The sequence below is a fragment of the Sarcophilus harrisii genome, chromosome 5 (assembly GCF_902635505.1).
Source record: "Sarcophilus harrisii chromosome 5, mSarHar1.11, whole genome shotgun sequence".
In the NCBI taxonomy this organism is placed as follows: Eukaryota; Metazoa; Chordata; class Mammalia; order Dasyuromorphia; family Dasyuridae; genus Sarcophilus; species Sarcophilus harrisii.
In genome coordinates this window covers 13,009,376-13,079,183 of record NC_045430.1, presented here as the reverse complement: position 1 = coordinate 13,079,183, position 69,808 = coordinate 13,009,376, and the positions used below count along the sequence as shown (strand labels likewise).

The 69,808-nt window shown below is 54.0% G+C and overlaps 1 protein-coding gene across 3 annotated transcripts; it reads right to left on the bottom strand.

Annotated features, from left to right (window-relative positions):
- Window positions 1-29,916: 29,916 nt before the first annotated feature.
- Window positions 29,917-69,117, bottom strand: TMEM184B (transmembrane protein 184B). 3 transcript variants are annotated; one of them, XM_031940368.1, is made up of 10 exons: window positions 69,096-69,117; window positions 47,750-47,994; window positions 47,228-47,393; window positions 41,943-42,033; window positions 41,574-41,649; window positions 35,500-35,591; window positions 34,853-35,022; window positions 33,936-34,130; window positions 32,767-32,787; window positions 29,917-32,181 (listed from the first exon to the last, which is right to left on the bottom strand). In XM_031940368.1, exons 2-10 carry the CDS (start codon window positions 47,939-47,941, stop codon window positions 31,937-31,939), a joined length of 1,248 nt encoding a protein of 415 aa, XP_031796228.1. In that variant the 5' UTR covers window positions 47,942-47,994; window positions 69,096-69,117; the 3' UTR covers window positions 29,917-31,936. The 3 variants fall into 3 exon arrangements, with proteins under 3 accessions (XP_031796228.1, XP_031796227.1, XP_031796229.1); XM_031940367.1 differs by lacking the exon at window positions 69,096-69,117 and adding an exon at window positions 68,778-68,935; XM_031940369.1 differs by lacking the exons at window positions 32,767-32,787; window positions 69,096-69,117 and adding an exon at window positions 68,778-68,934.
- Between the last annotated feature and the right edge of the window lie 691 nt (window positions 69,118-69,808).

Genomic DNA, 69,808 nt, shown 5'->3' with positions numbered 1-69,808 from the left:
ATCAGATTGATTATCTATCGTGTAGCCAAAGGTTGAGAAGTTCTATAAAAACAAGACCTGGAGCTGACTTATTACAAAATTTAAAGTTATATTGAAGAAAGTAAGGAATCATCAGAGTGTTTAGATATGATTTAAATAACATCCCTTATGAATATAAAATGGAGATAATAAATAGATTTAAAGGATTAGATTTAGTAGATAGAGTGCCTGAAGAACTATAGACAGAGGGTTCATAACATTGAACTGGAGCTGCAACAAAAAAAAAAAAGAAGAGAAAAATCTAAATGGTTGTCTGATGAGGATTTACAATGTAGTTCAAGAAGAAGAGAACAGAAAGGGAAAAGGGAAAGGGAAAGATACACCTAATTGAATGCACAGTTTCAGAGAATAGTAAGAGAGATAAGAGGTTTTTTTTTTTTTTGAGCAATGCCTGACACATAGTAAGTACTATAAATGTTAGCTATTATTAGATATTATAATCAAGAACCACCCCTTGTAACAAAGAATAAATAAAGAAAAGCAGTTCAGCAAAATTAAATTGATAATTAATTTGTGAAATTATAAAATGGGGTCTTGCGTGCCGGATTCTTTGGGAATTAGAGTTGGGAACACTAAGCAGTGGAACCCAATGGAGATGTAAGAGGGATTGGGATGGGGGACAGGAGTTTAAAGTCTGTATAGTTCTTTTGGGGAGGAAGAGACTAACTTTTATCTGTGCTACCTTGGAGTTGGTTCATCAACACATCCAAATCATCTCGAAGTTATTAGTAAAACTTTTACGATAATATGTCCACTCCATCTCAAAGTTATCTCCATTTTTTAATGTTCCACTGCTCTGGAATTGTGGGGTATGGAATTTGTCTGGGATTTACATAAAGCACCAAAAGATCCTAAGAGCAGTAAGTGACTTCTCTTGATTCACAGATAATGAATTTTGGTTAATATAAGAGATAGAATGCAAATTTTGCTCCTCTGCTCTTTGGGACTGTTGTCTATGACTTCCCTTTGCGTTCTAATTTCCTGCTGTTGTTCCCTTTATACCGACTACTACAAAGACCAGAAGGGAAAGGCAAAGGGTCAGGGAGACCAAAATAAAGCATAATTTTAATATAAAAATAAACCAACCCATCATAACTGAGTCTAACCCGAGATGAAGTGGTTTTTAAATTTTATTTTATTTTTTGTTACTCTGGACAAACACAAATATTTCAGTCTACAAAGACAGATAAGAAAAGAGAATTGCCCAGGAAACTATGACTCTATTGAATCTAGTTGCTTTGCCTTATTTTTTAAAGATATAGAGACTGAACTTGTGATTTCATTGGGAGTTGCAAGTCTCAGTGACTTCAAGCCTTTGAGAATTGTCAGAGATTTGCCCACATCACGTAACCAGGATGTATCAGAGAATCTGAACCCAGGTCCACCTGGTTTTGAAGACTTCTCCCTATCTGTTATATCCTGCTACTGATCCTCTTCCCTTTTTAACTATAAAATAAATTTAACACATTAGTTTCTTTTTTTTAACTATAGCTTTTTTATTGACAGAACATCTGAATGGGTAATTTTTTACAACATCATCCCTTGCACTCACTTCAAACACATTAGTTTCAAAGCTTGTATGTGCGTGTGTCTAAAGTTCTTTCTGTTCACTTCTGTGCATTCTTTTAAATGTCTCATTGACCTTCCCTTCAGTAGATAGTGAGGCTGACTGATTCTATAGGGCCCATCCCTAGCACGGAGCATGCTCAGAGTATCCCTTCCCACTTCTATGTGGGAGTTCTAGGGCTGGCTTCTGGCCATGTATGACTCATTGTAAAAAGGGTCAAATTTGAGATGATGGAGAGTCCCTTAATTGGCTGAGTCAGAAGAAGTGGTGACTTGAAGGATGCACCAAAGAAATCCACCTGACCTTCTTCAGTTTTGAATCATGCAGGATTGCTTTCAGAGTGGGGTTGGAGAAGGAGCTATTTACACCTACCTGCCACCTGGCCTCTACGTGGCCATGAGATCAGAGCCTGCTGAAGCAAACTTACACCTGGACTTCTACCGGGACCTTTTTGGTATTCATTCTTTTCTGATCTTGGGCCACAACCCAGGGCAATACTACCGGGGTGGGCATTTCACCTTGGCTTTGTACTGTCCAAGCAAATCCTGCCCTCTCTCTACCAGCTCTTGGTGGCTCTGCAAGGGTCTTGGAACAGCTACCAAGGCTCTTCCTTTTGCTGTCATTCAGCTCCCATCTAAAGGATTCAGGACCATTGACTTCTAGAACTGACAAGGTTAAGCTTGAACACATCCATCTCAATATAGACAGTGTCTAACTATCTGATCCTTACCGCATAGGGACCTCATAGAGATACAATTCTATCCTGAGCTGGACTCGTGTGTGTTGTTTCTCCCAATTAGAGTGAGAACCTCTTGTTTTTATCCCTGGTGCTTAGAAAGCTCATATTTAAGAACTTAGTAAAATGCTTTTTCATTCCCACTTATTTTATTTATTCTTTGGAAATCTTGGAAGTTTCCAGGGGAGCTCCCAAAGCCATATTCCCTGGAATGACCCTAAAAGCCAATTCAAATGTTTAATGCCAGAAAATTCCATTTGGCTGCGTGATCTTGCACAAGTTTCTCCCTCTCTTTAGGTTTCAGTTTCATCTGGAGAAGGAAGAGCTGGATGAGATGATGTCTGAGGAGCTGGTCTAGTTCTGATATTGCAATTTTTAAAGTTTTAAAGTTTTTGAAAGTTTCTTCCAGCTCCTACATTTGTTGTTTTTAGGTTCTTCCCACCTCTGGTAGCCTCTATTATTCTAGAGTCTCTCAGTTTTGACATTCCATGTTCTATGTGCTAAGGGCCCTCTCAGCTCCAAAATTCATGTTTTTAAGAGCTCTCCCAACTCTGATATTCCATGAGACAGCTAGGTATTGCAATACAATTACTAGATCTAGAGTAAGGCTCAAATCCAGCCTCAGATACTTACCAACTCTTTGGTCCTGGGCTTCTGTCTGCCTCAGTTTTCTCAACTGTAAAATGGGGATAATAGCAGGGTTATTGTGAAGATCAAATGAGATACTTGTAAAGTGCTCAGCACAGTGCCTAGCACATTTAACTGTTATTCCCCCATGCTCTAACATCCCTCCCAACTCTGACATCCTCTGATTTTTTGAACATGCTAGTGGGTGCTCAGGTGGACAGTTGCACCCAGAAAACATAATTTCTCAGGCTTCCATACTTTGCTATAGACTCAGGCCCCTACACCAGGAGTGTCCTGAGCATCTTGCTCAGTTGATAAAGAATACAAAGGTGCACAAAGGTCAGCGGCCTCCTCTCAAATCCTTCCAATCTCATTGATTAAAACTGACCACTAAGGGCTGGCTTTGGAGCTAGAAGGCCTGGGCTCCATCTCCAGCTCTGTCTCTGCGATCCAAGACAGAGCAAATGAAAAGAGAACCCTGTGTATTTGTAACTGCTTACTTAGATATGGTTGTAGAGAAATCTATTAATTCTCGTATGAACTGATGCAGAGAGAAGTAGACAGAACCCCTGTCGGTCCTGGATCTCTTTTCTTCTCCTGTGCCTTCAATTTGTGATCTCATCAGATTCCCCGTTTCAATGATGGTCTCCGTGTAGATGACACCCATTAGGATGGCTTTATCCAGCTCCAACCTCTCTCCAGAGCTCCAGTCCTGTGTCTGCAACAGCAGACTGCAGATCTTGAACTTGGTGTCCCATGGACATCTCAAATTCAGAGTCCAAAAAAAAAGTCCCCTCCTTCTGACCTCTCTTCTTATTTTTGATGAGGGCATTGCTACTCTCCCAATCCCTCAGACCAGTCCCCTCAATCCCTCCCCTCCCATATCCAATCTGCCAAGCAAGTGCTATCCATTTTCACTTTTCAGTGTCTCTCCCCAACACACCCTTCTTTCCTTCTGTCCTAAATCAATTTTCTTCCACCTAAATCATTGTAGTAGCCTTCTGTTTGGTTTTCTTGCTACCAGGCTCTAAGGACTCCCATCTATCTTCCACTCAACTGCTAGAGATTTTCCTAAAGCATAGGATGTCATTCTCCCACTAAAGAACTTCAGTAGCCCCCCACACACACACACACACATACACCCAACGGCCTCCAGGATCAAATCTAAAGACCCCAAAACAGGCCGTTCACCTCCTGACTGAGATGATGGACTCAAGATGCAGAAGGAGACCCATTTTCAGACATACATGGCCCATGGGGAGATTTGGGTTGCATTTTTGATGCAAGGCTTTACTTTTCTTTCAGTTTGAGGAAGGGGAGTTTACATAGGAGTAAATAACGGGAAGTTCTGGCAATGGTTTTACAACAGTGAAGAAAAAAGTAAGGAAAAAGGGAAGTTGGAAGCATGGTCAGTATTCCTACTGGGAATTCCCTACAGGGAAACCACACAGGTTTGAAAATCAGGATATCGGGACATAGTATTTTCACCTTCGTTGTTGTTTGCTTGCTTTTCTCTGTCACTTTTTTCCTTTTTGATCTGATTTTTCTTGTGCAGCATGATAAATGTGGAAAATGTTTAGAAAAACTGTTGGGGTTTTTTTTTTTTTGCTTGCTTTTTTTTCCCTCTCATTTTTTTCCCTTTTTGCTCTGATTTTTCTTGTTCAGCATGATAATTGTGGAAAATATGTACAGAAGAATTGCACATGTTTAACCTATATTAGATTACTTACTGTCTAGGGGAGCATGGAGGTGGGGAGGGAGGAAGAAAAATATGGAACACAAGGTTTTTCAAGGGCGAATGCTGAAAACTCTCTTTGCATGTATTTAGAAAAGTAAAAAGCTATTTATTTTCCAAAATATGTGTATGGATTATATGACAACATTGACCCTTACATAGCCTTGTGTCCAGATTTTCTCCTCCTTCCCCCATCCCCTCCCCTAGATGGCAAGCAATTCAATATATGTGAAACATGTTAAAATACATGTTAAATCCAAAATGTCTAAACATATTTATATAATTCTCTTGCTGCACAAGAGAAATCTGATAAAAAAAAAGAAAGTAAATGAGTAAGAAAACAAAATGCAGGTGAACAACAAAAAGAGTGAGAATGTTATGTTGTGATTCGCATTCAGTTCCTACAATCCATTCTCTGTCCTTTATTAAAAAAAAAAAAGTAAAGTAAAAAGCTACTATTAAAAAAAGAAAATAAGAAGAGGAGGGGAAAGCTAATATTTGCTTTTGGACTCTGAATTTGAGAGATGTTCATGGGACACCAAGTTCAAGATCTGCAGTCTGCTGTTGCAGACACAGGACTGGAGCTCTGGAGAGAGGTTGGAGCTGGATAAATCCATCCCAATGAGTGTCATCTACATGGAGACCGTCATTGAAACCGGGGGACCTGATGGGATCACTCAGGAGGAGAAGAAAAGAGGGTCCAGGACCGACAGGGGCTCTGTCTACTTCTCTCTACATACGAGAATTAGTAGATTTCTCTAATGAATCAAAAGCTTTATTTAAAAAAGAAAAGTAAAGTAAAAATTTATTATTAAAAAAAAGAAAAGAAGCTTTTGCATTTGTCCTTGGATGCTGGAGGAAGAAGCAGGACGCACGGGATCTCCTTTTTGCGGCTGTCCCTTGCACTCTGATCTGATGTTCGTTACATTCGGATTCACACAATGTAAAAAGCCCAGGACTCCCAGCCTCAGTTTCCTCACCCGCAGAGACGCAGGGGCTGATTTAGAGGAGCTCCTGGCAGCTCTCAGTCTGAGGGGCTTGAGCCAAGGCTGAACCATAGAAGCCCCGCTGAGAGGGGCACCGCCCCCTCCCGCCCCCTCCCTCCCAGCCCCTTCCTCTCGCCCTGCAGCCCCTCCTGGGGACGCCGGCTCCTTCCCCCTCCCACGCGAGCTGGGGGAGAAACGGGCGGGGCTCCCGAGGCGGCTCCGCCCCGTCCCTCCCTTCGGAGGGGCTGGGGCCGGGCCGGAGGCGGCGAGGGTGACATCAGCGCATGACTGTGTTTTTATGAATGAAAGGAATCCTGTGAGTGAGTAATTCCAGGAAACTCACATTACAACTCAGCAGATTGCTGCGTTCGCCGCTGTCGCGCGCGCCTCCCGCCAGCGGGCAGCTCCGCTTTCGGCTGCCCCATCCCGCGTCCCTTCTCGGGGCACGGCTCCGGGAGGCGGCGGCTGGAGGCCGAGGGGGACCCGACCCGTCACCCCGGGCGGCGGCGGCGGCGGAGAGCCGGCGAGAGGCGGACGGAAGGGGAGACTCGGAGCGAGTAGGAGCAGCGGGGTGAGTACGCACGGACGGGCCGCCTCCCCGGGGGCCTTCCCGGTGGGGTGCACGGGCCGCGGCCTCCCACCGCCCAGGGACCCCCTTCTGGCCCTTTCCCCTCCGCCTTTTGCCCCCTCGGCGACCTTGGCTTCCTGGAAGCTCGGGAGGGGGACCCTGGACAGGATTACGTGCGCGCGCGCGATTGTCCGTCCGTCCGTCCGACTCTCACCCCGGGAGCTGGGGCAAGGTGCGAGGGGGAGGAGGGAACGTCCCGCTGTCCGTCCCCTCTCAGAACACAGGGGGGTTCGCTGAGCTAGAAGCGTCGGGAGGCACTTGCCGGGGGGAGGGGTGTCCGAATCCTGCCCCCCCCCCCCCCAGCTCCCCTCGGTACACAGAAGCGGGGGCAGGGGCTGGCTGAGGGTGTCTGTCTGTTTTCTCCTCCCCCCGGGACAAAAGGGACTTCTCCGAAGTTGGGAGAACTGAAAGTAGAGGTGCGGGTCCCACCCCATCCCCCCCACCTCCCCCACCCACACAGAGCGTTTGTCTCTCTCCCCCTCTCCCAGCCCCCACCTCCTCCGACTGAACCAGGGTTGGGGACCTTGGAAGGTTCTTTTTCTGGCCCGCCCCTCGCCGGTGCTGAAAGCCTGGGGAGCTGGGGAAGGGGCGGGGGGGCCCCGAAGTTCCCGACTGGGAGGCCAGGAAGGGAGACTTGGGGGGGGGAGGGAGAAGAGTCAAGTTCGCCCCCTCCCCAGACTCCCTGAGCCATCCTGTCCCGGCCGCGAGCGGGGCGGGTGGGAGGCCGGAGGACCACACGGGGCGCCCATGGGGCGGGTGTGCGTGCGTGCGTGACTCAATGTGTACATTCCGTTTTGTTGTGCGAGTGTGTGTGTGTGTGTGTGTGTGTGTACACTTGCGCACGCAAACACGGATTCGGATTAGCTCAGCCAGGAGGAGGAGGAGGAGGAAGTGAGTGGGCCGGCCTCGGCGCGGGGGAGCGCCCAGTCCCGCCCGAGCTCAGGCTGTGGCCCGGGTCTCCTGCCTTCCCTCCTCCTGCGCTTTCCCCTGGCTCCGATGGGGCTGTTTCCCAGCCCTCCGGCCCCTGCAGGGCTCCTGGGCAGGGTCTGTGCCCCTGCTTGGAACTTACAGATCAGAGAGGCCAAGGGGCTCGCCAAGGTCACACAGCTAATGGGTGGCAGAACTGCCATTCAGACTCAAGGCCCATGCTCAGAACCGTGCCCCGGGGAAGATGGGGTGGCAGCGAGACTTAGACCCACATCTCCCTTAAGCCTTGGGGACAGGGTTTGGGTCAGTCCTGGAGTTCCCCACTTGGCCCAGTGGATCAGGAAACACTTGTCAAAGGCACGGAGAGGGAGGCGGGAGGGACCGCAGGGGGCTGGCACCCAGCCCACCTCTCCTTGGAGATGACTTCGGGCTGGCTGCACCTCTGAGGTCAGCTAATCCCATTTTATGGGTGGAGAAGTTGAGACCCAGAAAGGGGACCTGTCCAAGGTCAATGTTGTAGAGCTGCCCTCGGTTCACAGACAGGGCCAGACTCTAAGAGCTGCAATGGAACCCAGGCTTTGCCTGGTGTTTGCTGCTGCTGGATCCTGGCACAGAGAAGGAAGGGCCTCAGGGGAGACCGAGGGAGAATTCAGACCCTGAGAGCTTGATCTTCAAAGGTGGGGGCCCTGCTGGGCTGTCAGAGTCCCCACCCATCCCCCCCGGGGCCCAGAGCCCACACACCTCGCTGCCATCCGATGTCAAGGAAGGAAGTGGGGAGTGGGAGGGGAACAGACAGGCAGTGAAAGGGTTAATGCGTATGTGAGGGAGTGGGGGGAGGGAGGGTGCCTCAGAAGGCTGATCTGCAAAAAGTTAAGGCAACCAGGATGCACCTGTTTCTGCCCAGAGGTCCGGAGAGCCCCACCTCAGGACTGCTGGGTCATCAGCAACCCCCCAACCCACCCGGGTATCTATAGGTCCAGATCTCCAACTCCTCCCACTTCCTGTGCATGGTGGAACAATACTAGGCTCCTAAGCATGTCTGCCTGCCTCCTCCTCCTCACCTTACCACAACCGAACTGGGGAGGGACAGCCCAGCTTAATCAGAAGATCCCGAAGCTTTGAGATCTTAGATTTACTAGAAAGAGCTGGGTATCGGGCCCCTAGACCTTGGGACTAAAGCTGTGGGACCTCCCAGGCTAGCTCACCTGTCTCCTCTTACTGCACAACATAAGGCTGAGAGGGTCAGTGACAGCCCACTGTAAGTGGTCCAGGAGGGTCAGTGACAGTCCACAGTAAGTGGTCTAGGAGGGTCAGGGCTGGTCCACAGTAAGTGGTCTGTGAGGGTCAGTGATAGTCCACTATAAGTGGTCTGAGAGGGTCAGGGCTAGTCCATAGTAAGTGGTCGAACCAGATTTCAAATTAGGATCTGGTGACTCTGAAATTGAGGATCCCCGGGGAACACAGGCCCGATCTCTGAATAGCTGAAACATGGCTGTAGAGGGTGGGCAAAGATTCTGTTTATTCTCTATGGTTCTGGAGATGAGCGGGATTATTGGGTGGAAGTGAGCACAGAGGCAACATAAGGAACAAGTTTTGGATGGTTGGAGCTGCCCGACCATGGACCAAGTCACCTCCTGGCTTAGGGAAAGGTCTTCAAGTAGAAGCTGCAGGACCCCTTGGTGTAGAAGAGTAGCAAGGCAGGAGCTTGGATTAGATGGGGTTGGGGGTAGTGAATAGAGCTTCTCAGCACTGGGGATTTCCCCAAAGTGTAGCGGTGCCTTTTTTTTCCCACAGAGCTCCCTAACCCAGGGAAATCACAGGTCTTTTCCTCTCAGTACAGCTAGAGAGACTCACGAGAACGTTTTGGAAGAGACCATGTGCTATATTCTCTGGACTTTGGATGGGGCAAATCAATAAACAGTCCTGTCCATATGGTAGGCACTCAGCAAATAGCTCATGGAATTGCAGAACGGTAGGCTTAGGAGGGAGTTTAGAACAGGGAATGTCAAGGCCTTAGAACGGGGGAGGTCAGAGCTAGGAGGGCTTTAGAACATGGAATATCAGGGCTGGGGAGCTTAGAGATCATGTCCTGACCTTGTTTCTCAGATAAGGAAGCGAGGGCCAGACCAAGCAGGTGCTTTGCCCCAGAGGGTCAGGGAGACCCAGGATTGGTAGCTTGGACTTTGAATTCCAGCCCTGTGACTTCTGCATTAAACCACAACTGGTTAACAACGCTCAAAATATCCTGGTGGATCAGTGACCTCGATGATTCAGGACTTTCCTTCAGTATGGCAGCTTTTGCCCATGTCCTCCTCTGTTTGTCACAGGGGGTCCTTAAGAGCACCCCCCGATTATCTGCAGAGTTTAGGAGTTCTTCCCTCCGATCTCATTTGGTCACATAGTGATGAGAACATCGGGCAAGGACTCTGGATTCCCCGGTTCCCTTCCTGGCTCGGAACTGAATTCACTGAAAGACGAGGCAAGTCTCTCTCTGGCTTCTGTAAAAATGAGTGTGGTTGGCCAGGAACGCACGCAGCTGGTTCCTTCTCACTGACGTTCCATGAGTCGGGGATATCCAGGCCGGGCCTGTATAGGATGTGGCCAGTGTGGCCACAGCCTCAAGTTGGAAGAGTCAGTGGGAGGGAGGTGTGTTTATCCCTCACGGATCTTTAAATGGCAGAGTCTGAATCTGTGACTTAAACAGTCTTAAGGAGGTTCCATGGAGGGGAAAACACCCTCACGATCAAAACTGGAATGAAGGATCTATGGGTTTCCAGGTGCTCCCCTCACAGCTCATACCCAGCTTCCTGTAGAAAGCTTTTTATGATCTCAGTGAGTCCCTCCCTTCCCCAGTCCCCTACTCCTGCTCTCCATTGCTTTAGAGAAGGGCTCCTTCAGCTTCCTCCACTCTCAAACCCTTTTCACCCGAGATATTTTCACCTGACTCCGGGTATATGGGTAGGTAAATCAAACATTCACTGATAATAAATCATAAAGAAGCTTATTTTAAAACAATTTTACCCTTTATTATATACAAAAGCAAATGTACATACTCGAGAGATGGACGGGCTTGTTTATTTTTACGTAAAGAATTAAATCTTGGCAGAATATTGGATACGGCCAGAAACTTTTTATATTTGCCAGATTTTTCGAGACTCCCCAACGTTCACTTACAAGATACACCCCACAGTTTTACAAGTTTGCTTTAAAGTAGGAAAGAACCTCAAAGGCCATCAACTGAGGCCCGTGGAGTTGATGTGACTTGCCCAGTCAAATCCCATCAGTGGCTCTCTGTCCCCTCCAAGATCAAATACAAAATCCTCTTAGCCTAGTGTCTCTCCCCACCATCTTTCCAGCCTTTTCACACCTTCCTTCCCAGCGAGGACTCTTCAGTCTCCATATCTCCTGGCTCTTTCTTGACCAAGACACTTCATCTCTTAACTGGACCTCTGTCTGTGGTTGGCCCCATTCCCAGAACACTCTTCTCCGGACTGACCTTCCTGGCTTTCTTAAAGTCCCAATTAAAATCCCACCTTCCTCAGGTAACCTTCCCCAACTCCTGTCCATCCCAGTGCCTTCTCTCTGTTTGTTATTTCCTATTTGTTTGGTATCTAACTTGTTAGCACAGATTTGTCTGCTGTTCCCTGTTAGATTTTGAACTCCTTGAGGAGAGCGACTGTGTTTTGTCTCTTTTTGTATCCCCAGTGGTTAGTACAGTGCCTGGCACATAGTAGGTACTTTAAATTTTTTTTTCATTTTTCAGAGGGTAGTTAAGTTGCCTCGAGTCCTAGGGGGTAGAGATTTGAACTCACACCCTCAGACTCCAGAGCTGCAGCTCTCTCCACCCTGCTGCCTCTCTCTGGGAGTCTGGCTGATCTAGCTGGCTCTGGAGCCAGAGGAAAACAAATTTTTTCTCTCTGTGCTCACAGGATGGGTGAAACCGACTGAGAGCCAGAGCCAGAGCTGCCTGCCAGCATGGGGTGGGGCAGTCTGCGGCAGGATTCCTACAGGGGACCCAGGAGGATTTTTATAGTAGCAGTGATGGCAGACACACTCAGAGCCCACGTGTTTAACAGGCCCGACCTTGTGATTTTCTACCCCCCTAGAGAATGTCAGGGCCCCCTCTCACGGCCCAAGTTACTTAGGTCAACTGTGCTGGCTTAGTAAGTGACCAGGAGCATGGAGGAAACCACTAGCCTGGGAGGCAGGAGGTAGCCCCCGCCCATGGACTCTCTGGGTGACCTTGGTCAGGTGTCTTCCCTCTCCAGATGAGAGGGATGAGTTCAAGGACCTCTCTAGCCCCTTACAGTCCCAAGAATCCAGAAACACCTTTCTATTTACAAAGTATTTGACCTTAGGGTTTCATTCAAACCTCACTGGGTTCCATGAGATGGGGACTTTTTTGGTTGATTATCCAAATACTATTTACTCTCACCAATTCTGACATTCCCTATCTTACAGCCTTTCCCAGCTCTAATATGCAATTCTATTCAATTTAACATGTACTTATTAAACACCTACTATGTACCAGGCATTAGGCTAGATGCTCTGGATGTAAAGATGAAAATGCCAGTTTTTGCCCTGCTCTAAGGCCTCTTCCAACCCTGACATCCCCTGTTCTAAGCTCCCTCCCAGCTCTGACATCCCCTGTTCTAAGCTCCCTCCCAGCTCTGACATCCCCTGTTCTAAGCTCCCTCCCAGCTCTGACATCCCCTGTTCTAAGCTCACTCCCAGCCTTGACATCTCCTGTTCTAAGCCCCCTCCCAGTTCTGACACCCCTTGTTCTAAGGCCCCTCCCAAGCTCTGACATTCCCTGTTCCAAGGTCCTCCCCATCCCTGATATTCCCTGTTAAAGGCCCCTCCCAGGCCTGATATTCCATCTTTTAAGGCCCAGCTTCTTAAACTATAGTTAAACCCCATATGGGGATTCATAATTCAACGTGGGGATCATAAAATTATGCTTCATTATAAGTAAATGTTTGATTTGTGTACTCCTTTATATACCAATATACTCAGGATTGTGTAACAATTTCTTGAGCAAAAAGAAGTCATGAGTAGAAAAAGTTTAAGAAACCCTGCTTTAAAATACCCTCAAAGTCTGACATTTTAGGACTTAAACCCCTGATACCCAACATATACAGCATCTCAGGGGGGCTGGCTTAGTAGATAGGGTGCTGGGTTTAAAGTCAGGAAGACTTGAGTTCAAATTTGACCACAAATACTACTAGTTCTGTCATCCTGGGCAAGTCACTTAAAGTCCATTTGTCCCTGGAGAAGGGAATGGCAAACCACTCTAGTATCTTTGCCAAGAAAACCCTGTGGCTATTAGCCATGCTTTGGTCCATGAAGTCACAAAGAGTCAGACACAACTGAACAACATATAGTCTATAGATTATCACAGCAAAATTTAAATTTAAGCAAACTCCTCCCCCCTCCCCCAACTTCCCCATTTTCATTCAAAGTCTTTTCAGAAAAGGCAAACTTCTTTTTTTCCCTCAACAGTATCTTGTTTTTCCAAATACACGTAAAGATAGTTTTCAACATTCGTTTTTGTAAGACTTTGTGTTCTACATTTTTCTCCCTTTCTCCTTACCTCCCTCCGCCCCACCAAGACAACAGACAATCTGATGTAGGTTAAACATGTGCAATCATTTTAAATATATTTCATATTTGTCATATTGTGTAAGAAAAATCAGAACAAAAAGAGAAAGACTACGAGAAAGAAAAAGCAAACAAACGAAGAAAAAAAATGAAAATACTATGCTTGAGAATCCATTGTCTCTCTCTAGATGCAGATGGCATTTTCTATCCCAAGTCTAGTGCAATTGTCTTGAAGGCAAATTTCTTTTAGTAGCAAACTCAGTAAAATATCATCAGGAAAATAAAACTCAACATAAAATTCCATTTAATTTCGTGAACTGGATATCTTCAACTTACTATATCCAAAACAGAATTTATTATTTCCCCCTCAACCTTTCTCCATCTCTGTCTTCCCTGTCACTGTAGATGGTTTTACCATCCTCCAGATTCCTACCCTCAGAGTCATCCTAGACTCCTCACCTTCTCATCCTTCTTGTCTAAGTTGTTGTCAGGACCTGTTTATTTCACCTTTGCATCATCTCTTGTCATTTTCACCCGTGTAGTGTCTTGTTTCAATCTCACCTTTGTAGCATCTTTTGTCAGTTTCCCTTTTGCAGCATCTTTTTTTTTTTAGTTTATTTGTTTTTGATACATATTATTTTATGAATTATGTTGGAAGAGAAAAATCAGAGCAAATGGGAAAAAAGCATGGGAGAGATAAAAAAAGAAAAGAAAAATGAAAGTGAACATAGCATGTGTTGATGCTGGATGCAGAGGGCATTTTCTGTTCAAAATCGATTGGGATTCCTTTGGATCATTGAAACACTGAGAAAAAAAAAGTCTTTCCTAGTTGATTATTGCATACACATCCTTACTGTTATTGTGTACAGTATTCCAGGTTCTGCTCGTTTCCCTCAGCATCAGTTCATGTAAATCTTTTCAGGCTTTTCTAAAATCAGCTTGTTCATCATTTTTTATAGAACAATAATATTCCATTACTTCCATGTACCACAATTTGTTCAACCATTTCCCAACTGATGGGCATCCACTCCCGTTTCCAATTCTTTGCTACCACAAAAAAAGCTTTGCAGCAGTTCTTGTTGATTTCACTTTTGCAGCTGCTCTTATTGATTTCACCTTTGCAGCATTTCTTCATTTCACTTTTGCAATACTCTTGTTGATTTCACTTTTGCAGCATCTCTTTTGGATTTGACCTTTGCAGCAGCTCTTGTTGATTTCACCTTTGAAGCATCTCTTTTGGATTTGACCTTTGCAGCAGCTCTTGTTGATTTCACTTTTGCAGCAGCTCTTGTTGATTTCACCTTTACAGCATCTTTTTATTTCACTTTTGCAATGCCTTTTCTTGATTTCACCTTTGCAATACTCTTGTTGATTTCACTTTTGCAGCAACTTTTGTTGATTTCACCTTTGCAATACTCTTGTTGATTTCACTTTTGTAGCATCTCTTCTGGATTTGACCTTTGCAGCAGCTCTTGTTGATTTCACCTTTGAAGCATCTCTTTTGGATTTGACCTTTGCAGCAGCTCTTGTTGATTTCACTTTTGCAGCAGCTCTTGTTGATTTCACCTTTACAAGCATCTTTTCATTTCACTTTTGCAATGCCTTTTCTTGATTTCACCTTTGCAATACTCTTGTTGATTTCACTTTTGCAGCAACTTTTGTTGATTTCACCTTTACAATACTCTTGTTGATTTCACCTTTGCAATACTCTTGTTGATTTCACTTTTGTAGCATCTCTTCTGGATTTGACCTTTGCAGCAGCTCTTGTTGATTTCACCTTTGAAGCATCTCTTGTTGATTTCACCTTTACAAGCATCTTTTCATTTCACTTTTGCAATGCCTTTTCTTGATTTCACCTTTGCAATACTCTTGTTGATTTCACTTTTGCAGCAGCTCTTCTGGATTTCACCTTTGCAGCAGCTCTTGTTGATTTCACTTTTGCAGCAACTTTTGTTGATTTCACCTTTGCAATACTCTTGTTGATTTCACTTTTGCAGCATCTCTTTTGGATTTCACCTTTGCAGCATCTCCTGTTGATTCCACCTTTGCAGTATCTCTTGTTAATTTTACCTCTGTAGCATCTCCTTCTCTTCTCTTCTCTGACACTGTCCCTACCTTGGGGTTCACCTCATGCCTGGATTATTGCATCAGTAACCTGTTGGTGAGTCTGCCTACCTCAAGTCCCCCCCCCCCCCCCCCCCCCCCCCCCCCCCCCCCCCCCCCCCCCCCCCCCGTCCCCTTCCTATCCATTCTTCATTCAGCTTCTAAAGTGATTTTCCTAGAGCAGTTATCACATTATTACACCCCCACCTGCTCTCAATGAACCACAGGGGCTCCCTGTTACTTCCAGAACCAAATATAAGTAAAAAAACAAATACAAGATAATTGTAGGGACTGTGTCACTAACCATCATGGCTATCAGGAAAGGACTCTTGTCACTTGAGGTGAGCCTTGAAGGGGGCTATGATTTACAAGAAGCAGAGGCAAAGAGGGAAAGCATTCAGGCTGGGGTAGTGGGAAGGGGCAGTTTGTACAAAAGCCCAGGGAGGAGATGGATTGTCATGAATAGGGGTAGAGAAGCAGGTCAGTTTGGAACGGGGAGTCCATGTCAAGGGAAGTGGTTGGTAACAGATTTGGAAAGCTAGGCCGGAGTCAGATCGTGAAAGACGTCAAATGCTAACTCAAGGAATTTGTATTTCTAAAAAACACCACAACGTTAGTGACTCCAATAAGGGTCGACAGAGTCATTGATTAATTCTACGATATTTGTTAAGGCCTTCTATAATGATTCCCCCATCCCCTTCCTGCTTTAAGCAAATTTGATCATACCCAAATCTGAGATAATGAATGGTGAGCAGGGATAAATAGTAGAAAAGGGAAGGAGTTGACACATTTCCAAAACTTTTGCTGCAGAATTCCATCAAATTGCCTAACTGCAATAAATCACTCCATTAGCAATCATTTATTAAGGGCTTATATCTGCCAGGAAGATCTCATTTTGAAGCATGCCTTGTACACTTACTAGTTGCATGATCCCGGGTAAATCACTTCAATGTAAAATGGGAATAATAATAGCACCTCCCTCCCAGGATTTCTGATAGAATCAAATGTGATCTATAGATATATCTATAGATCACATTTGATTCTATCTATCATATATACGATAGATATCCTATATCATATAAATATATAAAGGGCTATGTACAAGTTAGACATTATCTCATCAGACCTGAAGTTGAAAGGGATCTCGGAGGCCACTGACTCTGACCTGCTTGGTTTACAACAGAGGTTAAGGGATTTGAACCCTAATTCTGACGTATCCACCATAGTCTGACCGTATTGATTTCAGCTCCAATGAGCCCACGATGTTCCCAGAGTCCAATTCTTTGGGCATCTTCTCGGATTGCTCTGATCTTGCCCAGCAGACATAGGTGTAATCCAATTAATTTGTTCATTCCATTGACATTTTTGGATTGTCAAAGATGTGTAAGAAGGAGGAAGAGGAGAGTGAGCAGGAGCCAGGGAAGGAGGCCGGAACTCCTCATCACTGAGGCTTTCCTACAGGACATTTCTGACTCAGCTGAGCCTGAACATTCCTGGGCAAAGAGCCGAACCTCAGCCGGGACCTGGGATCTGGCCGAGGAAGCCACAGCCAGAGCAAGGGAGAGGAGATGGGAAAGGAGCCAGGGAAAGGCAGAGCTGAGTCAAGTGGCTGTGTGGCATTGGGCACTCTTTAACACCTGTGTGATCTTGGGCACGCTTCTAATTTCTTTGGGCCTATTCTGTAAAACGGAGATTGGAGAGTGTTGGATTCCCAAAACTAGAGGGGCGGCTTCCCTCTTTGAATCAACCAATGAGCATTTATTAAATGTCTACTGCATACTAAGTGCTAAGGGCACAAAGACAAAAATCAGACAAAAAAATTAAGGATAACTCAGAGGCCTGTTTCCTGAGACCTTCTAAAGTTTCTTCTGAGCAGCCTGGCACACAATTCTAGCCTATGCTATAGTTATTTCTTACATAATGGCCTAGTGGATGCCCATCAGTTGGGGAATGGCTGAATAGGTTGTGGTATAGGAAGGTAATGGTATATTTCTATTCTCTAAGAAATGATGAGCAGGCTGTTTTCAGAAAAACCTGGAAAGACTTATATGAACTGATGCTGAGTGAAATGAGCAGAACCAAGAGAACATTGTATGCAGCGCAGCAAGACTGTTATGGTCAACTGTGATAGACTTGTTCATCTCAGTAAGTTATTCATTCAAGGCAATTCCAATAGACTTGCGATGGAAAGTGCCGTCCACATCCAGAGAGAGAACAATGAAGATTGAATGTGGATCAAAGCATAGAATTTTCACCTTTTTTTCTGTTGTTGTTGTTTGCTTGTGGTTTTTTCTTTCTTCTTTTTTCCCCCTTTTGATCTGATTTTTCTTGCACAGCACGATGAATATGAAAATAGAATCACACGTGTTTAATCTATATTGGATTGCTCACTGTCTTGGGGAGGAGAAAGGAAAGAGGGAAAAAGATTTGGAGCACAAGGTTTTGCAAAGGTGAATGTCAAAAACTATCTTTGGATATATTTGAAAAAGTAAAATACTAATTAAAAAAAAAAAAAGGTTTGGTTTAGTTTTCCCCCAGAGGCTTAGCATAGTGCCCTGGCCTCAGACATGAGTAATAAGCATTTGTGGAATTGACATGTAGCCAGATGTCCAAGGGAAGGCCTTGAGGAGTAGGGTCCATCATCGAGCACAGCAACACTTTCCAGGGACCTTCCCACCTGGAAAGTCATGTGGTTGATCTGCCTCACTTTACAGGAGGGGAAAAGCACTTGGCCCAAAGTCATTCATTGAAGAACCTTTGGTAAGAGTAGTTCCACCATGAGCCACTGACTTGTGACTCCTTGGAAGGAGGGGATTATCCTTTGGCCTTTTCCCAAAGAAGCGTGAAGGGGAGGGAGCGGCTCGGGACATTCAGCCTCATAGGAAATACTTAGAAGATGCTAGAGCCCCTGACGGAGCTTTGAATGAAGAGTAGGGGAGGAAGAAGTGAGTGCATTGAGGACTCGGGACCCTGTGGGCAAATGCGTTGTGGAAGGAAAAAAGCAAGATGAGATTAGGGAATGTCAGGCAGACTTGTTTGTTTGGAGCAGAGAGTTCATGGGGTGGACAGGGGGCTAGAAGGTAGGTTGGGTCAGACAAGAGAGATTCTGGAATCCTGAGCTAAGAACTTTCTATGTAGGCAATGGGGAGCCACTGAGGGATCTTCTATGTTATCCCGTGACCAATGAGGAATCACTGAGAGACTTATGATGTCCTGTGGGCAATGGGGAGCTACTGAAGGATCTTGAGGAGAGAAGGGATGAGACATGGGTTCTCCTGCACCATTCTGAAGTTCAGATTGAGAGGAGAGATTTAAGTTAGGGACATAGGGTAGAAAGTTATTAAAAATTGTCCAGGTCAGAGGTGAGTAGGGTCTACTTAGAGAGGTTGGCTATGAGAAGAGATTGGAAAGTCACCGCCCCCAGCCCTGACCTTTGCTCACACTCTTAGGAAGGCTGTCCCCCTTTCTCCTCACCTTTTCACAGCCAACCCAGCCTCTAAGACCCAAGTTAAGCCCCAGGCTCTAGTTAGAAGACACCTCTGAGACCATCTAGTTCAACTGTTTCATTTTACAGAAGAAACTGAGACTCAGGGGAGCAGACATTTGACCAAAGTCATATGGGTAGCAAATAGAAGGGGCAGAATTTGAATCCAAGTCCGCTGTGCATCTTTGTCCCATGCCTTTGTCCTATGCCAGTCCTTGAGTCCTGTGGGAAGTTCTCCTTATGTAGCTCTTTATTCTTGGTAATTTTTCCCGGCTCTCCATTTATTGTCTGTACCGCTCACCAGGATCTTCACATTGGATGCCTGGGACAGTCACTGCTACTATTTTATGGTTCGCTCACTCTTAGGTCCCGGCCAGCTTTCAGTCCCAGGATCCCATGGGGAGAAGCAGGGATGTTGACCTGGCCAGGAGATGCTGAATCACTGTGAGACAGCATCTTGTCTACACTGGACTCCGGCTCCCAGCCTTGCCTCCTCCCCCAGGCCCTCCCTTTGGCGCTCCCGTTCATTTCGTGGCTCTTGGCCCAGGAGGGTGGGGTGTGGAGGTGGTGGTTACACATTTCCCCCTTACCCTGTTTGTCATCATCTCCCACCCCTTTTGCTCTCCTAGGGAACTGAGAAAGGAACAAGCCTGTCGCCATAGGTGACTGTGTGTTGTGAATCACAAGGGTGTCCGTGTGGCCCTGCTCACGGGCACCAGCCTGAAGGTCAGCACCCTGGGGCTGTAGTCTTGGGGCTCTGACCCTGGATCCCCCCCTCCCCAAGGGAGTGTCAGCCCGGCTTGTGCTTTTGCCCTCCCACCCCCAAATCTAGGTGGAGACACACAATGGTCTCCATACACAAGTGTGGATGGATTGGTGACCTCAGGAAGGCCTTCAGGATTGGGCTAGGGTTGGGCATGAAGGTGGAGTTTTGCAGCTCAATTGTTTTTTAACTTTTTGATTAAAATGTATTAATAGCTCTTGTTTTCATCCCCCATATGGTCATGTTACCTCCTTTCCTCAGAGAGTCCACAAAACCTGATTTGTAGCATTTGCTGATTTCCAAAGTATAAATGCTCACACAGATGTAACAATGATGGCTTCCAGCTCGTCCCGGATATTCATGCAATATTCTGTGCTTAATGGTCATGCTGGGATTTTAATTGGGACTTGAAGGCAACCAGGGAAGGCAGGAGGTGGAGAGAGAAAGGAGGGCCTTCCAGGCATGGGGAGCAGCTGGAGAAAATGTCCAGAGCCTAGAGATGGGGGGTCTTGATTGAAGAGTACATGGTGAGAAGGACAGGGGAAGAACACTGGGAAAGTAGATTGTGAAAGGCTTTGAATAGCAAGCAGAGGATTTTCTATTTGATCTTGGACAGAACAGGGAGCCATGGGAGTTTCTCGAGGAGTGATATCATCAGACTTGTGCTTTCAAAAGATCATTTTGCCAGTGCAAATGGAGGATGGACTGGGGTAGGGCTAGGCCAGGGGTCCTTAAACTATGGCCCTCGGGCCAGATGCGGCAGCTGAGGACGATTATCCCCCTCCCCCAGGGCTATGAAGTTTCTTTATTTAAAGGCCCACAAAACAAAGTTTTTGTTTTTACTGTAGTCCGGCTTTCCAACAGTCTGAGGGACAGTGAACTGGCCCCCTATTTAAAAAGTTTGAGGACCCCTGGTAGGCTATCTCAGTAAGCTAGAGAGAGGGGACAGGATCTGATCCTGGGACTCCCCTTGATCAGGGCAGGCCTGCTCCTTTTTGAAATGTAGTTTTAGGCTTGTGATGGAAAAGCCATCTACATTCAGAGAGACGACTACAGAGACTGAATGTGGATCACAACATAGTATTTTCACCTTTGTTGTTGTTATTGTATAGCTTGTTTTTTTTTTTTTCTCATTTTTACACCTTTTGATCTGATTTGTGTGTGTGTGTGTGTACATACAGCATGGTATATGTGGACATGTTTAGAAGAATTGCACAAGTGTAACCTGGATTGGATTATTTACTGTCTAAGAAAGGGAGTAGGTGGGGAGGAAACAAGAAAAATTTGGAACAAGGTTTTGCAAGGGTGGACGTTGAAAACGATCTTTGCGTGTATTTTGAAAAATAAAAAACTATTGTTACTTTTAATGTAAATGTTTAAATGTAATTTAATGTAGATTTTTAATGTAATAATTTTAATCTTAGGATGTTCCTGGGAGTAAAGAGGTCACACATAATCAGTGGCAGAAACAGCACTTGAACCCAGATCTTTGAGGCTTGAAAGCCAGTTTTCTGCCCACTGTGTTTTGGTTTTTCTCTTCAGTGGGATAATATATTTACCAAGTTGTCCCCGTACTCTTTTGAAAGACCCTAAAGGTGTTGGGCCCTAATATGGAGCCTCTGAGACTGCTCTAATTCTAATCTAGAGTTGGAACCACTAACTAACCCTATAGGCCTGCCTGGGGGCAGTTTCTTCTCCCCAAGCAGCCTTAGTTTCCCCAAACTCATCTCCTTTCTCTTTCTCTCTAGCCAGAGCTGTTCTTTCCTCTCAAACCCTAGGGGCAGTGGGAGGATGTGTTGGTCAGAGGGCTGCTGCCAAGAGCCACTCCTGCCTCCATGGCGCTCTGGTGAACCCCCAGGACAGGAGAGAGATGGGAGGAGAAGCTGTGCTTTCCTGGGGGACTTCCTAGACCATCAACTTCCCTCTCAGGCTTCCTCTGAGCCTTGTTCCCCTCCCACCAAGAACAGCCCTGGTTCCCTCTGGGCAACATCTCTTCCCACCCCTCACTTTCTTGCTGGAGGAACTTCTGAGAACCCTGGGGGAATCCCCCCTTTTCTGTCTAAGTCACCGTGATGGGGAAGAAGACTCCATGCCCCTAGAGACAGGGGATAAGTTGAGGGGTGTGAGATGAGATGAGAATGAGTAGGGTGAGGGTGGAGGGGTGCAAAAACTTAGATTTGGCAGAGCTGAAGAAGCTGGTGGAGTAGGGGGAGGGGAGGGCTGAGGCCAACAGTGGCCTAAGCCCTTGCTTGCAACCCCAAGCTAGGCAGCTGGGGCAGAGTAAACAAGCCTGAGCGCCAGGCCTCTTGCCTTTGCTCCCTGCTGCGTGTAAAGAAGGTTTGGCCCTGGTTAGTGCAAACCTGAACCCTTTCTCAATCCCTCCCCCAGCCCTATGACTATTATGTTTACTGTGTGGACGCTTTGTTTGTTAGTTGTGTGGTTGGGGACTCCCAGGTCCCGCCCAGCTGTAAATCTAAGATCCTGTCCTTTATGTTGTCCCCACTTAAATGCAAGGCAGGGATTGTTTGTTCTGCTTTTGGGAGCCGGCTCTGGGCCTGGTATACAGTAAGCACTTAATAAATGCTCTGTTCTCTGACTGGTAGGTATTTGAATAAAAGGCAATGGTGTAGTAATGGACAAAGACTTGGAATCAAGAACCCCCCCTCCCCCCCACTTCTGCCATTTTCCTATCTATGGAAGTCAGTTCAGCTCTTGAGGCCTGACTTCCCAGGGATGTTGGTCAGCTGGCCTCTGAGACCTTCCACCTCCAAACTTGGCAGCTTATGAGTTCTATAAGAGCCAATGAGACCTGCTCCATGTACTCACCCACTTCCTGGGCCCTTTCATCTGTAAAGTGAGAAGGAAGAATTGGGTGGGTATGACCTCTGAGGACCCTACTCCTTCTAGGTCACTGAGCACATGACTCGCCGGGGCCTGCCCCACAGATGCTCAAGATTGGAGTGAAGGGATCCCTGTTACAGAAAGAGCTTCACAGTAAAGGGTGGCAGGGGAAAAGATTGGTCTGGGAGCCAGGAGTCTTGGGTTCACTATGTTACATGGCTTGGAACAAGTCAGTTCCCACTCTCTGAGTTTCACTTATTAAATGAGGGCGCCGGATGGCGTGGTGTACTGGAAAGAATACTGGATTTTCCTTAGAAACCTTGAGAAACCCAGTGGGGATATCTGCCCAGGGGGAACCTGTTCTTCTCACACTCCCATACCCCCCACTTGGCCAGAAGTGCTAGGCAAGAGGGACGCTTCTGGCCCAGCCCCTGCCCACTTTCTAGTAGGCCCCAGAAAGACCAGCTTCTCCCCTGCATCGTTCTCATTCCCTCCGCTGTGCTTGGGGTGCGGTGGTGGGGAGAGAAGGAGACATCCCTCCTCCTCCAAAGTGAAATCTGGGAAAACAAAAGGCAGATTTCAGGGAGGCGCCAGTCCTTGGCTGCCTTAAGGAGGAGCGCTCCAGGGGAGAAAGGGACCCCCTTGGAATTCTCTTTTCACTAAATGAGGGAAGAAAACATCAGCTGTTGGGAGGGCTGGGCGAGGCCGAGGATCTGTGGGGAGGGCATAGGCTGGTCAGAGGCAGCTAATAATACTCCATAGGGGTTAATAATAACGTGTGGATGGTGCCTGGCACATAGCATGCCCTTAGTAAATACTTGTTGACTGACATAACAACAACAACAATAATAGCTGGCGTTCCTATAACACTCAAGACAAAGCACTTGATAAATAGTTTCATTTGATCCTCACTGCTAGTGATTAAGATGGGTGCTATTATTCTCCCCATTTCACAGATGACTAAATTGAAGCTCCTTCCACTAAATCACACTGGTTGACTGTTGGGTGATCAGGGTGACAAGGCAGGTGCTGGGATGTGGCCAGGTAATGGGAAATCAGGAACCGCCCTCCCCCTCACCCCCGCAGTGGCCTTTCACTTGGTGGCTCACTCCAAGGACAGAGATACATGAAGCCCCTCTGACACTCTAGAGTCAGAGGCAGTGGCCCCAAATAGTCCTACACTGATCTCATGGCATCTCTGCTGGCCATGGGCGGTCATCATGGGCAAAAGCCAGGCTCGGAGTCAGGCAGCCTGGTTTGGTGTCCCTCAATTTTCTTTTTTATGTTGTGTCCCTATTTGGGGTTTTCTTCGCAAAAATGGGGTTTGCCATTTCCTTCAGTTCATTTTACAGACGAGGTAAACAGGATTAAGTAACTTGTCCAGAATCACACAGCTAGGAAGTGTCTGAGGCCAGATTTGAACTCAGGAAGATGAGGCTTCCTGACTCCAGGACCAGCCCTCTGAATATGGGGCACTAGTTAACTCACCCACCAGAGCAGTGGCTAGAAGCAAATGAGATAGACAGCACATAAGTCACTCAAAAGGTGCAGGTGTAGGTGGATGGTGTGGCGGCGGAGTAGTTAGAGACCTGGCCTTCAAGTCAGGAAGTCCTGGGTTCCAATCCCAGCTCTGACACATGCTAGCTGTGTGATCTTCGGCAAAACACAGCCTCTTACTGTTCTGAGTGATTCTAAGGTTCTGAACAATTGCACTGCTGTAGGGAGCTTTCTCCCCGGAGTTCTTCAGATTAATAAAATCAATCGTTGATCACTTCGGCTTATTATTATCCCTGCCCCACATCTGGCTGACTTCATCTACCCAAACCAAAGATCCTGGGCCTGTTTTAGGCTTCATTCACTCCCACAGGTAGCAGGAGGTCAGTCAAGGTGGTTGTGGGATGGGCCGTATAGAACTCCAAAGCTCCCCAGCCTCAGTCTCCCCAGTACAAGGCATCCAGAAGTGTGCAGTCCTGCCCAGCCTCCCCTGCCTAGGGCGGTGCTCTCTGCCCTTACTGTAGGTACTTTGCCTATGTTGGTGAATAAATGACTCCAAGAGGTGGGATTTCAGAGGGGGCTGATGGAGGAGGAAGTCTGGAGTTAGTGGCTGCCTACTTTGTCCATGGATACAGCTAGTTCTAATCATGGATGAGTGCCTGCTCAACCACAACTCTAAGATAAAAGGCAAAGTAGGGGTTTGGAACAATAATGTTTCATCTCTTTTCCTGCAGGTCTCCAGCCCCGAGGGCACCTGACCCAAAAATGTCTACAGACACCTTATCTAGCAAAGCACTAAAGGTGAGAGCCCAGCCTCCCCTTCCCATCGATTTCTTCCCCTCCTGTCCTGTCCCCTCATTACTCCCTGCTCCTCTCTCCAAGCTAGTCAAGGTCCTAAGTTTTAGAATTCTCCTGGCTATCAGCATCCAAGGCTTCAAGTTCTAGATTTCTCTTAGCTCCAGGATCTAAGGCTTCAAGTTTTAAAATTCTCCTATTTCCCTGTATGTAAGATACCAAGCACTAGTGTTTTCCTGGCTCCCTGAATCCAAGGTTCCAAGTTCCAGAATTCTCCTAGTTCTCTAGATTCAAATTGTAGAATTCTGCTAGTTCCCCAGATATAAGATTACAAACTCTAGTCTTCTCCTGGCACCATGGGTCCAAGATCCTAGGTTCTAGAGTCTTCCTGACTTCCAATCAAATCCTTAGCAGTTGCATATCAAAGGCTTTAGAGTCAAAATGGAACCTGGGGATTCTCCAGCCCAAGAGTTAACTTGTTGTGAACAGATTTCAGGAGAGAAATCATGTTTACCTTAGTGATCTTGGGCTGGTCACTTCACTTCTGTTCCCCATATATAAAATGAACCAATTGGTTTCTGAGGTTCCTTCTGGCTCTAGATCTATGTCCCTTCTTCTATTTTTTATTTCTCCCCACAACCAGTCCCTTTAGTTTATAAGAATGAGACCTTCCAAAGCAGAGGAAGGGAATGAGTGATACTCAAGCTCAGAGCTTGAGGTAAAGACACACTCAACTCCATCTAACAAATCTATGATGTATAAGACCCTGGACCTTGGGAGAAAAAAGCCAAGACGATTCCTCTATTGTTATTTTTTCTATGCCCTCCTCACTCCCATTCTCACCCCTCTTCCTCCTAGTATCCCACCTATAGAAAGTGGGAATTTGAAGAGGGTTAGAAAGGAGGAAGCAGGAAGACAGGAGGTAGAAGGGCAAAAAAGGGGAGAAAAAGGAGGACAACAAGAAGGAAAGAGTATAGGAAAAAGAAGCATAACTGAGGAAACAGACCTCAAGAAGAAGGAAAATCAAGGACTAAGGAGAAAAAGAAAGAGAAGATAAATGGTAGGAGGAATGGAAAGAAAATAGAAGACAAAAGGGGATTATGGAAGAAAAGGGGAAGGAGAGAAAAGCTGAGGGAAGAAGATGAAGAGAAAGGGGAAGACAAGTGGGGAAGAAGAAAGAGGAAGGGGAGGAGAGAAATATAGAAAGGGAAAAGGAGGAAAAGAGAGAGAAGCAAAAGACAGAAAGAATGGTGAAAAGGAGGCAAAAGGCAGTTGAACAGGACAAGAGAAGTTAAAGGAGGAGAGAAAAGCAGAGGCAGAGAGGGAAGAGAGGGGAAAATAAGGGAAGAAGAAGAAGAAAGGACAAGGTGAGAGAAGAAAGATGAACAAGGACACAGTGGAAGATGAAGTAGGAAGGACAAAGTGGAAGTAAAGGAAAGGAGGAAAAAAGAGGGGAATGGGGAAGACTAGGGAGAGAGGAAAGAAAGTAGGAAGGAAAAGAGAAGGAAGAGAAAGGAGAAAAGGGAAACTGAGAAGAGTGAGGGTAGAGGAGGGAAAAATGGGGACAAAGGAATAGGGGAGAGAAGAGCAAGGGAGAGAAAGAAGGGAGAGGGAAGGAGGAAGTAGAGTGATATTGAGGGTGTTTAGATGTGGTCCGTGGTTTGTTTTGGATTTTGGTGTGTGGTTTTTACGGTTTATATTGCCGGGACAGGGAGTGGGGTAGTGGGTGTTGTGGGGGGGGGGGGGTTGCCCCCCGGGGGGGTCGCCCGACGCCGCCCCGGGGTCCGCAGATGCGGAGTGGCGAAATGGGCCCGCATTGTCGGAAGGAGTTGATGGCGTTGTCGGGGGGAGGAAACCACCTGGGGGGTGCCCAAGGGGGGAGGGGCGGTGGCGGGGGCGCGGACGAAGAAGGGCAGCTGCCGTGCGGCCAAGCGCAGTTAGAAGGGAGGAGGAGAAGAGAAGAGGAGTGGAGCGAGGGTAAGGGGGTTTTCGGAAGCCGCAGGCGAAAGCCCGACGCCCTGCGCCGAAGGCGTGGGCAAGGCCGGGGTTGGCAAGAGGGGGTTTGCGCGGTGGCGCCCGCCAGCGATCCCATGCTGTCTCGGGGGTTTTCCCGGGGTTTAGCCGGGGGTTTTGTGAGCTGGTCCTGTCTCGGGGATAGGGGGTGACCTGCCTGCCGGGCCCCCGCCTGTTTCCATCCCCTCAGGGTGGTGGGTTTGGTCCTTGTCCGCCTGATTCCTTTTTGTGAGATAGGGGGGATTGCTTAGGCCCGCCCGGGTTCTGATAGTGTTCTCCAGGCCAGCCCCAGATCCCATTCTCCATTTCCCAATGCCCCGCCTCCTGTCAAGTTTTTAAACTTGAGGGCCCCCCCATCCGCTGGCCCCCCCCAGTCACTTCCACGGTAGGTTGTTTCTGAGTCCCGAGGGACCCAGCGTTTTCCGCCCCCCCCAGCCCTGGGGGGCGGGCAGAGGGAGTGCGGGCCCCGGGGGGGAAGGCCGCCGAACCAGGCCCCGGGGGGAGCCCCTTCTCCGCTGGAGAACCAAGATCGCCGGCCCCACTTTGTGCCAATTTTGACGGAGCCCTGGCTCCTGCCTTCCCTGCAGTGCAGCCCCGGGAGGGAACGGCCGGGCCAGTGTCTTCCCAGGCCGGGGAACGAGCTGGGGCCGGCCCCGCACCCCTCCCATTTTTCTTTTCTTGGCCCTTTGGAAGCAGGTGGGAACTGGCTTCCTGAGGGATGGGGCTTCCGGAGGGGGTGCAGACAGAGCTTCCAAGCCCCCAGGAGCTGACCCCAGGGCCGGGCCTCCCGGGAGACTTATTATTCCTGGGCTTCCAGAGAACCGGGGTGGGGTGGGGGGCTCGGGAGGCCGGGCAGTCTGCCCAGGATGGGCACTTAGAAAAAGCCAGGCAGGCCGGCTTTGTGAGCTGATGAGGGTGCGGGGTGGGGTACCCAGCATAAAATGCCCCCCTCCCCGCTTCCAGTCAGGAAGGGCTGGGACCCACTCCCGTGAGCACTTTTGGGGAGGAGGGGGCTAAAATTCTAGGGTTTCTGGTCTTCCAAAGCAGCAAAGCCTTTCGGGGCCCCCTCCTCTGACCACATCCCCAGCCTCTCCTTGCCCGGATGCCCCCCTCCCTGTCCGGCCTCAACCTCTTTTTTATTTATTGCACAGATGTAAGTTATTCTCCGCCACAGCTACCAGCCCACCTTACTGGAGCCCAGTCTGGGTGGGAAAGTGGACGAGTGGACGTTATATTTTATATCTTCAAATAAATCACATTTTATCTTATATGTAACAGAAGACCTTGAGAAATGCCCTCTAGGGGTTCCAGAATTTATTTATTTTCTGACTTACAGTAAGCGCTGCTCGCCTCCTGTATTTTGTAGACTTTCTGAATAAAGCAAGTTCTTTTTCACTGAGTTGAGAGTGTGGCCTGGATTGTGTCCTGGGAGCGACCTTGGGATGAATGGAAACAGCAAGGGAGGCGCGGGACTGGCTCTTGAATCTGTAGTTGCACCCGCCCCGTTCCAGGCTCACAGAATCAGCAGGTGAACCCACTTAGTTCCTTCTAGCCCAGCGGAAACGCTTTCTAATCTAGGGTCTTCTCCCTAATCAACAAATTTTAGAACTGGAAGATCTCAGGGGATCTGGTCCAGTGCATGATCCCCAAACAGTTCTCCTACAGTAAAGATCTCCCAGGAGGGGAGATTCTGGGGCGGAAACGTGGTCCAAATCGCCCTCTTCCCTCCACACTTATATAACACCGTGTTGTGTAAGGCCCAGTGGAAAGACCTGGAGAAAGCCTCAGGGAGGCCATGAGGGAGATGTGTCTCCCGGAGGAGAAGCGCTGCCCCAGCAGCAGGACCCAGAACAAGGACAGTCTCCAGGAAGCCAAGCTGGGCTAGAACAGGACACGCTTTTTAACTGTTTCTACTAAACACCGAGTTGAGGCAGAAAACCTGGGCCTGGGTCTCGCCTGCTGGTGGTGTGACTCTGGGCATGTCATTTCGCCAGAGCCCTTTCCCCACACGAGGAAACCCTTGTGCACCCTGAATTTACCCTAGAAATGGGAACCCCGATTCTCCTCTATGTTGGCGAGAGGCTAAGGAAAGGGCTGAACGTGGAGTGGGCGAGTCTGCTCTGCCCCCATAGTGTCCGGCCCCCGCTTGGATGAGACGGTCCTTCTCCGCCTGTAATCCTCTATCAAGTGTAGCTGTGAGCGGGTGGGCGACAGCAGGACAAGGGAACCTGGGGATCGAGTGTTCAGGGGGCTCCCAGAGGGAAGGCCTGGCGCCCTGGGATACCGCCTGGGAAGCAGGATGGGCCCTGGGCCCACGTTCCTCCCACCTGCCCCAGGGGTCTGCCCCAGGGTGATGGAAATTTCTAGAGAGCAGGGCCTTTCTGCTGCAGACCCCTCTGCTGATTCCTTCTTCACCAAGCCCTCCCCCCCCCCCAGGCCCAACTGCAGTTTCCTGGTTAAGAGAGAGGGGTGGATTACACGGATCCCCAAATCTGACATCCTGTGATTCAAGTCGGGACAGATTGGCCTCCCTGCCCCCGTTATTCCATTCAGGAGGTGGATTGGGAGACAAATGAGCTTGGAAGTTAGAGGCTCTGGGTTCCAATCCCACTGACGCTGAAGGAACCTGTCACTGCCCACTCTGTATAATGGGGGAATCTGGGGGAGCTGGACTAGCGGGGCTCCGGCTCTGCTGCTGGGATCCTGTATCACCATCGCCTCCCCACGCTCCACGAGGGCTGGGATGGGCCCCAATACAGTGTGAGCCCCCAGCCCGCTGACCCCTTTGCCCAAAGTGCTGAGCTCAGCCTCCCCCGGGCCCGGCCAGCTGTTGGCAGCAGGCTTAGCAGGACGCTCCAGGAGGGATGACAAGGCAGCTATGTTTACAGAGGTCAAAGGCTGCTGGGGAATTTCCCCCACCCCCGCCACATTCCAGGGGGCTCACGTCAGTAAGCTGAGCCGGGCCGGGCCCTCTGGAGGCACGCGGCTTTGCAGCCCCCTCGCCTCATGCACACCTGGCTCGGGCTGCGGGCACAGTGCCAACCCGAGCAGCTCTGTGGGGTGCAGAGGAGGGGCCCTCTGGGAGGAGCTGGTGAAGTGATGCTCCGACTTTCCCTCGTCCTCAGCGAGAGAGGGCTTAATCCCCCACCCCAAGGCTGCCGGGGGGAGTGGGTTCTGGGAGGTGGCAGGGAGGGTCCGAGTCACTTGGGCAGCGAGTGATGAAGGCAGAAGGGGCGAGTGCCCCTGGGTGAGATGAAGGGGCAGGGGCTCAGGGCCTGGTGCTAATCTTGTTTGTTTGCTGTGACCAAGAAGCACTTCTCTGAGGACCAGAGGGATGAGATTTGTTCCACCTTCAATCCCAGCCCGGGCTGGGGCCCCCAGGTCGCTGAGGGTGCCCCCTGCCAGGTCTCCGGGGGAGTTAGGGGCTTTTCTGCCAAAGCGCCAGGCTCAGGCTACGCCGCCGTCCCTCAGCCAGCCCGGGCCGCCCCCCCGTCAGCTCCCGCTTTGGGAGCCAAGTCACACCCCGAGCCCAACACCCCACAGACCTCCACGGTCACAAATCACCCACAGGCCCAACTGATTTCAGTACAATCTATATTATCTCATATATATATATAGATAGATAGATAGATAATCTCTCAGCTTGTCGGCTTGCTCCTGTCCCGGCACCTTGAAAATATCACAGAGACCAAAATAGAGAGAGCTGCTTTCTGGGGGAGCCGTGGCAATCCTACCTACGTACAAAACTAGGAGGCCCTGACTTCTCGTGGAGCAGACGGCGAAGGGCGCGAGTCTTCTTTATGTACAAAGAGCTACTCTACCTGAAAATAATAATCATACAAAAAGGGCAGGGAGGGAATTACACAGAAAAAGAGCAGGGGGGAGGAGCCCCCCCAACCCGCTGCCCCGAGAGGCTCCGGGCCTTTGCGAGCAAGGGGCAGCGACCGCTACTTTGGCCCAAAAGGCTTGCAGAGGGAGAGGCCGTGGTGGGGGGATGGTGGAAGAGGGAGGAAGACAGTGGGCAGATGCCCGGCCTTCTCGATGGGGGCGGTGGCTAAAGCCCACACCGATGGGGGGTGGGGAGGGGGGGCAGGAGGAGAGAACCCAGCGCCACCAGGGGAAGTCGGGGAGTTCCTTTTGGAATCACTGCTGGGAGCCCAAGGAGAAAGGTCAAGCTCTTCCTCCCTGCCCCCCGTCCCCCACGGAGCCAACGGCCCGCAGGGTCCACCTCATGGAGTTTCTTGTCCTTGCCCTCGCCCAAGGGGCCAGGAAGACATCTGGGGGAAGATCTCAATAGGCCTCCCTGTCCTCGTCTGTCCCCGGGGGAGGCCCTAACATGGGGCCCTCCTGCAGGTACGGGAAGTCCACCTAACTAGGGGCTCCCGACAGCCCTCTCCCCAAAAGGCCAGGGGGTGATGGGGGGTGAAGGGGGGAGAGTTTCATGCATTTCAGAGTTCTGATTTACTAATTACAAGAGATCTGCTCATTCAGCCTTGACTGCCCATTCCTGCCTCCTTGTCTAGAAAGGGCCCCAAGGTAGGGATGGGGGGATGGGGGAGGTGGCAGTATGGGTGAGGAGGGGGCGTCCTGACACCGGCTGCCTCCCCTCCCCCTGTAGCCTAGCGGCAGACATCCAGGTAGCAGCTGGCTCCCGGTCGGGGCTGGAACAAGGTGGACACACCTGGCGGGGGGGGGGGGGGGGGGGGGGGGGGGGGGAGGGGAACAGAACTGCAGAGAAATTAAGGCACACGAGATTCGGGGCTTCTGGGGGAGGCAGTTCCCAGAGCCCTGCCAGGCCAGGAGACGGGAGGGTTGGGCCGGACCCTTCTATCCTCAAGCTTTCTTCCCTCCCCTCACTGCTCTCTCCCCCCCAGCGCTCTGAGGCTAGCAGGGAGGCTGCTGGGAGTAGTCGGGTGGGAGACCGGGCTGAGATGCAGGAGGGCGGCCCTAGGGCCCCCACCTCTGCCCTGAGGCGTTCTCCTCCCCACATCTGGGGGGGAGGGTCTGTGGTTTCCATGGGAACGATGGTCCCCCAGGGAGGGAGCACGGGCCGGGTGCAGCAGCTCTGCCCCACATGTCAATGTGGTGAGGAACAGAGAGGGGTCCCGCGTCTTCCCGACTTCCCTCTCCGGAGCGAGGCTGAGCTCCCCCACCCGGACAAAGGGAGCAGGAAGGAGGGCTGTATTGCACAATTAGGTGGGGAGCTGGGCTGCACCTTGTCCCATCCCTGGGCCCGGGGGCCTGGCTCGGCGCCAGCTCCAAGGGAGAACGTGGGCTGGGGGAGAGGGTGGGAGGGGCTTGTGCCCCCCCCCCCCCATCCTCCAGGTCAGATATCGCTGGGCCTGGAACGGCCTGGAATGGCCGGGGCCGGCCAGAGGGGGCTCCCAAGCCACGTGCTCAGCCTGCTCTCTCTCCCAGGGTCCCCGTCCCCACTTCCAGAGGGCGCCTGGCTTGTCGCTCAGAAGCCTCGTGGGCAAGGCCGGGCCCGTCCGGGAAGCGCCGTGACTCATGTCTCTGGTTTAATAAATTAAGGGGAGGCCCCAAGGCCGCGCTCGCCAATTTCCAGCGCGGCCCCTCCCAGCCCGCGCCCACGGCCCCTAGAACTCGTCGTCGGAGCTCAGCAGGAGGGTCTTCTCGTTGTCGCGGGCGCCGCCGCCCAGGCTGTGGGAGCGGGCCAGCACGTGGGCGCCGGTCCTCCAGGAGGGGCCGTGCTCCAGCGTGGACTGCTGCGTGTACTGCTGGTAGGCCGGGGAGAAGTTGTGGATGGCATCCTGCACGATGTCGTGGGGGTTCATGGTCTCCTTGAGGCTGCTGGAGATGCTCTTCATGGGTGCGCAGCGGCCTGTGGGAGGAGGGGGAGAGGAGTCTGGGGGCGTGCCCAGTGCCCCCCAACCAGGGCCCACAACAGGTGGGGACGCCCACGCTGTGCGGTCAGTGGTGGAGCTGAGGATGCAGGAGGGAGGCGGGGCCGGCCCGGCCGGGCCCAGACAGTGGGGATGCCGCCCGGGCCGGGCCCTTCTGCTCCCGGGGCCTCGGGGAGAAAAGGGAAGGAAACTGGCAGGAGGGGACCATGGGGCTGGGGCGAGGCCGCAGGAGCCCCACGGGAAGACGGATGAGGAGCCGGGGGTTGAGGGGAGGGAGCACCCCATCCCTGGGGAGGAGAGCCCACTCCAGGTGGCCCCCAGAATGCTCCCCACACTCCTCCCAGGGCCCCCAGCACAAGCAGCTGGGTGGCGGGGAGCTCCCCCCGATGACATCCCGGCTTTGGGCCCTTCCCTGGGGCCGCGGACGCGCCCCGTGCAGGGGGCACAGGAGGAAGGCTGCAGGGCTTGGGGGTGGGAGAAGCGGCCGAAAGGGCAGAGCTCGGGGAGGACGGAGGCATGCTGGCGAGCAGGCGAGCAGGGAGGCCGGGCGGCCGGGTACCTACCGTAGGGGCCGTACGCCGGCACTGCACAGCATCAGGCGGCCGGGGGTGGGGGCGGGGAGAGAGAGAGAAGGGAGAGGGAACCAGAGACAGAAAGATGGCAGATAACTGAATGAAAAGAGCGCTCCCGACAGCCCCAGCAAACCCCGGCCTCTCCAGCACTCTGGGACGCCCCGTGGCACAGCAACCCTGAGCCCCTGCCCCCTCCCCGGCCCGAGCCTGAGAGCCTTTGGGACCTGCAGGGAAGAGCCCCTGCCCCTCTCTGGCTGCTCGGGCCTCCCATCCCCGCGAACTCCCCCAGGGCTGGCCCACAGAGAGAGCCTAATAAATGCTGATGGGTGCCCCGACAGGATACTCTGGAGCCAGGAGCAGGGCCTGGGGCCTGGAGCTCTCTGTCCGGGAAGGCCTCAGACCCCGCCTCCAGCCCAGGTTATCCCCACCCACCGGCCCAGGCTCAGGGCCTGCATCACTTCGGGGGCGGGGAGAGGGGCAAGTGGCCTGCTCCAGCTCTGGGTCTGGCGGCCGGACCCTCAGGTGGGGACCAGGTGGCCGGGGCATGTGGGCGGGGGGTCGGACACTCTCCCAGGGCAGACACCCTGGCAAGCACCGGCCTTCTCTGGGCGCAGGGAGAAGTGGGTGGGGGTGCCCAGGGGCACAGGAATGGATGATGGATGTGAGTGTCGGGGAAGGGCGAAGCCCTCGAAGGGACTTCCCAGGCTGGGAGGGCACCGGCCTCAGCTCCTGGGAAGGGAAGCATCTCCTCGGTCACAGAGAGCCCCAGCACCTAACGAGAGCTTGGTGACAGGAAGTGGCCATGGAGCTTCCTCCAGGACAGTACAAAGATTGGTGGGAAAGGGAGGAACTTCAGAGAGCAAGGGGTGCTCAGGGGGCCTTGGTCTCTCCCTGGGTCTCTAGGGTGGCCCCCGGTCCTGGTCACCCTCACTCGGGGCATCGCCTCAGTTGGTCAGTGCTGACTTTGGACACGAGGTGGCAGTGAGCCCCCGGGACCCCGACACCCCAGGCACTAAAGGAGCCTCCGTTTCCCTGACCTCAGACCGGACAGCTTCTCTGCCCCCCACAGAGCCACCAGGAGCCAGCAGTGCGAGCAGGAGGCGCGATCCAGGTGGTCCCCGCCCATCCCCGCCCACGGGCCCCTCGGGCACCCCCCCTACCTTGGGCATCGAGCCTCTTGTCCGCATAGACCCTGTAGGTGAAGGCGTGGCGCAGCGCCAGGGAGGCAAAGAACATCTCCACGCAGATGATGAAGTCCTGGTAGCCGGCGGCCACGGTGCCCTCCCCCACCGACACCTCCGCCGAGTGGATCTTGGGGATGGCTCCGCACTTCTCCAGGATGGCCAGCAGCATGCCTGGGGTGGGGGACAAGGAGGCCGTGACTGGCAGCAGGGGGGGCAGGGCAGGTAAGCAGCTGGGGGGAAGGGGATCCGGGGGTCTGAAGGGTCTAGAAGAAGGGCTGGGGGTCTCAAGTTTAAAAGAAGCAGCAGGGGTCAGAGGGCCCAGGAGTCCAGCAGGGCCAGATGGAAGCCCCAGTGAGGAATCTTGGGCTGCCCTGAGAAGCCTCCACTTGGGCCAGAGGTGGCTGCCCCCCAGATGGGCGCTGGGCTCAGTGAGGAGGGGCCGAAGCAGGAGGGGACCGCACGTGTCCCGAGGGGAGTGACCGGGCTGGGGAAGGGAGTGAAGAAAGTGCAGAAGCCAGAGAGCAGGCAACATGACTGGGAAGGATTGTCAGGTGGGAAAGTGGGGCTTCAAGGCAGGACCACGCCAGCCCGGGATGTGCTGGGGTTACCCCAGGGGCCCCTGAGCGGTGCTGAGGGAGGGAGGCTGGGGAGGTACGTGAGGAACCCTCGTTCTCCCCACCCCAGCCCACATCCCCAGGGAGCCCAGCAGCTGCCCTCACTGCCAGGGGGGCACCAGCAGGCCAGCGGGGGGGGGGGCCATGTCTGGGCTTCCTCTCACTATGGGGCTGGCAGGAAATAGCGCCGAACCCCATCCTGGCCTCCATGCCCTGCCCCTTCCCGCCCCCCACCTCCCAGCCCCCGCGGCCCAGCCTCCCCACCGGGGCCGGCCTCACCTTGCCAGAAGGAGAGGAAGATCACAGACTTGACCATGAAGAACTTGAGGACGGGGCTGTAGGGGCTGAGCAGCTCCCGGGTGGCAAAGTAGAAGAGGAAAAGGGCGTAGAGGGCCAGGCTGACCGAGATGTTGTAGATGATGGTCACATAGAGGTAGCCGCTGGTAACGCTGCAGGAGGAGAAGACGTGAGCGCCCCCGGCCTCCCTGTTCTGTCCAGGCCGCCAGCGCCACACAGCCAGGTGCGGCCCCAGGGAGGCCCAGGGCACTCATGTCTCCACTGGGATCTAGAGGGGCCGGGCGAGAGCGGGGGTGCGCTCGGCAGGAGGAGCCGCAGCCCGAGATGCCCCGGGCCCAGCCTGCCCCTGGCCCAGACCCTGGTCACTCTGCCCGGGCTCCTGGTGCCGGCGGCCCTCAGAGGGGAGCAACAACCAGAGTGCCCCCCCACGGGGCTTACTCAGCTTCCTGGCTGTGACAGGTCCCCAAGCCATGTGGGGGAATTCAAAGCCACCCTTACGGGAGGGACAAGTCACTCTCTGCCGGGGGGTGCCTGGGGTGCACACACTGACCCACATGTGCTCTGTCTCTCTGTCTCTCTCTGTCTCTGTCTCCTTCCCCACCTCCCCACCCCCGACAGTACCCACTTACTCGAAGTCGCCGTCCCGGTACTTCCCGAAGGCCTGCAGGATCACCGTGCTGATGGCCATGAGGGGCTTCACCACACAGAACTGCAGGGTGGCCTGGAAGGAAGCTGGGAGGTGAGGAGAATGGGGAGCAATGGGGCCCGTGGGGCCATGGCGCCCCAGTCCCAGGCAGGCCGCTAACACCCTGGGTCCTCTCACCTCCCCCCCCCCCAGCTGGGCCCCACTGAGCAGCCTCCCCCCTTTCCAAGGGTGGCGCTCCAGGACGGACGGCTGTGACTGCGCCCCTCTGGGCCCCGGGCCTGTCCCTCCTGACCAGACCAGGTCCTCCCGGACATTCCCAGCACGGCTCTCGGGGGGCCGGCGGCATTTCCCAGATGAGGTGGGATGAGCTCCTGTGGGGACCTCCGTGACCTCACTAAGCACAGTCACTAGCTTAACTGCCGGGACCACCCTCCCTGCCCTGGTTCTGCACCAGCCTCTGTGGGCTCCAAAGCCCTCATTAGGGGCCCAGACAGAGCTGTGATTCATGAGAGAGGCAGCGGGCAAGGGGCAGATGTGCTGTGCAACACAATGAGGCTGGCGCCGCGGCCTCATGACGGCAGCGCGCAGTTACCCAGCACTCTATGGATACACCAGCGCGTGTGATCTTTCACCAGCTCTGTGAGGAAAGGGCCACTTGGATTCCCATTTCACAGAGGAGCAAACTGACTTGAATTCAGGCCTTCCTGCTTCCAAGCCTGACTCGCCATCCATTCTCACAGACCCGACAGTTGGCAGGGATGAGGAAGGTCTAATTCATTTACAGATGCCCCAGAGAGGGCCCAAGATCCCTAGGGCCAGTGAGGGTCCCGAGCTGGCGCTCCCTGAGGAGGCTCGAGAGGACGGCCCATCACCCCGGCCTGCCGCCAGGACCACTGGCTCCGACCTGCTGGCCCAAGTAATGGAAACCTCAATGCCTCCTCACAGATAATACTGGGGAGGTGGGTGGAGAAAGAGGTCAGGAACAACAGCGAACAGGAAACGACGTCCTCCCCCAGACAGCGCCGGAGGAAGCAGGAGAGCTGGGGCCGGCCAGGTCACGTCCTGGGGCTCCTCTCCCTTCTGCGAGCCTGGTCCTGGACCACCTACTCACATCCCTCTTGCAATGCCCAGCCCCGGGACTCCAGCTGATCCTGCCCTTGCCCCATCCCCTGCTGCTCCCTCCCTCGTCTGAAAGGGCGGCCGGACAAACGCCGCCACTGCCCATCGCTTATCTGTCACAGCTCAGTGACCCCCACTGGGCGTCCCTCCCTTCACACGGGAATGGCCCGCAACTTCAAGTTCTTCAGATCCAGTGGAACTGCGTGACTCACGCCAGTGGAATCTCATGACTCACACCACGAGAATTCATGTCCCATCACATCACTGGGAAAGAAGAGAACGGTATTTAAAAACAGGCCCTGGCTACGTCCGATAGGAAAATTCCTTTCTGAAAATCCACTCCGAGCCGCTCGGGCCAGCCAAGAGCACGGAGCCATTTCCCAAAGGCCACGGCCCAGCCCGCTTCCCTCATCCTCCTTAATTTGGGGCCTGGTTTGAGAACCAGCCGCATCTGTCCCAGAGACCCGTGGCACTGAATCGTTTCTCTCTCCGTCTGTCTGACTGCACGGCGGCATTTGGACAAAAGGCACTTTTCATCCACTCGGTTTTTCCCGTGTGGATGATTACGGCCTGATGACAGATTTCACATAGAAGACCGCAGCATTTGGAGGTTCTGTCCTCAGCCAAGGGGGACACCCTTTTCCCCTCCTCAATTTGGAATTTGCACTGAACTGATATCCTTCAGGGCAGGAATTATCTGCTTTTTGAGCCTTTTTATGTCCCCAGTATTTAGTGTAGTGTCCGACACACAGTAGGTGCTTAATCAGTGTTGAATATTTTGTTCCATAGATTCAAATGATTTTCCATAAGTCAAACATAAAAGAGTTGCATCTTGTTCTCCTCACGACTCTGGGGCAACTGAGTAATGTAAAATTGCATAACGCTTTACATAATCATTTGCTAAAACTGGCCCGTTTCTTTCTTATAGCTCCATTCACTCCATCCAATAAGGGCGTAGACTTTATCGAGATAGTAATAAAACACATGAGTCAGTATACAGTCTGGCTATTGCCTTAAAAACAAAGTATAACAAGGTCCATAATTTTTTTCCAAATGGAAACATTTTCTCCCATGTTTTTCCAAGTTCTTCCTTCTTTCAGGAATCCAAAGACTTGATCCCTCAAAACATGGCAGCTCCCTCATGTTTTCTCATTTTTGTTTCTTTAGAGCTGGGTTTTCTCAAGCTATCTGCTGGGGACTAGAATGTAAGTCTGAATGTGGTGGTCCCGGCCACTGATGGAGAAGAAAATCTGCTGTAGAAATCTTGGCAGGTATTTTCCAGTTTTATCCCTTTAGTCATCCTTCCAGTTTCATTAGTAAGGGCTACGGAGATGTTCTCGTTTCAGTGCATTTCCCATGAAGCTTTCGGTCAGTAGGATTTCCTTCCACAGTGCCTTGCCATTTTATGAAGGGGAAGTGTTCAAAATCGACCGTCTTTCTCCTTAAGATCTTCCAGATGAAATTCTAGCTTGAACTGATATCACTCTTAGCTATCTCTCTCTGTCTCACAAGGGGGTCAAGCATCTAACAACTAATATGGTTTGGTCAGTTTACACAGACAAAGCTTCCTTTGGAAGTAGTGAGTCTATGTCTATATACATTCTTTTATCCATTTAATATTCTGAGGCAACCAATAAACTGTTTAATAGGTTAGACTGGAATCACAATAGCTTCTTTTCATTTTTATTCTAATTTATTACTGATTTCAATCTCTGTTCTAACAAACTGACCTCACAGACAGCTATTTTGGAAATAATTCCTTTATCAGCACCCAGAAGTTTTCTGTTAACGTACAACATTATTTTTTTCATGATGTTATTTGAAACTAATCATGCCTCCCAGGCTTTTTTTGGGTGCTGAGGTACTTGGGGTTAAGCAACTTGCCCAGGGTCACACAGCCAGGAAGCGTGAAGCGTCTGAGGCCAGATTTGAGCTCGGGTCCTCCTGACTTCAGGGCTGGTGCTCTATCCACTCCACCACCTAGCTGACCCACCTCCCAGATATTTTCTTGCAGATCACAGAGAAGAGGCTCCTGGGTTGTCTATATATCTTTGGCCTTATTGGTGACTAATTTTGCAACATTTTTTTTTAAACATCTTCTCTTCTGCTTGCTACTGCACTGAAGTCACTGATTATTTTAATACACGTCAGTTTAATGTGAGTGGGTCATAAATTGGGTTGTAAATGAGCTATTTGTAGACTTTTCTACCTCTATCCTCTGTGACAGATCTTAGTAAGAGGCTGTAATTATCTTCATCCTGGTCTTTTTCAGACAATCCTTATGAGTCCAGCAAGAATATAGCTCAGCAAGTATGTTATGAAATAATGGTTTATATTGCCTTTGGATGAAGGATGAAACCAGCTCTCACATCACCTGTCTCTGGAGAATCTGTGAGTCCGTCTCCCCTGCCCCTGCACCCCGTACTCAGCAAAAATTCCTAAAAAGAGCTAGGTGGTACAGTGGGTACAACTTTGGGCCCAGAGTCGGGGAAATCTTAGTTCAAATCCAGCTTCAGACACTCACTAGCTGGGTGGGCAAGTCGCTTGACCTGTTTGCTTTCATTTCCCCAACCGTGAAATGAGAATAATTATAGAACCTACTCTCAGGGTTGTTGTGAGGATCAAATGAAACGTTTGTAAAGTGTTAGCACAAGGCCCAACTCATATATAATTAGGTGTTATAGTAAATGCTTCTTTACTTCCTTCCTTTTTTTTTCTTCTGGTTTAGTTCCCCTTGTACAGGGATTCTTAACCTACGGATTATGAGCTTAAAATTTTTTTTTTCTAAACAATAATTTCAATATGTGTTACTTTGTATTACTAGGTATTTTATTTTATGACAATCTGAGAAATCCCTAAGATTCACCAGACCACCAAGTGGGGTGGGAGAGATGGGGATCTGAGACATAAAGGGTTAATGACCCCTGCTCTGCTTAGTGTGTCTACTAGTTATTAGACAAGGATCTCACGTGAAGAAAATGACAATTATAAACTATGGCACAAGACAACAGGGCTACATAATTTGCTGCTGTTTTGTGGGTTGCCATGCTCACAGTATTCAGCATCCATTCCCCAGCCTCTTGGTGATGGACCACACTGAGCTAGGTGAGGTTAGTGTTTGGAAAATGGACAGCGTGTACCTGGATCAAGGCTTTCTAGCATGGCAGACTGCCAGATCCACTGCCATAACCTTTCAGGAGCCACCGGCAGCTCTTCGCCACTAGCATACCCTTCTAAGACTTACTGGCATCTCACCACTGGCAGGACCTTCCACGACCCACTGGCATCTCCTCATCACAATAAAGCTTCAGGTTAGGACGTGTGTGTGTGTGTGTGGGGGGCTATTCCTGGTCATTGGGCTCATCAGAGCCATGACGACTTGACCCAGAAAGATAGCGGGCCTGGGAATCAGGAACACCGGATTCTGGCTGGGCCCCACTAGTAAACTTTTAGAACTGGGGCCAATCAGGAGTCATAGAAGAGAACCCGACAGAGGTCAGGGCAGTGGATCTGGCAGGACAGGGGAGGAGAGAGGGAAAGAACAGGGCCGTTTAGCCAAAATGGCTTCGAGACTAAGAGACTTTCCTTTGCTAAAAAAATTTTTAGACCCTGAGAGGGCAGGAAGGAAAACATTTTTCATCAAGTGGCATTGGGTGGTGGGCATAAGGCAAGAATAAAAAACAAAACCGAGTCAGTGAGGGACACGAGCCCATGACGGGAACCTCTCATGTAAATCTGAGGACTGCTTAGTATTTCCCTAAAATTCTAGTGGCAAAATCTTCAAAGAACCAGGACCATCAGCATGAGTGTGGGAAGATGTGGAGAGACACAGGACCGGCGCCCGCTTCCCGGGGAGGCTCCGAGCTGCCCCAGCCCCGTGGACATCAGCTCCCATCGGGCAGCAACATCAACCCCAGGCCCCCAAGAGCCCACCCAACCACAACCCAAGCTGGGCTGCCACCAGCCAAGCCTGCCAGTGCCAACGGGGTCAGAGAGCATGGGATGGGGGCTCCGGGTCACACGACACCGGAGGGGCCAGGGCAGCATGGCCCAGCAGGCTCGGGGCTGGGCCCAGCTCACACCCTCGAGCTAGACCAAGGCCGAGCTGCTTAGGAAGCTAAGGATCAACTCCAGGGGCCCACTATGAGACAAGGGAGAATGGGGAGTCTGCTAGGATCCAAGCGTGCGATGGGGCTTGGGGCTCTGAGTGATGTGAGCCGATCTGCCTCGTCATGCCCTCCCACCAGCCGCAACGTGAGGCCCCTGACCCAGCCTCAGCTGACGAAAAGCTCTCGTGTGTGACCACCCTCCCCCACCCCGGCCCCTGCGCACTGAACCCCACACACGATGACTAAGCGTCTGGGGCCGGTTCCTCTCCCGGCTCCATGGTGGAGACTTAGGGGGCTGGTTCCTGCATCGACTTCCAAGCGCCCCCAGCTGGGACTCCCACTTCCCTAACGGGACGGTGGATGGTTCCTGGGGGGCCGATGGCGACACGGATTTAAAAGGGAAATGAGACAAGACGGAGCTCCTGGCTGCCCTGGGCTGGGGCCTATATGTCTGGCTCCCTGGGCTTCTCCCCTCCCACTCTCTCGTAACGCACTCAGCTGCCTCTCCATTCTAGGGTAACATGGCCCTGTGAGGACCCCGAATGGGAGCCCGAGGCCCAGGTCCCTCCCTGCCCTGGGCCTGCCCTGCTTCCTCATCCGTCCTCGCCACACTCAAGCCCGTGCTCCTCCAGGCCTTGCAGCTCCCAAATCCTGACTCAGTAACCTTGGTAATGAGACCCCTCCCTGGTCTACAAGCCTGAGCCCACTGCCAGCAAGGTATCCATTACCAGGAAGGTGCCCACTGCCCAGGGAGGTACCCACCATCCATGAAAGTGCCCACTGCTCAGGAAGGTGCCAACTGGCAGGGAGATGATACTCGAGCTCGTACCTGTTTACAGAACCTGAGGAAGCCAATAGAGTACGTCTTCCCCCAGAGGCAGCAGGTTCCATACACGCAGCTTGACCTGAAGGAGAGACGGGTGTGAGCAGAAGTGGGAGGTAAAGGGATGGGGGAGAGGGTGTCGGGAAGCAACCAGGCTAACCTAGACAAGCTCATGAGAAAAAAAGGCTCAGCTCTGCAGTGGATGCAAGACATGGACCAGGAAGGAGCCAGGTCCAGGGAGTCAGGAAGACCTTGTCCTTGCCCATTCCGAGATGGGGCACCCTCCAAAGGCAGTACCTGGAGGTAACCGTGAGCCACAGAGCAGGTGAGAGGGAGGGAGGGGGAGCAGGGCTCCAGGGAAGGCCCACTACTCACTCGATGGATTTCCCTCGGATCTCGGACATGATGGCACTTTCCCCTCCGAGGTACTCGTAACAGAGACTCAGAAAGTTGTAGATGACAAAAGCTGTGGAGAAAAGGCCCCAAATCAACTTCTGAGAGACCAACAAGATGGCCGGGGCTTCACTCTCCCAGGGCGCAATGCCCTTCTACCCCACGACCAGAGTGTGAGGGAGAAAGAGAGGGGGGTGTGGAGATACATCGCAAACTGCCCTGGCAGGAATGGAGTTTGGGGCGGCGCCCAGCGACAAACGCAGAGGAAGCTGGCTTGACATGGAAGACGGCAATGGGAGAGCACGCTGGGGAACAGGCCGTGGAGGAAGGGTTCCGGGCTCAGACTCGGCTCCAGGCCCAGCTCCACAACCTCCTCTGGCTCTCCAGGGGCCGGTGCCTCCCCTCCTGAAGCCTCGCTTTCTCAACAAGCCCGGCACTTCTTCCTGAGGCCGCTGGGAGAAAGGGCCCAGGGCAGAGCCCTCAGCACCTTCACTTGCTCCATCAGCCTTGGCTGTGAGGGGAGAGGGAGGGGAGAAAATCTGGACCTGGAAACAGAACTGAATGTGAGAAAACACAGGGCTCTGTTCTTAGCAACAAGGAGGGACATGAAGGATACTGAGCTAGGGGAAGAAGAGAGAACCGGAGGAGATGCCCAATCATGGCTGGCAGGCAGGCACCAGCCCTGTCACACAGAGGAAGACCATGGAAGCCCGGGAGCCGGCAAGGAGCCAGCACCAGCCCTTCTCAGAGGCTCACGAGCAAGGCCACGTGGGGGGCACAAGGGGGATGTGATCCACGAGGGATACTGGCATGAAGAGGAAAACAAGGGGCTCACCTTCTGGCGAGGGACACCAGCACACCTAAAACGCCCTATGGTCTTCATACAAGGTCCCTTAAACACAAGGGCATCTGGGAGGGAGACTGGGGTCAGGAAGGGGCTTCATGCAAAGGGGGAGGCTTCTATGAGGTGGGAGGGGAGGGAGAGGGCCTTCTAGGTAGAAAGTACGGTCAGGGCAACGACCAATGAGAGCGGCTGCCACATCACCTGGGAGGGGCAGCTTGAAGAGAGTGAGCAAGGGAAAGATGGGCAGGGAGGCTAGAGAGCTGGGTGGAAGAGTTTGTTTGATCCTAGACCCTTTAAAAAAACAACACTATTTTGATACAATCGTTTTCCTAGATTTTTTTTTGCATTTAAAAACGACGCTGAGAAGAATCCATGGGCTTCGCCCACCCCACGCAAGAGGTCCAGGGCCCCAAGAGGGTCAGAGTCCCCTACAAAGGGGCAGGAGGAAGCCACTGAGCTGGCTGAGCAGGGGGAACGTGGTCAGATGTGCCCTTATGGAAGAGCCCTTGGGCAGCAATGTGATGCCCAGACAGACGGGCCGTGTTGGCCATCAAGGACATGGGCTCATGACGGGGGAGGAAAGGCTGCTCTCCTTTTACTGTTTGTTCATTTGTTCAAGGGATTTAGGGCCAGCCAAAACCTGGTCTGGGGGCCTACCAGCTCTCGTCTCCAACGATCTGAAATCCTGGCTGGAAGAGGCCCCCAAAGGCCTCTGCTCACAGGACGAAGGCCACGGGCTGCCCTCCGCTTCTCCAAAGGCCCAAGCTCACACCCCTCTCCAATACCATTCCTTCCCAAGTTTAACTGTTAGGTGGCTTTGCCTGAAGTGAGCCAAAAGCTGCCTCCTTCCCCTTTGATGTCAAACCATAAAAGCTTAGCAGGAGCGATTTTCTCAAACCCACCTGAGAACAGAAACAGCCTGTAGAGCTTCCTCAAAAGCATGGCGAGGCAGCCTCCAGGCCTGGGAACCCACGGCCTCCTGGGAGGACCACTTCCCTTCTGGGCAGCTCTCAACAGGGAGGAGCTCCCTCAGGAGGAGCCCAGGAAGTCTCTTTGTAATTTCATACCCAGCTCCCAAAGCTGGGTCTGTCCTAGTTCTGGGGGGCCCCAGATAATCCCCCTCCCATAGGGTACCTACTTTTCCCTCCACTTCCTGCCTCTCCCTTCCCTGCCCCCACCAATTCTGGCACCTCCAGATAAAACATCCTCAAGTCCTCTGATACTCAGGGAGAATAGCTTGGCATGGAGGGACACCTCCACCACCATCATGGCACCCCCACCACCAGCGTCTCCCCTAAGGAGTGATGTCCAGAACGGAACAAGGCTCTCCGGAGCCAGGCTTCTTAAACTCTGTGACCCCTTTTTGCCTGAGAAATGTTTACGTAACCCTGGGTACGTAGGAATATAAAACATACAAACCATTTCCTGACAATAAATCAAAATTTCTGACCCCTAGATTCAGTTATGAGAGCCCAGAGAGGGTCCCAGCCCCCAGTTTTAAGGAGCTGGGCCGAGCAGGGCAGAAGCTGGCAGGACGAGTGGGCTCCAGATCTAGACATCACACTTGTGACAATACAGTTGAGGCGGGCACCGGCCATTCTGGGCTGCCCCTCTCCCCCCGGAGCCTGGGACTGAGCTCCCTGGGGGCACAGCCAGGGGCTCTCTGCGCTCCCTCCTCTCCCAGCCGGCCCCCTGCTGAGCCCCTGGAGGCAGACCCAGGGGGAGCTGGGAAGTCTCTGTCCACGCCCTGCCCAGTTGGCCTGAGCAGCTGTCTCCAGTATACACACAACAAAGCTGGTTCAGGAAGGATTAGAGGGCAGAGTCAAATGGGGAAACAAGAACTCTGCCCTCAGCAAGGGTGTTTAACTAGATTTAAAATAGTTTTGATTGAAAACAGCGAAGGGATCATCTCCCCAAGTGCCCCTGCTCTTAGGGACAGTGGGAGAGGCCGAGCCTGAGTCTTGCAGGCTGGAGGCCAGGGCCCCCTCTGCCTTCTGGCTCTGCTCACCCCCGGTGCCTGGATCAAAGGGAGCTCCAGCGTCCCTCCAGCTCTCCCCCCCCAACCACTGTGCTCCCCCCAAAGTGAACAATGGCAAGCAGATAGACAATCTCCTCACGTGGCCGATTCCTGAATACTCACAGCAAGGAAAGAGCCTCTAGAATTCTCCTTTTGGCAGCTCTGATCTTTGATGCCCCCAAGTTCCTAAAGTGTGGGGGCCAATGCTCTGACCTCCACGGGGCTCTTCCTCCCAGGGTCCCTCTGGCCTCCCAACTTCCTCGCAGCATCACTGCGGCCCTGGCAGCTGGGAACCTGAAGCGTCACGGCTGGACAGCGCACTCTCCCAGGCTGCTTCCTGCTTCCTGCCCATGTCTGACCGGAGCCTCTCGAGGGCGAGGGCCTTTGTGCCAGACCTCTCACTGACCCTGACTAAGGGGCTCTCCCCCAGGCAAGGCTACACCCTCGTGACAGGGCCCCGGCTGCCCCTGCTCTTGTCCCCAAGGCCGGCCCCGACCAGAGCAGGGTCCAAGTGCTCTCTGAAGGGGCGATCTCATTAACATACTTGCAGCGGATGTAAACAACAGCAAGAGGGGGGCGTCCTGGGCCTTGCTGAGCCAGGAGGGATGGGGGGGGGTCCCAGGTCTGGCCCAGAATCCCGCTCCTCCCTCTTACTCCTGGCAGCAGTGCAACCCCAAGATTCTCAGTCTCCTGTCTGTAAAACCCAGGGGCCGGTGAAGGTCCCTGCCCGCTCATAAAGGGGACCTGGAGCACCCTAAGTTCCTCTGGGCTTTTCAACAACAGGACAGACAGTCCCTCCTGGGGGTGACTGGGGTCTAGTCCCTGCTCAGGGGCACGGGAACGGATGACGGGACCTTCTCTGCTGACCTGAGCCTTCACAAACCTTGTCCCCCTACAAGCCTGGGAACTCCCAGCTTCCATTTTAATGGAAATCTGGCAAACCTCAAGCCTACAGGGAAGGAAAATGAAAACAAGCCCCTAACTCCACCACATCCCAAGTCTCCTCCCCTTCCTTACAGTCCATGAACTCCCCCAACCCCGGCACCTTCCCAGAGGTCAGGAAGGACTAAGAGAAGTAAAAAAGTGCTGTGAGAGTATCTCACACACACGCGCGGCTGCCCCTGGCTCCAGCTCCACGCGGGCCCAGCTGCCACCGCACCCCCGGCCAGCAGCAGGCCAGAAGAAAGCGGCTTCAGAAAAGGCTCCAGGTGCCGAGGGGAGAAGGCAGGAAGTGGGGCCCCCTGACTCCGGACGCCAAGAGCTGGCGACCTTTGGGGTGGCTGGCCCCCCCCAGCAGATGTTCTGATGTTTGCAAACACTCTCAGAGAAAGGGAGCCGAGAATGGCGTTGCTAGGAGATGGCTCTCGCAGGGCAGCAGACTTCCTGCTCGGCTCTGACTCGGCTTCACAGGGGGAGGTGGCGGGAAGGGAACAAAGATGGCCTACGGGGCCGGGGAAGGTCCGCCCACCATCTGCCACCACCGCTTGGGCTTTGTCAGAGAGCTCAGGGGGCTGGTGGGCCTCTCGGGCAGAGGAGAGTGCCTGGGACCCTCCACCCTCCTCTGTGTTCCAGGAGGAGTGAGCGTGGGGCTGCGCCACAAGGGCGAGGCCAGGCCTTTGCTCCCAGGGGAGCACCTTCCCGGGAGGGCTCCCAATGGCCTTCTCAGGAGCCACTCGGGGTGCTCCCCCACCCCTGGGACTCGGAGGCGTGATGGCTCGGGGAGAGGGAGCAGCAGCTGGGACCAGACCCGGGCTTCCTGCTGTGGCCAAAAAGGTGGCCTGCGCCTCCATCTCTCCTCCAGGAGCTTCCAGGTGTGGAGAAAGGGAGGGAAAGGTCGGCATGTTGGGGGAAAGGCTTTGAGGAGAGGAAGAAAGGGCTTGGTGCTGAGGGCACAGCCCCGGGCTCCTGCTTTCGTTCCAGTCCTTCCCTTTACCTGCCACATAACACAGGCCCAACCACACCAAGTGCCTCAGTTTCTACATCGGTAAACTGGGGGCAGGGCTGGTGCCGCTCACTTCCAAGAAGTGCTCCATCAATGGGGAGGGGAGCAGGAAGCAGAGGATGGGGGGCTCTGCCCCGCTGGTCCCCAGCTCGGGCACAAGATCCAAAGATAGGGAGGATGGGCTGCCTGCTGAGGGATCTCCGCCCCGATTACCCCCTGCCCCATTGGGACGGACCAGGAGAAAAGTCTTGAGAGCCTCTGCCCCTGGCAGCAAAGGGTGCTCCCGTTCCCCAACCCATGCAATGGGACGTGTGCCTGCGCCCTCCGCCATCTCAGCTCAGCAAAAAAGCCTTCAAGGGGAAGCTGAGGCTGGGCTGCCCGCCCCAACATGGACAGGACCCCAGGAGCAGTGCCAGGGGAGCCAGGGAGAAGCGGGCCCTGCCTGGGAGCCCCCAGGGTCTTACCCTCATAGCAGTCCCGCACAGTGCCAAAGTACACGTAGTACTGGTCGTTGGTGAAGAAGAGAAGGCTGAGCCAGGAGTCGAAGGCATAGATGGGCACGATGAAGAGGATGCGGACGATGTAGCGCTGCTCGTTGGGGCAGCTGTAGCAGCGCAGGTGCCGGTAGATCTGGGGGCAGAGCCAGGACACCGCCGTGAGCCCGGGAAGAGGCTCCCCCCAAGGGAGGCAGCCAGAGCCCCCAGGGGCCTGAGAGGGCGGGGGTCTGGCCCACGTCACTGGCATGCCGTGGCTGGCCTGCTTCCCTTTTGGCACACGGCGGGGAAAAGGCCTGGATGGGGTGGGAGCCCGGGGGCTCTGTGCTCCAGCACCAGTTTAGATCCGTTAAAGGAATCTCTTGCTGGCTAGAAACCTTCCCACGCTATCAGGGAGATCACACCCAGGGCACCTCCCACAGACGGGCCCTCCGCAGGGGTCCTGGAAAGCCAGGGAAGCTCCCCTCCCCTGCCGGCAGGGCCAGAGCTCACCTGGTGGCCGGTGATGAGCAGGGCCGTCCACACAAAGAAGCCAGAGATGGCCTGGGCGGCGGTGGTCATCAGGAAGATGGGCTGCTCCACAGCAGTTGGGCTGCCTTCGGGGACCCAGGAGAAGCTGGGAGGGGCGGCAGTGGTAGGGGGGGAGGCCGGCTCGGGGGCCAGCACGGCCTGGGTCACCATCATGGTGCTTTCTGGCGGCGGCTCCCCCTGGGGAAGCCCTGGAGCGGGACGCAAGCCTGGAGAGGGGAACAAACACCTGGTGTGAGGTCGGGCCCGAGCCTGGGAACAGCCCCCGGGTGAACGTGTGGGCCACGGCCCCCTCGAGGAGCCTGACAGGGGACGACGAAGGGGCGACGCGCTGCCTGAGACGGAACGGAAGGAGCCGCGTCCAGGAGGAAGTGGGGTTGGGATGGGACTGAAGGGGGCCGGGGAGGTCGGTTGGAGGAGGGAGGGGGCCCAGAGCCAGAGACGGGCCCAAGAAGGCCAGCCAGGCCACAGGGGGCCAGGGATGGACATCCTGGAACAACGGCCAGGCAGAGGGACATCCATGCCCCGCTAACTCCCCGGGCTGCAGGGGCCCAGAACCTGCCTCAGCAAAGGGGACTGAGCGAGGGTGCTGCCGCCGTGGACCTTCCCTTGGGCTCGCCACCCCCCGACAATTTCCATAGAAGCCCCTGACACCGCCATCACCCACTCTCCCACACCCTCCCCAATCCCCATTCCAGTCACACAAATAAAGAGCTTGTGCCCACGTCACAGGAGGGAAAGGGAGGCTCTCACAAGCTGCACCCAGGGCTGGCCTGGTGGGACCCCCGAGCCCGGTGCTGCTCCTGCCGCAGCCCGGCCTCTGGAGGCACAGAGGGGATGGGCCAAGGCTGGCGCCCACACCAAGGGCCGGCAGCTCTCCCCAAGCTCCCGGAGGGCGCCCCACGGGCTCACGGCTGCCACCTATGGGCGGGCCCAGAAGGGCGGCCCTCCCAGGCTGGAGCAAGCCCTCCCCCTGCTGTCCAAAAGTGGCACAGACTCCCCGTCGGGCCCTTCCACGAGGACCTCTCCCTGGGCAGAGAGCGTTTCATTTTGTCCCAAGGGGCAGAGACGCCACATAAACCAAAACATCGCCGTCGGGTTATTAATAGTTGAGTTGCTGGAATAATGATCCGCTGCTGGCAATGAGCCAGAACTAATCTGAAAAGCCATGGCAGGGGGGAGGGGGTTGCCAGGCGCCTTGGCCTTGTCCCGTTCTCTCAGGGAGGGCACCAAGGCATTTAAGCCTGGAGACCCCACCCATAAGCAGGCAGGTTGGTGCAGCCGGCAGAGCTCTGACCTCTGAGAGAGGCTCCCTGGCAGTGGGCCCCCAGGCAGGTGGCAATCCCTCTGGGTCTCAGTTTCCTCAGCTGTAACACAAAGGGGTGGGCTCGGAGCCTCTCAGGCCCCTTCCTGCTCTCCTTCCAGGATCACTGACCCTTCTAGGTCGGAGGCCGGGCTTGGACCAGATAATCTCCAACTCGGCCCCCACCGGGGCGCAGCTCATCGGCCAAAGAACCGGCCCCCGTCACCTCGTGGCTCCCGAGCAATGCAGACAGGCCCTGCCCGGCACCCAGATACCCGCCGGACAGAGAGAGAGGCCGGGGCAAAACCGGGGCCGGAAGGAACATCTGGAGGGCTCGGGGAAGGCTCTTCCCGGGGTGGCGACTGCAGCAGCTGGGGACGCTTGGGCAGACACTCGGCCTGAGACTAGGCCGTGATATCGCTGCCCTCCCGAGTCAGAGGCCAGAAGCTGGAACCGGCTCTTACTTAAACACGAGGCTTTTCTTTTTCTCGAAGGCAACCGGGGTCAAGTGACTTGCCTGGGGTCAACTCAGTACTGAGTGTCTGAGGCTGGATTAGAACCCTGGTCCTCCTGACTCAGGCCGTGCTCCATCCGCTGTGCTGCCCCGTGGCATTTCCATGAGGAGGGGAAAGTGCCAAGCCCTGGGGGGAGGGGCGATCAGGAAAGCTTCGCAGAGGAAGGAGGCACTTCTGGGCTAAATAAACCTCACATGGAAAGGCTGGAGCAATGAAGGCCCAGGGAAGGGTTTTAGGCCCGGGAAGCGCTTCGGCCATTGCAGAAGGGGACAGAAGCTCGGGAGGGGTGGGGAACCAGAACAGGAGCTTGAACCAGACTCAGCGGAGCCTTTAGGGCCCGGCCCAGGGACCGCCTGTGCATTGACATGAGCCAGTAAGGAAGGAGGGAAGGGAGTGAATGAAACGGTCAGACCAGTGTCTGGGGAAGATTCTCCTGACAGCTGGAGGGGGCGGCCGTTTGTTAAATAGGGATTAGACTCCTCCAGCCCCAGGGACGGACCTGAAGGGAAGGAGCAAAAGTTCTCCGCAGGGAGGCAGATTTCGGCTCGGTATCCAGAAGGAATGTCTAAAGAAGCCGAGTCGTTCAGCCACACAGAGGGCGCCCACCGGGTAGGGCAGCAGCCAGCGGGCACCAGGCAGGGCCCGGCCGAGGGGACAGGGAGGCCAGAGAGGGCTCCACGCAGCCCCAAGAGACGGGTGGGACAAGAGCAGGGTTCTACAACCGGACCTTGGGAACTTTTTTAAAACCAGATTGACAAGACTCCCTCCCGCCTCCCCCTGCAGATGCTACGGTTCTGGATGAACCTTTTCTGGGCCCAGCTTCAGCTCCCTCTGGCCTCTCCCCTGGTTTTATGGTGCAGGGCTGCCACCATCTAATTAATCCTAGTTCAGGACAGTGGAGAATCATTTATTTCTCTCCCCAGCTGTTTTCTACTGTTCCAAACAAAGCCACAGAAACCCCTTTGTTTCCTGACTGGGAGCCTGGGCAGCCCTTTGTAATCCCTTTACCCAGAGGCCAGTGGAAACCAGAAGGGGAAGCCACACCTAGTCAGATGTCCGGCACTGGGCGGCACGGGCCCACTAGGAAAGGCCGTAAATCATGGAATCTGGTTGGATCCTGCGGGCTTCCACCTCTCCTGGCTGTACACAAACACGCTCAGGACCACCAACGCCTCCCAAAGCGAAAATCGGGTCATCCAGCACTTCCTTGAAAGAGGATCCCGGCTATGGCCAGTTTCCATGCAGGTTGTAAAAGCACGCACCAAAGACCCCTACCGGGCAAGGCCCTGAGGGAACAGGGGAGAGGTCTGAGGAGTGGAAGAGGAGGCAGGAAACATGGCACCTGCTCTGAGCCTGAAATACATGTGGGGCTCCTCAGGAACGCCAGACCCACAATGCCTAACCCTGATGGCATGAGGGCCACCTCAGAGGGTCGTATCTCCACAAGGAGGGAGGGAGGAAAGGGAGAAGGAAGGAAGGGAGGGATGGAAGAGAAGAAAAAGAAAGAAGAAAAGAAGAGAATAAAGAAAGAAGAGAAAAGAAAAGAAGACTGAAGGAGAAGAGAGGGATCACCCATCTAAAAACTGTCCCCAGGCACTTCCAGAAGGGGCCTCACAGGATGACTCCAACATGTACAAGCCCCTGAGCCCCAGTCCGGATCTATCCCCAGCATCCCAAACCACCAATCAGGTCCCAGAACCGCCCTGTGGCCCAGGAGATCCATCAGGCATTGGCCAGTTCAGATTAAGCCGGAAAGAGGCCGAAGCTCCTTTCTCCAGCATGCCTTGTCCCCCCCAAGACTTTAGAGCACGGGTCTGAGTCTAGAAAGAGGGAGGTGGGCAGAAGGACTGGGGCCGGGCCCGGGCAGGACAAGGCCTGTTGGGCTCCGAATCCCTCAATCCTATACCACAATCTCAAAACACATGGGGAAAACCCTGGCTGGCACAGGCCAGGATCCCAAAGGCTCTGGCGGGCGCTGGTTTTTAAGGAGTTCAGCTGGCTACAAAGAGACTGAGGGGACGACACTCGCCTTCTTCCAGCAGAGACGACCTGCTCTCACCCCATCCGGGATGACCGAGGTCATCTGGGGTTTGTGAGGGCTCTTGGACAACAGCCTTGAGATGGGAGCGCAAGTGAAATCATGTCCATTCTGCAGATGAGGAGACTCGGCCAGAGAGACTAAGAGGGGTTTATGGGAAGCTGGTCTCTCTGAACCCAAGTGTTTCTACTTAAGCCACACAATGTCTCTGGCAGAGCTCAGCCATTCCCACAGAATCCCCTGGAAAGTGTTCCTGGTCTCCCTCTCAACAGCACCCCCATTTCTGGGCTTCTTCTGAGAGAACGGGAGATCCCTGAGCCCGTGTCTGTGAGTCTCACAGGTTCAGTTCGCCCCTTCGTTCTATACAAGACCCTGGCTTAGGACCAGAGGGAGACAGATGCTCGAGCCCTGGCCTCTTCTGGGGGCCTATGGCGGACGTCCTGCACATGCAGAGGAAGGGGCCGGCGCCTCCTGATGCAGGGAATCACGAGCCAGGGCCCTGGTCCCGGTTCTAGCGTGCCTTAGAAAACACCGTCCTCACCCAGTGGAAGTGGGAAATTGAGGGCCACAGGGAGGCTGAGCTCCATGTATTAGAGGAGGAGGCTGGAGGCAGGGAGGCCAGTAGTCCCAAGAAGGGCCAAAACGCACAAGTGAGAGAACGGAGCCTGGCACACACAGTCGGGGCCTACTTATTGCCTGATGTCCAAGAAATGATTCCGGTCATTCCCAGGAAAGAATCTGAGGCAAGACGTGGCGTTGTAAGGACATTCAAATGAGGTTCCCCTGTGTCCCTCCTGCCTCTGCTGAAACCTTGAGATTCCCTAAGGTGGTCGTCAGTGCTGAACAAGTGAGAAATAAGGGGCGTGGCCGGTGACCGGGGGTGTCGGGCTCCCAGTCGGGGAGAGCGCTCTGAGCAGAATCCTGGGGCCCAGGGGACTCCCAAGGGGGAGGACAGGGGAGAACCTCGGGGCTGACGGGCACTGAAGCAAGGGGATCGGACTGCGGAGGGGACCCGTGAGCACTGAACGGGGCCTGCACTCGACAGGAAGGTGACAAATGGCAGACAACTCCTGGGAGCCGTGTGGCCTCTCCCTGGAGCCGGTGCCCACCCTGCTGATCATTCTTCCCATGGGCTCCATCCGGGACCTCCACAGAACTAGGGCTGTGGGTCCCCCAGAAGCCAACAGAGGCACTGAGATGCTCGCCGTGCAGAACGGGGCGAGGAGGTCATCACAGAGGGAGGGCATCGAGGGGCAGGCAGCCTGGGCCTCACAGCCTAGGGGGTTCACAGCATGGGGGGTGAATACCTGCAGTGGGCACTGGTCAGGCAGGGGGAGGAGCGAGCAACGGATGGCACCTCAAACATGCCACAGTACTTCAGCTCTGGCTATGGTGGTGAGAAGGGTGCGGCATGGATGGGAGCGCCCAGAGGTCCATGTGCCACGGGCTCGAGCTGGAGCCACAGGGTTCCCAGGGGGAGCTGGGCGGGGGCCCACGGGTGGCCACTCTGCCTGGCCACGTTTCCCCAGAAGCGACGACTTCCACCAGAAGCGCCCCTGAGACGAGGCACCCGTTCCCAAGAGCAGCTCCCCGGCAGCACACCCAAAGCAGCCGGCTGAGAATGAGTCCCATCTGACACATCACGGCCCATTTTAAATGGGCCACTGACACCCGCCCACTCCCCATCATCCGACCACCAAGTGCAGATTGCTGATGGTGACAAGCTAGATCGTCTTTCTCCTCTGCTGACCTTATTCTCCTCCATTTTTTTCTTAACTCCCGCCTGCCATTAACTTCTGAATCTGCTCTGGGAGGGAGGAAGCAAAGGGGGAAGGTCATTTCTATTTTAATTTTTAAAAACTAAAAACTCCTATGGCTTCTATTTTTGTTCATTAATCTCAAAGGATCAAAGCACGCTGAGCTCCAACTATGAAGAGCTCTCTCACACAGCTGTAACACCCACAACATCCACGCTAAACTTATCACAAATTAGCATGTACGTCTACAGAATATTTATGAGAAAATGATTTTCTTTATCAAAAAGAAATCCTCCTTTTTGCCTGGTCCATTGAAAACAGACTCGGGCCTAAGCTCAGCTTGAGCACCTAACAGCCGAAAGGATTTCCTCGCTCTCCGATATTCAGGAGCAACAATGAGCCCCTTTTTGCCCGAGCTATTCTTCCCAACTCCAGACAACTTTATCTGCTCTATTAAGGGGAGCTTAATTAAAGCTCTATTAAAAGGAGCTCCCCTGCCTTTTGTGGGGAGGCTGACCCACATTAGCACAGGGCAGCCATCTCAGCAGTGAACCCTCGCCCAATGAAAGAGGGCTGGGGGGCTTCTCTGCACAGGTTACCTTCCTGAAACGGGATCACCCACGCCTGGAGTCAGGCAGGGGGGAGAAGTCTGCCTTCTTGCCAGACCCTCTCATTCAGAGGCCCCCTGATGCCCCACGGGCCCAGGAAGAATGCGGCTCGGTCATGAGACGCGGAGATCTGAGAACTGACCTGGACCCAGGCCGCTCAAGTCGGGGTTTCTGTTACTGCCACTGTTTTGTAAAGTCCCACTGGGCCCCTCACAGGAGGGAATCAGGTGATCTGGCCTAGAAGCGGGCTTGAAATGCCTTAATCCAGGGCAGTGACAGAAAAGAGGGAGTCGAGAAAACGGAACTCTTTCCAATGGGTCCAAAGTCACACAGGAGCAGACTCCCATCTCCCTGCCTGATTCAGGGGTACAGACTACCCCCCACGGCCCAGCCTCCTGGCCTGGGACCGTCCCCAGCCACCTCTTGCACAAAGCCTCCTCTCCAGACCCGGGGCCGCCTCCGGCCCTGGGCCTCTCCAGACCACTCTTCTGGCCCTGGATCAAAGAGTGCCTTCCGATCCTGCTCCTGTTCCCGGAGGTCCCGGGCTGGGCTGGGGATAAATCCTGTATGGCCCTGGGTGTGCCTTCAGTGCCACGGGCAGCCAGCTGTTCCGGACACAGGGCAGGGGGTAGGTGCCGGGACCAGAGATGCGAGGTCCAGTGGCTGAGGCGCAGGCTGTGGGGCTGGGAAGGGCTGAGCCTCTGGCCCGAGCTGGGTCCAGCTACGGGGAACCAGGCCATCAATCCAGGAGCACTGGGTGAAGACTAAGTGGCCAATCCTCTGCTCAGCCTGGGAGGCGGAAGCAAAAAGGCAAAAGCGCTTCTGCCTTCAAGGAGCTTCTGCAGAGGAACAAAAGCAGAGATCCAGAGTGAATAACAAAGGGAAAAGGCTCCTAGAGGGAGGGGAGTGGGGGGGGGGGGCGGCAGAAGGAGAGCGTTCCAGCTGGGCAAATGATGGAAGGGGAGATGGAGCACTGGGTCTGAGGGACAGCAAGGAGGCCGCCTGGCCTACGGAGGACATCCAAGGGAGCACACCTCAACACACTGGAAACAGAGGGGAGGAGAGCCAAGATAGCGGATCAGCAGCCACCCAGACAAACCTCCCTCCCTCCCCCTCCAGATAACTTTAAATAGTGCTTCCGGTCAAATTTTGGAGTGACAGAGCCAACAAATGTCAGTGTGAACTAATTTATTTAGCCCAAGACTACTCAGGAGGTCTCCAGGCTGGGGGCCGGCCTGGGAGTGACACCAACAACTGGGCAGGGCACGGAGGCAGGTGGGATGTCAGCAGCAGCAACAACTTGGGGAGCTCTGAGCCCAGAGATAGCAAGGGGGCGAGACAGCCGTCAGAAAGAGATTTCTGGGGACCCTCCGCTAGCATGGGGCGCAGCTGGTGCTGACTGGCAACGCTCTCACCCGAGACAGTTCTAGGCCACAGTGCCGGGGCAGAGAGGGGCCCTGGAGGGAGCGGGGGCCCTGGCTGCAGTGCCAAGGCAAGGAGGAGCATCTGCTGTAAGGGAGTGGGGGGCGAGGGGGGGGTTAAAGACCTTCCTGGGTAAGAACTAGAGCGAGCCAGCAGTGACAGTATGAAAACCCCGAAGCTGCCACAGTGCCCCCCACGCCCGGATGAGCAGAGTTCAACCTGAACATAACGTTCAAAGTCAAGAAACAGACTGAGAAAACAGGCAAACAACAACAGAACCTACCCATAAAAAGCTCCCGGGGTGCCAGGACTGACTAAGTCACAACCCAGAAGGCAAAAATGTGAGAACGCCTACCAGCAGAGCCTCAAAATAAAATGCTCCTGGAAGCCAAGCCCAACAAGAATGCCTAAAACAGTTCAAGAAAGCTAAGAGTAGTAGAGGAAAAAATGGGGAAAAGGGATGCAAGGAAATCGTGAAAAAGGAATTAACAGATGCACAAAAACTCACTCAAGAGCTACTTAAAAGAGCATTTCAAGCCTGATTTTAGGCCAAATCATCCGATTCCCTCCTGCAAGGGGCCCAGTGGGACTTTACAAAACAATGGCAGTAACAGAAACTCCATCTCAAGTGGCCTGGGCTCAGGTCGGTTCTCAGATCTCCGCATCTCATTTAAAAAACAAATAACCAAATGAAAAAGATGGACAAAAGTTCACTGGTGAAAATAATTCTTTAAAAATTAGAATTGGGCAAGTGAAAGCTAATGAGATTAGAAAAAAAAGAAAAGGAGAAGGCCTTTCTGTGCAAATAGACTGAGAGCACCTGTTTTTGGTGGGAAAGAATTAGAATCAAGGAGACGTTCCCAACAATGGCTAAACAAGTAGAGGGATATCACTGTGACGGGATACTGGTGTGTTCTGAGAAACGATGAGAAGGACGGTTTCAGAGAAGCATGGGAAGACTTACGTGAACGGATGTAAAGTGAAGTGAGAAGAACCAGAGAACATTGTAACAATGAGCAACTGCGGAAGACTTGGCTTCTCTGAGCAATACTACCATCTAAGACAATTCTAAAGGATTCATGATGGAAAAATGCTCTCCACCTCCAAAGAGGGAAACGAGCGCAAACTCAAGTATAATTTTCTGACTCTCATTACTTTTCCCCCAATATGGTGAATATGGAAATAAGTTTTGCATGATTTCACATGTATAATTGAGATCCTATTACTCATCCTCTCGGTGGGTAGGGGAGAGAGAGAATTCAGAACTCAAATTTTGAAAAGGAAACACATTTTTATAAATATTAAAAAAATAATTATTCAAAAATTATTATTAGAAATAAATTAGATTAGAAAATTATTAGATTAGGAATTACTAGAAAATACAAATTAAAAAGCTAGAAATGACTGATCCCAAGGGGCTGATGATGAAGCAAGATGCCCTATCCACGTCCCGGCAGAGACAACAGACTTGAGACACAGAATGAAGATCTGTATTTCAACAGGGCAACGTGGGAATTTGTTTTGCTTGACTAAGCATAACTGATACAGGAGTTTTGCTCTTTTTCCTCCCCAGAGATGCAGGGGTGAAGGGTAAAATAGAAAATAAATTCTTAGCTGAAAAAATTGTTAGAAAATAGTAAGACTGCAGTGGATAGAGCACCAGGAGGACCTGGGTTCAAATCTGGTCTCAGACTTAAGGCTTCCTGGCTGTGTGACCCTGGGCAAGTCACTTGACCCCAATTGCCTCAGCAAAACAAATAAATAAAAAGTAAGACTAGAAAGGTAGGAAGGGGCCATTTTATGAGGCGCTTGAAGGCCAAACCGAGGGGGACATATTTGATCTGAGAAGTAAAAGGAAGCTTCTGGCGTTTCCCTGGTGACACGGGATGACTGCTGTGGGAACCATGTGGATGATACAAAGGAACCGGGGGAGATGAGGAAGGAAGAGCCACTGGGAGCCTCCAACTACAGGCCACAGAAGCAAAGGTGGCGGCGGCTGTAGGAGTGAAGTAAAGGGAGGGTAGCAGGGAAGATGCAGGGATATGGAGAGAGGGGAGTGGTGGGCGAAGGGGAAAGGCTGGGTGCCTGGGAAGAGGGAGGGCGGGCTAACCTGACAAAGGGGTGCAGAGTACTCTGGACTAGTTACCACGCTGCCCACTGCGTCCTTAGAAGGAGCCCTGGGGCTTTATCTGGGCTGAGCCCTTCCAGAAGGGGACCCTATCTCCTGGGAGATAAAGGCCCTGGTATATAGGGAGTAGAAGGAACTCCCCAATCCGCTTCTTCCTGGTGGTGCGACTGAATGAGGCTCTGGGCCTCTCTGGGCCCCATCTGTCAAATGGGCACACCACCAAACATGCCACTTATTGCTGGGGCTCTTCCAAGGCTTTGTAACTTAACAGCGGTGTAGAAACGAGAGCGATGCCTCGTCTACCCTAAGGGCTGTTAAATAGGCACGGGGGAGTCTGGCCCACTGGGGACTTTTTATTTGCTTAGCCCTGAGTGGGCAAAACTGGAAGTAAGGGACTCTAGTGAGGTAGAATTTAGCCCAAGATAAGGCCGGCCCTTGGGAACAAGAGCAGCCTGTGGGCCACTGGGGAAGGTCTCCGTGGTGGAGGTCTGCTCAGAAAGGCAGGAGGAGCCCCCTGCTGGATGTGGTGGAGAGGGTGAAGGGGGGGGCTGCACCCCACGCTGCCGCAACTCCAGAAACTCATGTAATGTCTGTGGGTTGGGCTGCACCAAGGGCACAGGAGACGCCCGTCCAAGGCATAGGAGGACTCCTTGGGAGCCGCCAGCCCTGGCACCTTCCAGGGATCTTCAGGGCCCTTCCTTGGCCAGGATCTTGCGTGATCTCCCAACCACCAAGTTCAGGGATGAGGATCCTGGGGCCCTTTCTAGCAGAGCCCTGAGGTGTCTGAGGCCGGAGGGAGGGCCTGAGTCCCGAGGCTGGCAGCCAGCCTCCCCAGGCAGTGGCAGTCCCAGGTAGCTGCCTCCCCCTTTTCCCCCAGATGACCCCATGCCCCAGGTTGCCTAAGGCGCAGCCCAAGTCCTGGAATGTCATTTTAATTCAGAGAAGCACCTGTTGATCAAGGCCCAGGAGACAAGGCCTTTGGGAGATGCACCCAAGGAGACACAATCCCTACCCATGGGGCCCCCCACCTAGTCAGGAGGCAGAGACCAGACAGCCACACAAAACGGGACATCGGGTCACGAGGCCCGGGGGAAGACAGCCCCTTCTGACCAGACCGAGCGGGGGCTGCAAAGTGGCAGACGTGGAGTCTGAGGCAGGACTCTGGCCATCGTGGCCCCACAAAGGGGGACCAAGTGGGGTTGGGGCTGGTGAGGAGACCCAGCGGCAGCACAGAGATGAGAGGGGGCACTAGGGAGGGCACAGAGGCCCTGGGGTTTGACTGGCAGACTGACAGGCACCAATGACCACAAGGAGACTTCACGTAAAGGTTTACATCATTCACATGCCTGTCTGACAGGAGAAGCCGCGCTCGGGCTGGAAATGGCTGGCGCAAGTCACACGGCTGGCAAGCATCTGGGGACGCAACATGCACAAGCCCACGTGGGCGCCAGGGCAGCAGATTGGGGACACATTCAGAGTGGTGGTTCTGAGCCTGGACCCACCACGGCAGGGGGACAGAGCACCACCCCCCAGAAACAAATCAAGGCCGGGGCACTAGAGTAAGATGCCATCGGTCCTCAGACACCCACTCACTAGGTGACTCACCCAGGGGCAGCCCAGATCTCCCCGAGCCCCCCGCCACATGGCCCACTTCTCCCTCAGAACTTTTGCTGACCAGGGGTCCCCTCCCACCACCTGAAGGAAAACTTCTGTTTTCCCTCATTCAGCTGAACCTCGATGGGGAGAGATGGCTGAACCCCCCTTCTGCTCCACGTCCCATGGGAAGCAGTCACAACCCCTCCCCCCACCAAGAGGGTCTCACGGGGGTGGCGGGAAGGCCTGCTACCGCGCCATGTGGCCAGGGAGCCCCTGTTCCTGGGGGAGGCCCCAGCCTGCAGACAAAGGCCCTTCCTGCCAAATCTGGCCCATGCTAGGAGCCAGAGCGTAAGGCCACAGAGGACTCCTAGACCCAGCAGGCCCGTAAGGAGAAGGGCCACGATGGCCAGCTTTTCTGCAGCACCTACTATGTGTGAGGCACTTCACAAAGGGGAGCCCACCACTGCCGCCCTCGGGTTCCTTATCCCACAAAAAGGCCAGTGCCCTGGACCATCCCTAGGAGGCCCTGCCAGCTTGGGTTCTGAGGCAAGGGGAGGTTCTCCCCACCAGGGCAGCATCCCACCTCATTTTAATTGACCCCACTGGGCCCTGGAGAGAAGCCATGGGAGATAATTACGGATGCGACGCTGCTGCAGAGTGCGGGTCCTGGGCTACCCAGCGAGCATTAAACGCCGCCTCTGGCATGCCCGCCTTTCCAGCCAAGCGGACCCGCCATAAACACGCTAGCGTGCCACCCTCCCCATCATGGCTCCTCCCAGGGGCCTCTGGCTGGAGCGTCCTCCCCTGCGTTTCCCAGGAGCCCCTTCCCAGCTCTCTGACCTCCTGGAATGCAGGACTGCATCCTACCGGCCCGGCCTCGCAGAGCCCGGCTCCCCTCCCCACTGGGCCGGGTCCCTGCCCTCAGTGAAAATCAATTCCACCCTCACTTGAACCCTCTCCCCCAGGCCTGTGACAGACAGCCAGAGGGGGCACTTGTCTCAGCTCACAGCAGAGGCCGGGGGCCGAGGCGCGGCTGTGGGGAAGGAGCATGGGCCTGGAGGTCTCTGAGAGCCTGGAGCCCCAATTCCCAGACGGGGAGAAGGGCTGGTGAGCCATTAGCAGAGGGCCCTCACGGTGGGTAGCGGGCACCCCGGGTTTCTGGCTAGGCCCAAAGCCTGGCCCGCCTAACTGCGATGTTGCAGGGCTCTCCAGCCCCTCCATCCCCTCCCCAGTGGGAGCCACAGAGGGCAAAGGGCACCAGGTAAGGAAGGGCTACGGGCAGCAGCTCGAAGGGGCAGGGCAGAGGGCGCCCACACGGCCTTTTAGGGATGTTGCTCCTTCTGGCAGACGGAGCTTCTGCAGAGGCCAAGAGGGAACGAGTTCTCTGTATAAAGCCAGTTCTGGCCTCTGAACGGTCCGCTTGGGCAAACCTGGCCCCAGCCCCGGCGGCACCCCCTGCCAGGCTGCCTAAGATGGGGCACAGTGAGTGGGCACAGACCGAGCCTGAGAGCAGCTTCCTCGCACTTAGGAAACACGCTCCGGGGAGGGGAGGCTCCAGAGCCTTTCCCCATTCTGGACCTGCCACTGTGCCCCCTGAAGAAGCAAACAAAATGCCAGCGAGAGGAGGGTGTCACAGGAGTCAGGTGTGCTCCCTTTGTGCTCCTGTAAATCATGACCCTGAGCCCTGAGTCCCGAGTGCCTGAGTGGCGGCACTCGGGGGCCTCCCTGGAGGCCGGCCGGTCTTGGAGGCTGGGGCTGAGGGAGACCCACAGGGAGCAGAAGCCTGCCCCCCTCCCCCAGGTTGTCAAGGGCAGCTCTTCCTTCTGTCCCCAGATCCCAGAGGAGCCCTTCCCTCCTTACCCTGAGGCAGCCTCCCCCCATTAGGCCCAGGGGTCCTGCCCCTTTTTGTACCCTCAGAGCTTGGCACAGGGCCTGAGTAGTCAGTCAGTGAATGAGCGCTTTCCCAGCCATCGGTTGCTGGGTCCACCCTTAGGGCACAGAGTGAATGGAGAACGCCTCAGAGTTTGGGGTCTGGGCTAGGGTCTCCACTGGCCAACCCCGAAGCTCAATTTGGCTAATGGCCAGCCCACTCTGTGGCCCCTGGCCGGGCCCTGTTAGCTGGGGCTCCCAGAAGAAGGGGAACCCAGCCTGTGGTGACCCGCCCCCGTCCACATTATACAGCACATTCTGCTCCATCCATAGCACCCCACCCCCAACCTACCCCTGGCCCCAGGCTTCAGGGAAATGAAATATCCCAAGCTTGTGAGTGTCCCTAGTTGGTTCTGGGGAGGCAGGACGGTGAGTAGGACCAGGTGGGAAGGCCACTGGCCAGTGAGGCGCCAACGATGCTACCAAGGGAGTGAGCACCCCCTCCCAGAAGCGCCCCGGCCCGGCTCGGGCAGCTCCCGGGGCGTGATCTCCGGCCCACACCGGCCTCTTCCTCCCGGCTCTATTTCTGTCCAGGCCCCAGCAGCCTTTCAGCCACCTCAGCTCTGCCCCCACATGCCTCCAGCTGCCCAGTCTCACCAGGTCTCCGCCCCAACACCCTGGCATCCGTCTCTCTTCACTCCCAGGGCCACCACCCTCACTCAGGGCCACTTGTCTGCAGGACTGGAAGTGCCCCCAAGGGAGCTTCCTGCTCTGGGCCCTTCCTCCTCAAGAGGTCCTGCACAGCTGCCATCATAACCTCCTGAAGGCACAGTCCAAGCGTGGCACTCCCTGCTCGGCAAACTCCACAGCCTGGCATGAAAGGGGGGGTTCTATAGCCTGGCACAGGGGGCTCCCAACACTGAGAACACTGCCCTCCACAGCCTGGCAGGGGGTAGGGGGGTCTGTTGCCATACCTAGAGGTGCCCCCTTGGCTAAGGGCTTCGGGCCTTTCCAGCCCAGTTTCCTGAATTCTCACAGGCAGGTAGTGCTCCTGCATCCGCCCCCCTCTCACCCAGTCAGGAATGATGCCAGTTTCTCTTTAAAGCCATCCTCCCACTATCACAGACCCAGCGGGCCGGGACCCCGATCCACACCGAGTCTCCCCAGGGCATGTTTGTGGGCTGTTTTATGGGCGTGTGGTGGATCCATGCAGGCGGAGGGGGGACCAAGCTCCCCGTGGGGAAGGTGAGGGTCAAAGGCAGGACCAGAGGCGCCAGGGAAGCCCCTTCCCCCAGCCTCTCTGGATCCTGCAGCCACCCCCACAGGCCCAGCCCTCACAGGCCCAGCCCTCGCAGGCCCAGCCCTCGCAGGCCCAGCTCGGATGCCCCTTCCTCTAGGCCAGGCCAGGGAAGGTCTCATCCCTCCCCAAGACAGATCAGACACTGTGTCCCCCTACTTCACCAAGTACGTGACGCTGTCTGGTGGGCCACTTGCTTTATCTTATTGCCCTATTGTATTTCATGAGAGCAGAGCCAGCATCCTATCCAAACTGCGCCTTCTCAGCTGGAAACTGGGACGAGCAGGCTCTGAGGCCCCTCCAACTTTCAAGCCAGAACCCTGTGAAGCTGCTTGAGTTTTCTGGGCCTCAGTTTCCCCATCTGTAAAAAGAGGGAGCCGGAGGGGTGGTCTCCGAGGCCCACTGATTCCAGGCCTGGCACGGAGCTTCACATACAGGAGGCCCTTAACGTGGGCCCAAGAGGTGCCACGGAGAGCTGATGGGAATCGTCCCAGCAACCTAACACCTGCTCGGGCTGCGGGACCCTGAGACCCTCCTCTCCAAGGAGGTGAGAGGGGAAGAAAGCCTCAGCAGAGATGGGAAGCCTCAGCACCCCACACAAAGAGACAGAGACAAGGAGGACTCCCAGAAGCCAGGCTGAGATCTGGGGCATCCATGCGGACTGCGAGCACAGCGGAAGGGGCGGGGGCCCTATGAGCCTCAGAGCTGAGAACCCGGGGTGAACAGCAAGAGGGGAGTCAGCATTCTGTGAATTCCCGAACCATGTCTCAAGAATGGCGGCTTGGGCAACTGGGTTAATGCCTCGAGCCCGAGTGTCTGCAGTGGAACGCGGCGAGGAGCCTCCCCCTTCCAAAAAGGTGGCTGTGACCCCGTCCCTGACAGCCTGCAGCCTTACCCACCACTCCTGGGTGAGACGTCACGCCCTTCCAGGCGGGAACTCTCCCTTCCCATTTCCACCAAGTCCAGGAAGCGCCCGTCTAGAAAACTTCCTTTGCCCCGGGGGGACTCCCACTTCTGAGCCAGACCCTGAATGGCCTTTTGGGGGTGGGGAAGGAGATCCGGCACTTTGGACACTGGCTTGTTCTCATGAAACATTTCAGTACACGCCGGTGTCCTGACTGCGTGTGTGCCTTCCGCCTACTGGCTCGCTCCACAAGTATTTGCCACCACTGTATACAGGGCACGGGGCCAGCTTTAGCCTGGTGGGGGCGGGGAGCAGAGACCAAGAGACAGTTTAGGTGTCTGGTCCAGCCCCATCTTTCCCCCTGACTAGTCACTGAGACGAGGCTGAGTGAGAAATCTGATCTTCCTGTGTCCTTGGGAAAGAGAGTGACTTTTTCTGCAGCACGCTGACAGATCGGGGTGGAAGTGAGCATCCCATCACTGGCCTCTGCAACAGCAAGGAGACCACAAGCCAACCCGGGTCCCCTCACTTTCCTTTCCCACTGACCTTTCCTTCCCCTTCCCACCCACCAGACAGAGGTAATGCTTTCTGGAACAAATCCAAGCCGCAGCCGTGGTGGGTCACCTAGCAGCCTGTGGGCCAGCCCAAGACTTGGGCCTGGTGTAAGCAAAAACTTATTAGGAATCTCCCTCACACAAGGGGCAGAGAGAGGCTGGCCGCCCCACCGGGTTCTAGTCCAGGCTGGGCAGGACCGGAGCATCCCGGAGGCCCCCTTAGGCTCTGTGTGTCAGGGAACATTAGCCCTAATAAGAAAGGTCTAGCAGAATGAAACCCATAGTCAGAGAGACCGCCAACTGAGCAGACTTGGGACAGGGGATTTCCTGAATGGGGTCCTCCTGGAGTTTATCTCCCTCAGACAGGGCTCTTCAAGGATAAAACAAAAGGGGGAGGGGTTTAAAAAAAAACAGTACAGAGACAAAAATACCAGTAGCTTAAGTGATAAGGAGGAGGGGAAAGATATGAGGAGCAAAAAGGTGAGGAAAAGAGAACAGATCCTAGAGGAAGAGAAAAAGCCGAGGAAGAGAGAAGAACCTATTTCTTTGACCTCTTTTTTCTTCCTGCTCTTCTTTTATAAATCCAAGCGAGTGGACCAACAGGTCAAGGAAGGGATGTTCAGAAGCCATCTATCACTGACCATTGGCCCCAGAGAATCTGGGCCTGGAAATAGAAGGCACCCCACGGCAGTGATTCACCCCATTTCATATCACTTGGGGGATATCTGGGAGTCTCAAAGGAAGGTAGAACTTTTAGGGGGAAATGTAGCATTTTTCTAAGTAAAATTAAGGGATGAAGGAAAAGACTTGTATCAGGTACCATGATGCACCTGGTTATTCCCTCCAGAGTCCTCAGCCCATGAAGGGGATCTGGCCAGGCCCGAGGAGCCTGGGAAGCAGAACCAGGGGCCAGGGCCTTCGCACACCTGTCTGATGGCCGCTAGGGCCTGGACGGTGGCTCTCCTTGATGGCTGCAGGGCGCCGGGAGCCAGTGGCTCCTCCCAAGTGAGGTCTCTGGGGTCTACTCTGAAGGATGTAGCAGCTGCAGAAGCTGGAGTGCTGAAACGGGCCGAAAATTTCCAAGGTGGAAATGGGGACAAGAGCTATTTCCCGATAGATAAGTGCCCAAAGCATGGAAATCACAAGAAAGTCTGTTCCAAATGAAGAATCCGAGCAACGCCGACCCAAGGCCGCCAAGCCCTCGCCTCCCACCCATCAGCTCCATGAAGAGGACCAAAAACGGAAAGCGGCAACTGCTGGAGGGGTTGTGGGAAGGCAGGCTGTGAGCTGGTCCGAGCCTTCTGGAAACCACTTGGAAGTCTACTGGAGAAGTCATGACCTTGGGATGCCAGTATGAGGAGGAAGAGGAGGGGGAAGAAGATGAGGAGGGGAGGAGGAGGTCAGAGACCCGTGTGTAAAACCACTTCTAGTACCCATTCTGTGATGGGCGCTTATCACCTGGGGAATGGCCAAACAAACCGAGGGAGAAGGATGTGCTCATTATCTCCCTTAATCTGTAAACTCCAGGGCCTTCTTTTGTATTCAAGTACTGGACCAAAGTCGAGGCTTACTAAACCTTGGCTGGCTGATGACCTCAGAGGGGTGTGTGATAATGATAAACCACAAAGGATTTGGGGAAACTTTATGCAAGATCCTTGGAAAGACCCATTGGGTCATCACCGTCTGCGACAGCAGATTTCTTCAGATGTGTTGTCTTTGCTGAGTTGTTTTTTTCTCTTCCTCTTAAAGTGAGAATTTGCTCAGGAGATCCCCCCACCTCCAAATGTGGAGGAAAGCCGGACTGAAAGACCTCAGAACTCTGCCCAGCCTGATAACCAGGGGGTGGGACTTCCAAGGACCTCCGGCCTCCTTCTCTGCAGGGCGAGGGGCCTGCAGTGTGTTGGCCAAGGGAGTGATCTGTTGCCAACGAGGACCAGGGTGCAGAATCCCTGGGAATTGGCCACGGAGTAATAGAAAAGCAATGAATGATTCAGAGTTTCAAAAATTCACCTTTGTCAAATCAACTGTGTGGTGAACACGTGGGGTATGAAAAGGCATATATATTACTGCAAAGATTGATCAAGAGGCCCGCCCTTAAACTCCAGGAACTTACACACTATAAATTAGGATTCTGTGGAAGAACAGGGACACAGGCAGTTATTTAGGTTTCAAAACAATTAAGAGGCCTCCCCCTACCTTCCACCCCAGGGAATTCCCTGCGTGGAGGGCAAAGGGCTTGGCTGACTCTCCTGGTCACAAACATGAAAACACAATCCAAGGAGGAGCAGCCACTTCTTCCTGATTCTTTACAAAGGTGGGGGTTCATGGAAGTGTATCGTTGCATACAACTGCAGGTTTCTTAAAATGTGTTGATTGTCTCTGCTGAATAGTTGTTGCTTTCTCTCCCTCTTACCAAAAAAGAAAAAAAAAACAAAAAAACAAAAACAAAACAATTTTTCAAGAGATAGATCTCTAAGAAGAGAAGAGCCTACAGGGAGAAATCCAGGTGATATTGTTTTAAAAACTCAACCCTATTATCTTCTAAAAAGATAAGCCTCTCCATCCAGGACAGTAAGAAGCACCTCTATAGGCCAAAAGTAAATCATTACCAGGAAGCCTCTGCCTTTCCAAGCCTCTCCAGTCCAAGAAATCCAGGAAAAGTCTCCTTGAAAAAACCTGGGCCTCCAGCCCAGGCAGGGCTCCTCCTGAAAGCTGCTAGGAGACCGAGAGAGGAGAGGGATCACAAACAACAACTCAGATTTCCAGGTAGCACAAATAGTACCATCCCTCCTGTCCTGGGAAAAGAGAAGCTCAGGAGGGAGACTCGGAAGCTGCCCTCTGAGGGGCTCTTGTCTCAGGCAGCCTCGCACAGACACCCGCTGGTCACCTCTCTCCCAAATGACCCACTCGAGGGAGGTCACAGCCCCCAAGACCCCAGCCCAGCGGCCTCGGACAAGACTGCTCCGTAGCACGCCTCCAGCGCCGCCAGGTCAAGCGAAGAGTACTCGGCGGAGAGCCAGAAGCCCTGATTTTGGGTCTCTCCCCTTTTCCCAGCTACTTTCCTGCCCCAGGTACCACCTTCCCACCGGCCTTATATCATCTGTGATATAAGGATTGAGCCACACAACCTCTGAGCACTACAAACGTCCAGTTGGGTGAAAAGCTAAGGGCCAGGGAGGCAGCTTGTGGGAAGCCATAAACACCAGGTAGCAGAGGCCTTCCCTCTGAGACCAAGCCACCCGCTGGGCAGGGGGAGCGAGAGCTTATTTGCCTGCCTAGATCCCGGCCCCTGGGGGCGCCCAGACTCGGCGATTGCAGAAAGCGCACCATCCAATCAATAATGGATGCTCTTACCTGGCCCAGGGGCGCGGAGCAAGCAGCCCTCCCGATGCCCCAAGCCCACACAAGGGGGTGCGCTCTTGGTCCTGGCCAGAGGAGGTGGGCTTTTTAAAGCGTACCTCCAAACCCGAAGCGGCCCGGCTCTCCCAGAGCCCCAGGGCTGAGGCGGCAGGCTCCTGCCTGCACCTGTGCCTCCCCACAAGCAGCCAAGCCCTGCACAGGCTACTCTGAGAGCAGCCCGAGTCTGCTGCGGCCCAGCCTGACAGACCGACCCACCCACCAGGTACCGCCAAAGCCGCCAACGTTTCAGAGATCCCCACCCCAAGGCAACGAGAAATGGGAGATTAACATCGGCTCCCCTGCCGGATGTGAACCAAAAGATCAGGGAAGGATCTCGGCTTCCCCAAGTTCATAATGTGTTTTAAAGCCCCATTTTAAACGCCAGGTTGTAACCTCCAAGTTGTAGATGCTTACAGGAAAGTACACACGGAGGCCCGGGGCGAAGCGGGGCAAGGACCAGCTCCGTACATGGGAGCCCCTGGGCTTCTCTCCCCCCTCCCACCACACCGAGGCTGCCCCTGCACAAGCAGAGTCTTTCCCACAAGGACGGAGGGTTACAGCAGCCGAGGGAAGCGCTTTCTCCTCCTGGGGCCTCCCAGCAGGCTCCCGCAGCTGATGGGGACCTAAAGGGTCTCCCCTCCCTCCCTTACCCAGAGAGCTTGGGCCCCGAGGGGCCGCTGGTTGGGAAGCAGGCGGTGACACCTTGTACCCGCCCTCGGGCGCCAGGGAAAGCGGCTCCCGCGGGCGTGCCCGGGGCTTGGGGATGCAGCAGGCACTTAATAAAGGATGCTTGCGCCACATTACGCGCCCATCCGCGCCCGCTTCGGGGCCTCCGGGAGCTCTCGGGGGGGGGGGGGGCGCGGGCTGAGACCCCCAGTCCCACCCTCCCTCCCTGGGCGGCCGGCCGGCTTATGTAACGGCCGCAGGGCTGGGTGTGATAACCGAGTGAGAGCCGGCGACGCTCCCCCTGCCGAACGCCCGGGGCGGGGGGCTGCACCCCGCTACGGGGGCCTAAGGTCAGGGGCCCGAGCAGCGCGGGCGGAGGAATCAAAGCCCACCCCCACCCGCGAGAAGAGGGGGCGGGAGGGGGCACTGACCAGCCCGCTTCCTGCAGACCCCCAAGTTGGGGCGAGCCTCGGTTTCCCCATCCGCAAAACGGGACCCTCCCCGCTCCGAGCCTGGGAGACTCATCCCGGAAGCCCAGCCGGGGGGGGGGGTAGGGGGGGTACCCTCCCGCCGCCCTCCGCAGGGACCCGCCTCCCCCGCCCCGCACCTTCCCCGCCCCCTCCCCATCCCTCCGGACACCCCACGGGAGGCCCAACGGCACAGGGGCCGGGCCGCGGCGCCACGTCGCGCCCTCGGCGGGGAGGGGGAGGGGGAGGGGGAGGGGTCACGCACCCGCCCCGGGGCAGACCGGGAAGGCGCGGGGATTCGCACGGAGCCGGCGGGGCAGGGCGGGGGAGCCAGGACGGAGCGGGCGGGGCAGGGCGGGCGGGGGGCGCACCTCCTCCTCCCCCTCCCCCGGCCCCGCCCCCTCGGCCCCCCAGGCCTCCGGCCCCGGGGTCTCCCCGCCGGCCCCGCCGGCCGGGAGGCGGCCGTTACCTCAGGAGCCCATGGCGGGCCGTAGGGGCGGCGGCGGCGGCGGGAGCCCGAACCTCGCTGGAGCCGTGCGGCCGCCGGGCCGAGATGACTGGAACGGCGCCGGGAGTCGCTGAAGGGGCGCGCAAGCGCACTGGGCCGCCGCCGCCGCCGCCGCCGCCGGGGAGGGGAGGGGAGGGAGGGCGAGCAGGAGGAGGAGCTTCAGGGGGCGGGGCGAATGAGTGAGCTCACCCGCCGGGCCTTAAAGGGACCGCGCTCCCCTTCAACCGCCCCGCCGCCCTTTTTCCTTCTCCCCTTCTCTTGCCCTTTTCTTTTTCTTACCTCCTTTGCGCTTGTCTTTTCCTTCTCTTCTGTCGGGTTTTCCCCTCCAATTTTCTCTTCTTTTCCTCCTTTCCTCTCTGTTCTCTTCTTCTGCCCTTTTCTCTCCTCCTCCTCCTCCTCCTCCTGCTGCTCCTCCTCCTCCTCCTCCTCCTCCTGCTCCTGCTCCTCCTCCTCCTGCTCCTCCTCCCCGCTCCTAGCTCACTCCCTAGCCCTACCCTACCTACAGGGTCTCATTGGAGCCTGGGGAGAAATCCGGACATTTTCATTCCCATTTTACAGATGAAGAAAACGAGTCTCAGAGAAGGGAGGGGCCACGGGAAAGGTCACAAAGCTGGCGGGAATGGAACGTGAAGACTCGGGACTCCGAGATCACCAGGGACTCCCCTGACCCTGATTCTGGGCCCATCGCTTGACCTTTGTGGACCTCAGTTTCCTCACCTATATAATGGGAATGATAACAATAGCACCTACTTTCCAAGGTTGAAGTGAGGATCAAATGAGAGAATAATCACTGTAAAGCGCTTAGCTGTGGCACACAGTAGGTCCTGCACACATGTTAGCTCTGACATCCAACAGCGGCATCATCCTGGGTCAGTCATTGAACCTCTGCCTCAGTTTCCTCAATCCTACAATGGAAATGACTGCGATTTACTAGCAGCGGCTTTCTAATAGCGTGTGAAGTAACAGATGGACTTGGTTTTGGTTCCTATTTT

Coding starts and splice junctions, on each gene's coding strand:
- TMEM184B (XM_031940368.1), bottom strand. CDS start 47,941: ATGATGGTGACCCAGGCCGTGCTGGCCCCCGAGCCGGCCTCCCCCCCT. Junction 42,034..47,227: donor TGTGCGGGACTGCTATGAGG/GTAAGACCCTGG, acceptor TTTTCTCCACAG/CTTTTGTCATCTACAACTTT. Junction 32,788..33,935: donor CAAGAGGCTCGATGCCCAAG/GTAGGGGGGGTG, acceptor GATGCTGTGCAG/TGCCGGCGTACGGCCCCTAC.